We start from the raw sequence: 72,089 nt of genomic DNA on the forward strand, positions 1-72,089 counted from the left end.
CCCTGTGATTCGAGGTACCAAACTAGTCTAGAATTAATCATACGTTCCAGAGTTTTACATAAACAACTTGTAAGAGCTATCGGTCTAATACTTGGGTTCGTGCTATCTTTTCCGGGTTTTTGTATGGGAATAACAATAGCTTCTCTCCAGGAGTCTGGAAAAATACCAGTTTTCCATGTAATATTGTAGATTTCAAGGAAAAGGTCTAATGATTCTTGTGGTAAGTGTTTTAAAAGTTTATAATGTATTTGGTCTGGACCAGCTGCAGTATCATGACATTTGTCTAAAGAGTCAATTAACTCTGTGATCGAAAACGGTTTATTATAATCTTCCTCATTATTTGAATCAAAATTCAGAGTTTGCTTTCTTTAGTTAATTTAATGTTTTGAAATATTTGGTCATAATCATGTGAAGAAGAGTTTTTTGAAAAAGCTTCACCAAGAGTATTAGCAATGTCTTCTTTGGTAGATGCAGTAATCTGGTCAGATTGTTTAAGATAAGAAACATTTGAAGTTTTTCCTTTACCACTTATTTTACGAATCATTTCCCACACTTTTTTAACCGATGACCTAGAATTAAGTTTAGAAACGTATGAATGCCAGGAGTTTTTCTTTGCTTGTTTTATAGTTCTGCGAGCTTTTTCTCTGAGAATCTTAACTGATTGCAGATTGTCTTTTGTCGGTCGAATATTAAATTTTTTAACGGCCGCTCTACGTTTTCGAATGGCGGTCTTACAATCATCGTTATACCATGGTTTATTTTTTGATTTACTATTTCTTGAAGTTTTTGGAATGGACTTGTCTGCAATATCTGATAAAATAACAGAAAACCGATCAATAGGATCGAAAAAATTGGCGAAATTCTCCAAAGACAAATCATTTTTGCATAAATACTGATATTGCTGCCAGTCAACTTTATTAAATTTAAAATAAGAGGAATCAGCTGATGTTTGCTGAAGAAACTTTGTAAAACATTTAACATACAAACTCTGACAAAGTAAACGGACTTTCGGATGAAAATAAAATATGACAGAAATTCTGCATATTACAGCTGATTTTAACATAGTGTTCATGTTTTTTTACGTACTACAGCTGCTTTCAACATAGAGTTCTAAATTGAACGGTACGGTTGTTTTCAACAAAGGGTTCAAAATTTCCATTGTACAGCTGATTTTAACATAATGTTCTAAAATTGATTGATACAGCTGATGTCAACAAAATGTACGGCATTAAGTATTACAGCAGAGTTCAATAGACTGTTAAGGTTATTACAACTTTATAGGAATAAAGTTATTTTAGGGGGAGAGGTAGTGTTCTGCGGTACATTTTTGGTATATTTCATGAAATTCTTTATGAATTTTGATTTTAGTAACTATAAGTAAGGGGATGTAAATTGTTGTTGTATTGTATGAAATTCTTTTAATCTTATTTTATTTCTTATAATTGTAGGTAGTTGGGAGTCTAAGCAATTCGACATGTACAGACATACAACATGTTATGGTAGATCTAAACAATTAAAAGATAGATAGATAATTGAATAACGGTATTTGCAAATTGGAAATCTATTGTCTGAAGATGTCTAACGCTATATCCTTTTAATAATACATTACCTGCGATTACGCATAAGGACCTTTGAACAGAAATATCTAAATGAGATGTCAAACACATTTTTCAATTAGCATACTAGCTACATGACTTTAATCAAACACAGTTTTACAATTAGCACACTAGTTACATGACTTTTAATCAGTAAATCGGGATTAGATTGTGTCATCAAACATTTACTTAGACACCATTTTTTGTATTACGGACAGTTTTATGGCAGTTAATTTGCTTACTTGCCAAATCCTGTTTAATGGTCCGAGACGAACCAGTTTTTATGTACGTATTTTTCATTGGTCAGCTGAATTTGTAATAACATTTTTAATTGGATAATTTCGAAGAAATCAACCGTTTCCAAATCCTTTATAAGCTCATCAGCTACCCCGAGAAAGCAAAAACTCTGGCTTCGTAGAAAATAAATCTTATTGGGAGCTGACAAGATTTTTATTCTTTTTATAGGGAAACTTCAAAGTATTTTTGTTTATGAGTAAGATTTAGTACATTCTTTTTACTGTTGATTTATTACAGAAATTATGTTTTATAATGAAATCTGAACTGGTTATTATTCTCATAAAGAAAAGAAACGTATTGAGTACTTTAATTATCGATCAGTTAAAGCGTACTTTCATTGAGAACTTATTTAATTTGCGTTTTTCGTCCAATTGAATAATATTCTAGGCATTGAGTACTCTTCGTAGGAAAACAAATTTAGATGTATATTTAAAAAAAACTAAAGCAAACTGAAAATAAAACGTTTAGGCATTCCAAAGCTTATAAGGAAAAACTAGAATACATGATATGTATGTTGCATCGTATTGATTTAATGTAAGAAACCAGAATGGTAGGATTTTTGTTTGTTTATATTACAACTATTGGTTGAGAAACCTAGAGTATGATTTTTAGTTCATTTTAGTTCATTGAAGAGTTAGTCTCTAGGCTTGGTGAATTATTTATCATTTTCTAAAGTTTATTGAGCATTGATTGAATGTATGTTTGATGTTATGTATGTGATTTATATGAATGTTTGTAAAAAAAAAAAAAAAAAAAAAAAAAAAAAAAAAAACTCTGGCTTCGTAGAAAAATAAATGATATTGGGAGCTGACAAGATTTTTATTCTTTTTATAGATCTTTAAAGTATTCCCGCAGCCTTAGCCATGAGGCGGAGAAAGAAAAGAAAGAAACTCTTGTAGGCAAGGAGCCTATATCCAACGGCCATGATTACTATACAGTACAGGCCGAAAGAATAACCATCCATTCAGATATGCCAACAAAATAATTTGGTGCGTAACGCATAGAGGAACAATTCACTAATTTGATGCGTAATACAGATACCAGTATAAGCTCAATAATCTGCAGTCGTAACTCTGAACTCAGTATTTGTAACATAAAATTATGCCAAGTAAATAACTTTAAAAGTACTGACAAGTTTTCAGTATAACTTGCAGAAGATATACATTTCATCTAGGGCATATGTTGTGCTCATGAATCATAATGCTGTTTGCGTGGATTATCCAATTATCTCCATTTTACACCATTATTATTTATTGTCAAAAAATAAATACAACAAATTTCTATGAATTATCTGATATCGGTCACATCGTTTTTGTTCCGGCCGTGAACGTCCTGCAATATATATCACATTCCGTACTAATCACCAGTTGTCCTTATTCTAAGTAAAGTCAGGACGAGAACACAACAAAGAGTGTGTTTTCCAGTCAACAATATGTGCAGAAGAAGTCACCGCTTGATACATCACGTTAACTCGAGCTACAATAAGTGTAAAAGTTGGTAACAATGTTTATCGAGTCTGCAGATTCGTTCGTACCTGAAAGCGGACTATCCGTGCTAACGTGTGATTTCTTAAGATATAGGGAATCTTGCAGTTGTCGTTCTTAAAGGAAACGTCATTGGTCCCTTATTATTCTTATGCTATGTTAATCATATGTAAATAAGCATTATGTGAATTGCTACCGCAGATGAGAGTGCCAACAGAATCCTAAATTAATGTCAGTACGTAGGCACCGGACTTTACGAATGTAATGAGTGCATCTTCTTTAGTGGTAAATAAAAAAAATAAAGTTGAAAATTTATCTGTGTGTTCAGTTAGATGACTGTCTATTGTTACAGTAAATTTCTCATTTATGAAAATTTATCGAATATTGGTTTAAGTATTGTTGTTATAAGTAATTATATAATTGTAATACTTTCACTTATAAAACCATCAATCTCTTTGTTTTCACTCCATGGATCTTGCATTGCGCGCACCTTTGTCCTATGGGCACGCATCTTGGTGTTACATTTGTCTTTACAATACTTTCTTTCCATGCAGGACACGTAACAATTTAGTGTAAAATTATATCATTTCCTCAACTTGACCGACTTACACTAAAACAGACCTTATTTATATGTCTGTTTGAACAGTAGCCATGTCAGTCGACTTAATCATTCGTGCCTACAATATTTATCACTGTGTAAGCCTTCTAGGACCAACATCAATTTTGGCAAATAATGCCCAATTGATAGAAGGACTGACCCGGAAATAATGAAGTAGTAAGTAGTTCTGAAATAATACATAAATTTTGGACACAAATCTAGGTCCATAAACTACTTTCTTATAACGTCAAGTACAGAGCAACATAAAAAGAAACTTAATTTATCAGAAATACATAAAATTCTGTTTCAGTTCTCTCTATGCTTTTCAGCATAAACCATTTCTAAACGAATGGGCTGCTCTTTTACCTAATATAGTTGTTAAAAAGGTAACTGTGTGAATTGTACATAATAAACATTAATAGTAGATTTTATTGGAAATAGTGCTTACTTTGGAAACTGTAGGCCACGGACTAAATGTCTGTTCTGTATTTTTTTTTTGTTCATATACATTTTGATCAGAAAAAGACAAAAATCCTATAGGGCCGTGTTGTGGCTGCGAAATGTCTTCCAGCACATTGACTTGCTGTAGTTATATGTGGTTATATTTTCTGTTCCTTCAGGATCCAGCAGTACATTAAATTTTAAAGTAATATAATAGAAAATAACACGTTACACTATACATCAAATGATAAAACTTAACTGTAACTTTGCTGTCGTGCACCTTTGTAACACACCAGCTTGTGTAGTCGAAGGTTTCCAGCAAATATAATTACGGTAAATTACATTATTATCTCGATACCTTTTGTGTAAGTATCGCCATTTATTAGCTAGATAGCTATCTCGATGTATTCAAAATATTTCTTGATATTTAGAACTTTTCTGAACAAGTTTATGTCAGTAAACAATAAAACATATTTAGAAAAATTAAGTCATTGCGACAATGTTTTCAGAAAAATGCACAATTTTGCTTGAAAATTTTGAATATTATCGTGATAGCTGCTCAGCATCACGTGGCAGTTCCTAGCATTCACGCAAAATTTTGCGTATAACATTTGTAGGAAATAGATTAAAATATCTAGAAAATATAACATATTGCTTAAATGTTTTCAGAAAATGCATATATGTTCTGGTAGGTTTATAGTATCCTAGCTATCTCGTGGCATATTTGCCACCGTAACCTAGCTATCTCGTGGCATATTTTCCACCGTAACCTAGCTATCTCGTGACATATTTGCACCGTAACGTTTTTTCATATAGATTTCCCATTGAAGTTAGAATGCAATTTTGTACATTTCGTCTTCACATGTTTCTTCTTAAATGAGAAATATAAGCATAGAATAAAACGACTACTTATTTAACATTGCCCTGTACATTACATGCTATTTGACTCGTCCAGTATATATTGTACAAAACATTATTAGATAACTTAATAATATAATTTGTAGTGTCCCAATTCATCACATTTATTGCCAGTTGTATGATATGTAATGTAACTGAAGATGCTATTTGACAGAGTGGAAACCATTAACACTCCACTCTTAAGACCATTTTGTGTTGATTTGCCGTAAAACCAAATTCACTCACTCACTCACTCACTCACTATTCGGAGCACATATTCGTATATACACCTCCGCACTTTAAAAATGCACCACTCAGAAAATGGGTCATAAAATTTTTATTTTATATGACAATTCCATTATTTTTAAATTCATTATCTGGTACACAAACAAGGAAAATTTAACAAAAATCGGTTAACAAAAACTGTTCATTTCGTCCTATTAAACAACACCACCCTCCAAGTCAAAATTCACAGACGACCAGTATGTCAGTATCTAGTATGTCATCCGAGAGCTGCCACGCACGCAACGCATCTTCTCCTCAGTGAATGGTTTGTCTTGCCCTTGTGGCAGTAGTCAGGAACCTATCAGCACGGTGGCTTGCCTGAATATTCGCATCCTGTTGAGGGGTAGTAACCTTCGGCTTTCCCGAACGTGGCCTATCTTGTACAACGCCAGTAGCAACATTCGATCGTGCAGTCTTGTAATGGTTGTATGATGACAATGTAAAAGAATAGCAATCCTTCGCGTACTCATACCAGCCTGCATCATTCCAATGGCGCGTTCCCGAATATCATCCGGAAGTCGGGGCATATTGTGAACTTGTTATTTATACAAAATGAAACAATTGTTGATCTTATAATTACGTTTTTATTAGAGATCACGAATTTATCAATTTTATATTATTTGACAACTCACATGTACAGTGCACATGAAAAACGTGCTTAACGTCTTACCTGTGCATAATAAGTCACGGATGAGTAGTTTTGAATAAATGTAATTTTAATTAAGCGACAAGTGACTAGTGTATTGGAAAAGGACATTTGTTATCATTTAAATTAATATTGGAAGATTTTATGCGTGAAATAAGTAAAAAAAAATCTCAAAATTCTATTTTGTGAATTTTAAAACTGAGGGGTACCAGATATAAACATCTTAAATAAGTAGTTTTTATTTATAGATCTTTTTCATTTTTGCTAATCTTATGGAAGAGATATTGAGATTACTATATAATACAAGAATGAATAAATTGGTCCACTCAGAAAGTGTAATTTGTGTATTTATTAAGTGGTGCGTTTTTAAAGTGTGGAGGTGTATGCTCCTTCGTATGCAGCTCTGTTCCGCTTACAGCCCTTCGATCACTTTATGAAAATACAGATAAGTCCGGATCTGCACTCTACGTTCAGTAATATGTGTGTAGTTGGCTCTGAGACTGGCTATCGTATTCACATTTATACAGTGAAAAACAAATGCGGAGATGCATTGCCAAGCTGGGTCCGGTATCCAAAGTAGCTAAACAAAAGGAATACAGAGCTAGAATAAATGAATGCTGTGCTACAACGCATCAAAATTTTGATTTCTTAATCTCGTGGTCATGCTCAGTGTGTAACGACATTGTCTTGTAGACATTCCGTTTCGCATTTAAAGCTGCATACATACAAAACAAAAAATACAAAATAGAACTCTGTCGATAGCATACGTATGTCCCCACTATGTCGTTTTTCACAAAACAAAAGCATTATAATAGTTATTTTCCTTTGAGACTACATGAAATCTGTTTTAAATCTGGTGTCTGTATAGATTTAAACGACCAGTTTGTATGGGTCGCCATTTTACTATTTTCTACTATTTTTTGATATCAAGAAATCATCAAGAATTATTTTTTTGATATCAAGAAATGATTTTTGATATCTAGGAATCGAATTTCTTGATATCAAAAAATCGAACTTTTGATTTCAGGAAATGAATTTTTGATATCAAAAAATAGATTTCTTGATATCAGGAATTCGATTTCTTGATATCAGAAAATCATTTCTTGATATAAAAAAATTAGTTATATTTTTTGATATCAGGAAATCGAATTCTTGGTATCAAGAAATCATTTCTTGATATCTAGAAATACGGACTATTTTTTGATATCAAGAATTCGATTTCTGGATATCAAGAAATCATTTTTTGATATCAAGAATTCGATTTCTTGATATCAAAAAATGGCCAGTATTTCTTGATATCAAAAATTCCCGCTATTCTAAAAATAGACATGCAATTAGGGATAACCCCTAATTAATTCATTCAGTGCGGGGTATGGAACGCCTAGACTGTCTTGACATAATGATTATCAGTTTGTCATGTGCTTTTTCCAATATATTCGGTACAAATCATAATCTTTCTTGTAAATAAAGCAGTTTGTTATGTAGACTTACTAGTTTGTCCGGTACATTTCTTAGTTTATGTTGTACATTCACTAGTTTGTGCTGTATAATTAATAGTTCGTCGTGTGCATTTTCCAATATATTTGGCAGAAATTATAATTTGTCTTGTAGACAAAACTGTTATGTACAGTTACTAGTTTGTCCGGTACATTTATTAGTTTGTGATGTCCACACATTAGTTTGTGCTGTCCAATTAATAGTTCGTTATGTGCTTTTCCCAATATGTTTGGTACAAATCATAATTTGTTATGTAGATAAAACAATTTGTTATGTACATTTACTAGTTTGTCCGGTACATTTCTTAATTTGTGTTGTGCATTCGCCAGTTTGTGCTGTACAATTGATTGCTTAAAAATATCTGATTTCATATTAAATTACACAACGTCTACCCTTACAATTTTTGTCTTTACAAGTGGATTCTCATACATACAACAAATATACTACTTATGTTAAATAAGTTCTTTTCGGCAATTATCTATTTTCGGAAACTTTTGAAAAGATAATAAATACATATCTGTTTATTAAAACATAACAAACTGCTTTATCTACAAGACAAGTTATGATTTATACCGAAAATATTGGGAAAAGCAAATAACGAACTATTAATTGGACAGTACAAACTAAGAAATGTACCGGACAAACTAGTTAATGTACATAATAAACTGTTTTATCTACACAACAAATTATTATTAGTACCGAACATATTAAGAAAAGCACATGACGAACTATCTGTTGGACAGCACAAACTAGTGGATGCACAACACAAACTAAGAAACTTACCGGACAAACTAGTAAATGTACACAACAAATTGTTTAATCTACAAGACAAATTATAATTTGTACCGAATATATTGGAAAATGCACATGACGAACTATCAATTGTACAGCACAAACTGGTGAATGCACAACACAAACTAAGAAATGTACCGGACAAACTAGTAAATATACATAACAAACTGTTTTATCTACAAGAAAGATTATAATCTGTACCGAATATATTGGGAAATGCACATGATGAAGTAATAATCATCATGTCAAGACAGTCTAGGCGTTCCATAGCGGGGATTATACAATTCTATATGATCCTGTTCAATTCATCTATATTTAGATCGGGAAGTGCCGAATTTTTGATATCAAAAAATAGGCTTGATTTCTTGATATCAAGAAGTCGATTTTTTGACACCAGAAAATCATTTATTGATATCAAGAATTTGATTTCTTGATATCAAGAAATAACACGATTTTTTTTGTATCAAAAGACCATTCTTTAGACATGAGATGCTGTCGTACTAAATTGTACAATATGAAATAATAAGTTGAATTTTCTACTTTATTTCACACATGCGTTTTTATGCTTGGTTGACATTTTCAACCGTCATTTGGTTCTGTCGTTTGTCCCAAAATCGTTTTTCAGACATTTCATTTAGTTGCCAAGGGATTTGGCCCAAACGTACATACATGCATCACCATGTTTTGAACTTGCGTGAAACATCCCTGGTTCAGAAGTCGTGAACTTCCGAATATATATTTGCCAATACCACTATAACCACTATCCAGACTTCTCCTTGGACCAGCAGTTTCAACGGATCTTGCTCAAGCACACAGAAATACATTGAAATGAAGTGAGCTTGTGTATTTTGAGTGAAAGTCATTTAAACATAAAGAGATAGTGATACAAAAAAAAAATAAGGAAGAATATCCAACAGGGAAAGCCACGTTCCAAAAACGCAGCCTCCCCAAAGGCACACATGAACAACACTCGCAAGCAACACACACACACTAAACACACAAGGATAAAACAAATACAGGAACACAGTGGGGCATCGCCTTGGAACGGTCAGTGACAAAACCACCACTGGGGAGTTTAAACCGGTTTATGGTGCACCTAACCTCACTTTTACCCCCAACATGTTCCAAAGTCACAAAAAAACAAAGACAAATATCAAACAGGGAATGCCACGTACCAAAAACGCAGCCTCCCCAAAACGAAACCTACAGCACGCAGACGTGCACACAACAAACACACACACACGCGCGCACACACACAAAGCCAACACATGAGGACAAAACGAACAAACAAAGGAACACAGTGGGGTACCGCCTTGGCAAAAACACCACTGGGGAGCTTAAACTGATTTATGGTGCGCACCAAACCTCACTCTTACACCCACCAAGTTCTAAAGACACGGGACAGTGTAAATAAAAGTAGTCCCCTCCAGGTGAATCTCTAACACACGTAATGGAAACAAAAAAGGCATGGCATGTAAAACACAAAAATGCTCGTGTACAAATATATAAAAAGCAAACCTTTAGAACCAAAAACGTATGTACTCAATGCCTTTTCAGAACACAAGACAGTGTAAATAAAGGTATTTTCCCGCCAGATGAAACCCTAACATACGTAAGGAAATACTGCGCCTGAACAGACTCAATCAAACCGAGTCTGCAATTTTCACTGTTTGCCTTGTTCTCGGTGCTTCCGATGGATCTACTTTCCAGATTTTATACCCAAAGGGTTTTCTTTGCTTTGCGGATAATTCTTGTAGCATCTTTCAAATTAACTGTCCAAATAAAAGTAATGCATCAGTATCAAGTGGATTTGCTCATATTTTCAGGGCATTCACTAGCACTGTAAACGTCTCCTTAAAGACGCACCATTGATATTTTCCTTTCAAAGAATAGGTTCGAATTTGGACATGGAATGTAATCTGATAAAATATAAATGTATAGATACATTAAAGACTCAAACGTTGCAGCAGCGTTTGCCAAATTACACCCACGTCCATTAGTTTAAGCTATATTTTCATGCACTGTAAGTAAATATGATATGATATAGGATGTATTTTGAAATCATTGATACCGGTAATGATGGATCTTGCTTACGATTATTTTTAACGGGTAGATTTTGCTATTTTGAGATACAACGTTATAATTATCAGAGAAGACAAGAGCTTCAACTGACTTCCAAAAAAAAAATAAAAATAAAAAAATATAAAAAAAAATAAATAAATAAAAGATGGAACAACGACAACAACAACACTATGTATCAGTAAAGAAATAATCCAGTCGAATTACAACCCAGAATTTCCTTTGTCATGAGCATCCTTACAACAATGTACGAAGACAAAAGCATCACGAGCTAGTCATTCAGGTAAACATGGTACTTGGGCAGTTCTCTTTAAAATGTTCTATCATTTAATACAGCTGAAACAGTTACCATTTTATTTGTAGGCTGACGCAGTTGGCGGATGAATATTCCTGAACAATAACAGAAAGGTATCACCGTTTGCCTTTTAAACATGTTTCTACACAGTTTAGCAGTATCAGTTTTCTTGCGTTGCTATTGGTCATTTGCTTAGGATTATAACACTTTTTACAAGAAAAACAGTTTGATGTTAATTCAATCCCATTCGCTTGTCCGTATTTTGGTCGGTTTCAGTCTATATCGTAAAACAGTTAGTCATATTTATCAAAAAAAAAAAAAAAAAACGTGAGTTAGTGAGTTAGACTTTACGGCGAACCGACACAAACAGGCCATATATCGCCGAAAACAAGCGCTTTGAAAACGTAAATTGTAATTTGAAGTTATTTCAGTTATGCTGTTTATTTTATTTTGTAGACTTGACGTAGAACCAAGCCAGATAGTAGGATAACGACGCCTTTTCCCATTTGGTATTGTCAATACACACATTTGAACTTGTGTGTACATGCTTATATTTTCGACATCTTGTTAAACGAGAAACTTAAAACAATATGTCTGAGCTGATAATAGACTTTAAAAAAGTTAAAAGTTTGTTTTATATTAGCACACCTGTCACACGTAGTGACAGGGCGAGCGTCCACAAATTCTTGTGAATATGATAGAGACCACATTTTGCAATCAATTGTAATCAAAGTTGCACACATTTAGTATTGGCATAATAATTTCTCGGTTCTTTTCGAAACTGGACAGATCTCATCATGGATAATCAGAGTTAATCATGACCGAAAGCGCTCGTGTTTATGGCAAAATTTGCTCTATTTGGCTTGTGAATATGATAGGGGCCACATTTTGCAATCAATTTTAATCAAACTAGCACATAACTTGTATCTCAGTTCATTTTGAAAGCTGGCTAGATCCCATCATGGGTTTCAGAGATATGGTCCCTTAAACGGCCAAAATTTGCTCTATTTGGCTCGTGAACACGATAGGGGCCACATTTTGCAATCAACTTTAATCAAACTAGCACATAACTTGTATCTTGGTTCATTTTGAAAACTGGCTAGATCCCATCATGGGTTTCAGAGATATGGTCCCTTAAACGGCCAAAATTTGCTCTATTTGGCTCGTGAACACGATAGGGGCCACATTTTGCAATCAACTTTAATCAAACTAGCACATAACTTGTATCTTGGTTCATTTTGAAAACTGGCTAGATCCCATCATGGGTTTCAGAGTTATGGTCCCTTAAACGACCAAACTTGCTATTTTGGGCTCTAGAACACGATAGAAGGTCACATTTTGCAATCAATTTTAATCCAGCTAGCACACAACTTGTATTGGCAATATATCTCGGTTCCTTTCGAAACGTACCAGATTACATCATGTGTTCCAGAGTTATGGCCCCTTAAAGGGCTAAAGTTTGCTATTTTGGCTTTTGCAGCCATTTAGAGAATTTATTTATAATTTGATTTATACCAAGCTTGCTAAATATCTTCAGCAACAATACATCTTGGATTCCATGATGAATTTGTCAGATTTATCTTGAAACGAAATGATAATTATCAAATAAGCTCATTTCTAAATAAGTGACAAGTGATTTATTCTAAGAACCTAATAACACACGTATTTCAGATTTTCTTTATATCGCGTGGTATCAACTCAATTTACATTCTGAAAAAAAGGCAGAATGGTCTATTCAGAGCCTTTTCTGAATCTTGCAGTAAATTAAATTCAGTTTCGTTCAAAGTAAGGAATCGCCTGCTGATACGTCGTTTGATTGAACGATTGATTGCAACTGTAAATAAAGTGGCTGTTTCTATCATATATGTATCAAAAGGCAAAATCGTAAGGTCAAACTACAGCTAAAACAGCATGTAAAACATGTATATTACTTTACGAAAAAGTGTCAGTATACTGATATAAACATTGAATTCCGGAAAAGGACTGCCTAGAGGAGCTCCACTTCCGGACAGTTAAACGCCTTTAAAAACTCACCTTTTTCAAAGAACAGTTACACATATTCGTTTTGATGCATTTGCAATAGCGTGCGAGTGGTGATATTTCGCATAACAAAGTGGAACACAAATTTCAGCAATTGTTTATCTTTATTTCTTTACAAATGGTATTCATTTTCAAAGAACTTTTTCCGATTATTTTAAGTACAAATGGCATTCACTGTCCAAGGGAGACATTTTTTTCCGATTATTTTAAGTAATCGCCGAGAAAAAGTTGTCTCTCTTTGAAAATGAATGCCATTTTTTATATGTCTGCCCTGATGATTATGATATGAAACAGGTAGGTAGACAGAAATACAGATAGAAGAAACCCATTGGATGTTTTTCTTATATATATATATATATTCAATTTTCAAATCTAAATGAGTTGAAATCAATGATCCTGAAGGACCAGAATCTATAACAACACCGATCATACTTTGTAGTTGTCCCGATGCCACTCTTGTCTATTTTTACAGCTCTATCTTTTCCGTAGAGCGGGAAACGTTTTATTTGGATTTACCGTGATATGTTATATGGAGTGAAGCTTTTTGCTACCTCAAATAGTCGCTCATGCCGGTAATGTACTACTTGTATAAGGCAAACTCACCAAAGCAACATCCAAAACATTTTTTCTCAGGTTTATGAGTAGTTTTAAAATCATAAGAGTTGTTAAAGTTAACCATTGATGAAAGTAACAGTAAAAGGAACTAGATTGTGTTTTTGTCACAGAAATAATTCATAACCTCCGACTGACACGAGCAGTTTGTTACAACTGAAATAGCATACATTTAACTCGTAAATGGAGTATTTTTAGAAGCCGGAACAAACTTACTCCGAGAAAAATAAATAATCCAGAGCTGAACATGCTGAGAATATGCAAAGTAAGGCTTGATATCAATCGTTGCTGTGCAGTTTTATCGAAATCCGGTAAGATGTTATTGAACAATTTCGAACTAGAATATCTATGTACAATAATTATATAAAAATAGAAGGGTCATCACTCATAACTGAAAAATCATCCTACAGAAACGAGCATTCAGTTGTATTCTGCACTATATTTTGAGTATCTATTCATAAATGTAAGATAACATTTTTTTTTTCAGAATTAGATCCTGATTTAATTATTCTGTTCAACTATATTCAATTATACTGTTTCTCGGTTTACAATCTGCTGTTAAAAGATTTATCCATGTACCGGTTCAGTACTGGGATGATATTGCACATGCATCAAAACAAACTGTTAAGGGCCTTTGATATAATGATGCAGGAAAACCGATTAATGCACCAGTGTAGGGACAATACACGTTTGTGTGTGTGTGTGTGTGTGTGTGTGTGTGTGTGTGTGTGTATTAACGTCTGCAGAAGCCCGCGGTATTGTTTGTCTCGGTCACAAACATATCCCAAGGGCTTCTGCAGACGTTAGTACACAAAACAAACGTGTATTGTCGCTATTCTTGCATAAAAATATCACCGACGACTAAATGTATTGTTTTCATATGTGATGACTTTACGATTCCGGTACATTTTTTAATTACCATTCTGTTCTTGGAAACGGTAAACATGTTTTAAATATCCATATAATAAACCAGGGCCCAAATACCAACAACATTACACAAAAGCACATACTGATGATTTTTACACGATTTTTTCATCTCTCGTTATTACAAACATGAAATTACCAAAATTATTCATATAACTTCAACATTTTGTAAACAGGTGTCCAATTTCAAGAATAATAACTTTACATTCGAGTTATTTTGAGTACGGACGTAATGTCAAACTTTCAAGCTGTTTATATAAATGCTTCCAGAAATTAGATAAAAACGTACCGACTGATACTTACCAAAATCATAAATATGATTCCTAAAAACAAACAATCGTACAAGTTACATGCGGTTCTTAAATATCCACGGTTATCTACAAAAACTGAAACGACGCCGAGTTTTAAAAGGTGAGTAAACAAGGGAAGAAGCGAGTACGAACATTGTTGGGGGCAGCGCATTTGGCGATGGTAACTGATACAGCAAAACGTTCTATGGTTTAGATTGCATCTTTTATACTACGAGAAGAGGTTTTTATGAAAGAAACAAGACGCAGATACCAGATGTCAATCTGCGCAGAAATACATATGCGTACCTGGGAAAGCATTTCAAAAATAAAAATCGCACGTGAATTGCCTTGTTTGCACACTATTTACATAGGCGGATCCAGTGAAAAAAGTAGTTTTTATGCAAGCATGTTAGATTAATTGTCAGTGATAATATAAAAATAGCATATTTTAAATGTTAATACCATCCTGATTTTATTTGAAATATTTGTGTTTCATACATATGGACATTTATAAACTAATATATTTGTTTCTTTGAGACCGCTCACATTATGAGCTATTGGCGTGTCCTAAAATTTGAAATAATTGGGATTTTAAATACGTGCACCAGCGCTGTGAAATAGTACAAAATAAGATAAACCGCCACGATGACACCCGTTTCGATAGCGGGAGCTCATGGGTTTGCTCCTTGTCAGTGTCATACCAAACAAATACAAGAAAGTTACTTGCAGCTTCCTTGCCCGGCTCTATCCGGTGTTCGTGTCAGTATAATTTGACTGGATGGTGTATATCATGTCACGTTTATGTGAGGAAATTCTATGAAGTCGGTTATATGACTATAATGGTTTTGAAAAAAAAAACGCTGACGCCAAACACACAGTGTATTACAAAACATAAGTGCATAGGCCTCAGTCTTCCTTTTGATGGACTTTATGTGCTTTTAAATCAATATGCCACAGCGACTTATAACGTTATATTGTATTTGGTGCGTCCTACCAAAGCGATGATATGAACGTTCTTTTTAGTTATAAATTCATAGAAAAGGCTTATCAGAGTGATGGGCATAAATTTTGAATTGGGATCTATAATTGTTTTCAGTTTGGGGAGCACGATTTTTTTTTCTGTATGCTGAAGCAAGAATAGTTTTGGTTTTTGTTTTCGAAAAACCAAGCAAATTTGTTTTTCATAATTATCCCTATCCACAACTACATAATCGGCCGCATTCGGGTAAAATATTTCTGAAACATAGTTTAGATCTGTAGCTCATTAAAGAAATTTGATGCGCGGCATCTATCAAAACAAATAAAAAAGACAATGTTGTCTAATGAGACAGCTGTCAATTTAATATGTTTTATACTGTATCAGCAACCAAATTAGGAATAGCTGATGAACTATTGTAGCTAACCATACCAAAATAGATCATTATTTGATACATCATAACAGGAAAATGAAAACATGAAAATTTGAATGCATCATTTATGCATTTATAGAAGCTTACCGTGAAAAGGCCTATTGATATACCCCATTTCGCTCGGAATTGTATTTTACTGATTTTAATGTTTTCCTTCTAATTAAAGAGCGAATCACCCCTAGTGTAAATCCTCTTACACGCATTATTTCTGGTACAGGCGGGCACTTAATGAAATCGTACACAGTCGGCAAGTAACATGGATTGTTCCTGAATAAGCGTTTCAAGAAGGTAACGTTCCCAAATTAAAACCCTACAACAGTGTACATGTATGTGTCCGCATGTGTGTTCGTGCGTGCGTTAGTGTATATGTAAACGATATACAAACAAAACGTAGGTACAATATAAACTTAAAGGAACTAAACCCACATGGATGTAAGCCGGTGATCTTAGAAGGTTTTTAATGCCTTATATATGTTTGTGATCAGGTTTGGTTAAGACCTAAGGAATGTGTTTGTGTTCAGTTCCTTAACAACTAGGCGTAGCGGTTCTGATCTATTATAATTACTTTTTTTTGCAATATTGTTATGTTAACACTAAACAAAACATTTTGCGAAATGATTTTAAGCAATGCTTTTTTTGAGTTTACATTTTCGATCCAGCTTCTTTCCAGAGATATGCTAGGACCTTTTCTTGTGGTTTCCCCGTCCATCTCACTTTCTCACTCTTTGATCGTGTCTAACCATCGAAAGAAATGTACAAAACCTTCAGTACTTCACAACTGCGAAAAAGTAGTCACGCCCCAATACCTGATCTCGTATATCAACGGCTTTGTCAAAGAAATAACGAGTGAAGCAGGAGTATAAAAGTATGGACATGCATAGCTTAGTTATATATTGTGTTCTGAGCTGTGGCTATAAATTAAGCGTTTTGCAATTCCTAGCAGCATGATTCAAGTTTAACAGTGCTGTTTATCTGTTGTGCTCAGTGTAGTTAGTATATCTCAAGCAAAAGATCAATTTGCAGCTGGTTCGGTTTATTATAAGATGTTTATGACAAAAAGAAAAAAAACAACATTTTTTTTATCCGTTTAGTATTTTGTACCGACTAGAAGAGAACTGAAAGTTAATGAACAACTTTTCATTCTATTTACGAGGTTTTGAAACCGGTAAAATTAATGGAAGATCGTTTATTTACAATTTTAAATTTAGAAACGATATACTCATCATTGTTTTACAGAAGAGTAAAATAAGACTGTTTTAGAACGCCATGTTTATGTTTTGATCTCCATATACATGTTGCATCTGCCCTTTGTAACGCTTGAAAGTTCTACTCTACATGATTGTATCCAGATAATCAGAATTATTGTTTGGTATCCCTAGCCACTGAGACCGTGTTAATAAATGTCTTAATTTAGGCTTTGTAGTTAATGAAACAGTCAAAGGAGCCACTAAGTGTATAACAAACACATATACTTTGTCTAATATTTCGATCAAATTAAATATTGAAATACGACTATTTGAAACTTAGGCAACCTGCTTTCCAAGATATACCAATTTACAAATGCATCACGAGTGCAAATTTCAGGACAAACAAGTTAGTCATATGAGAAAAGCAGTTTTATAATTTGTATTTGTACCTTTAGATTTAAAACTACTCGTCCACAGTTTGGAATAAATTTTTCAACATGTTAATTTCCCCCAAATTTGGCATTGAATGTATATATGACACTAAAGAATGATAAAGTTGGTGAAAATAAAAATAAGATATTGGTAAAATTTCTGCATTATTTTTCGGTTTTATCTTTTTATGAAAATATCTTGCAAAAATCTTGTCTATTAGTCAAGTTCAGCATACGTACTTTTTATGGATTTTTAGAGGAATTATTTTTCACCTTAAATTTGGGTTACTCCCTTTAACAGCTAAATCCATATTTTGAAAACAAATCAAACAGCACCAAATCATAGATAGAAACGGCTGTTTTTATATGAAAACTGAACAACATATAAAACATGTACATAACGCTATTAACTTACTAAATTACTTAAATATGCATTGAATTTCAGAAAAAGGACTGCATTAAGGGGTCATACTTTTGGGAAGTTCGACGCCTTTAGAAACTCATTTCCAGACATTTTACATGTTTTCGTTTTGTTGCATTCGAAAAAATATCCCAGTACTTAAATTATCCCAAACTAGGGTTAACTTAGTTTTCACCTACTCTTTATCTTCATGTCGTTACAAATGTCATTCAAAAAGGAGGCAAGTCTGAGAATATCTTTTATATCCAGTCATGTGGGAGTAAGGTAAAACATGTATTTGACAGACAGTAAATATGTTGTTTGTTTAAAGATTATTTGATGATACACTCCTAAAACTTTAGAAACCGTAGCACTTTTGAATATAAGCATATGTTCTGTCTGTCTATAAATACTAGAAATTGTATTATCTTTCCTGGGGTTTGGTACAGGGATTACTGTATTGTAGAAAACATCCAATTTCCCATGTGCTGTTGTAAACTCCCAGGAGAAGCCCTGGTGATTCCTGTGGTAAGTGGTTTTAACTATAATTGATAATGGATTCTAGTCTGTACCAGCTGAAGTATCATTTAAATGTTTCTCAGGAGTTAAGTATGTGTCTAACAAAGGCTCTTATCTTTGAATAAAAGTTCAAAAGCTTTTTTTCTATAATTACCGTCTGATATTTTTGGAAATTTCTAGTCAATGATAGAATAACCGAAAATAAAACAATGGGATCATACAATATTGTAAACATTCTCAGCAGCGAAAGCAGTTTTACATAAGGACTGAATTGCATACATTAAGGTCTAATAAATTTCAGTATGAATAGACAGGGTGGCCAACCCACGTGATACTTCGGTATCATACATAGATTAAGGTATCAGTTTTGCTTATAATTCTCTTTATCACTTCTCTGGTTTGATAATATAGAAAGCGTCAAGGCCAGGAAAACGATATTTCCTTGTCTTCGCCGCAGTGATATTGTTTCGCGTGCCAAAATTCTAGGTAACGTGCATACTTGGATTTGGGAGACGTTTTTGAAGAATGTATCTACTTTTCCTATCTTCGGCTTTTTTATGTAACACCACGCTGGTTGCATAGATAGAGAAAGTCAGCAGTTTTTCACACTCTGTTTTATTTACAAGGTTATACAGAAGAAAAAAACAACTATACTAATAGTCGATCCAGGTATAAATACATTAGCTTTTTAAATAGTATTTTCCCGCGACAAACTTTTAATTAAATTGTATTCTTAAGTCAAAAAGTTCTATATCATAATAATCAGTTCTAAAACTTCCGCATTTATTTTTAACCCGCTGTAAAACCCAAGTCCAAAACTGAACTTAACCGAGCTGATCTGAACCGATTCAAACTCCAATTACCCGATCCCATTTTTGTAAAACATTTCTAACTTCCTGATTCTGTCTCTCTCTTCTTAACTCAGTCCCCTCCTTTCTTGACTCAGTCCTCCTCTCCCCACTCTCCTCAATCTTGTCCTAATTCTCTGAGTATTTATACCTTTTTCACGAACTACAACGCAATAACATGTTTACAAGTATTTCAAGATATTCGAAGCAATTTAAAAAACATGTCAATCAAAACGTCCATTATGTACTCATATAATAGTAAGCAACAGATGTAGAATCAATCACCATTGTGTATTTTCGTAAATAAATGACTGTTACCGAAACAAACAAAATATTTAGGGTCAAATCTAATAGATAAAACATTCAACGGTGATTCATTTGGTATAAATTGTAAACAACAACAATATGCCGAACAGGTAAACAAAGTAATTAACATTTCTGGCCAATTAATGAAAATTCCTTCGAAAACAAAAATAAAGTAATTAAGGCTGACCAAATCAATTTCCGTTGAGAATTTCGCAATATCTGATCGGTAATGATAGTAAACAAAGTCATTTAGGCCAAAACTTAATGGATAAAACAGTCCGATGTTACGAAATTTGCTAGAGTAGTGAATACCAACAATGACCTACGCATGTAAGAAGAATGCGTATCATTTGTAAGAATTATCAGGATTATCTACCGAAATCAATTACAGATAAAGTAAACACAATGATTAATTAACTGAAAACTGACCTGCGAGCTATCATTGTGTTACATTTATCTTGCTAAAAAAATGATATATGCAAAAGGTTACCTTAATTGAGTGTACGATACCGAAATGCCACGTGGGTTGGTTGGCCACCTTGAAGGGTGATCAGAAGGTAAATGAAAAGTATTAAAGAAAATTGGAAATCTGGTTGCCGTCAAACTTTCTTGTACTTCCATCATCGTTACGCTTGTAGATTGGCAAACAAGAATTTGCAGAATGGAGATACGGTTTTGCCTCGTCATTAAATAAAGGAGGAAACTTCTTTCAATAAATACTAAGATCCAAACCTAATGTAATTTGTGTATAATGAAAAAAAACCTACCCAAATACCTTAATCCATTTCATAATTCCTAGTTATCGAGTTATTTACATGCACAGAAAGCATGGTAACGATGACGTTGACTGACGTTATTGACGTCAAAATATGATACGTTTGTCGGCCTTTAGCGATCTATAACTGTATTGGTTTCATGAAGATTCAGCGATGGGTTTCTTTGGTTTGTGGGCATTTATGAATTTCAAAACAATTTAAGGGCATTAAATCTGCAGTTACTGAAGGAATTCTGATGGAAGATATGCACGCAACAAACTGAAACTGAAACTGGTTTATTTGCTTAAACGCCTATTTCTACATTTAAAACATATTCAATGGCGTTGTACAATACAAGTTGAAATAAAATATTAAATATAAAATATTTCAAATAAGATTAATTACAACGAATTAAAATAGCAATTATTAATTTAAAGTTAATGATAATACTATATTTTAAAATATTACTAACATATAATTATCACAGACAAACATTAAATTTCTATCACTGTCACTAGCATCACTGTTTTAAAACTCAGTCAAAACTTAGAATAATGCAAAGTAGTCTCTGAAGAAACAGCGCCCTATAGTGGTCTTTATTTGTATTAAATTTCATGAAGATCTATCAATGGATTACTTTGTTATGTAGAAATTATTTATAAACTGTGAAACAGTTGAAGGGCATAAACTCTGGTTGCTGAAATGATCTTGACAAAACTGCGCATGCATCACTGTCTGATAGAGATTCACATTCGTGTAAAGTTTCATGAAGTTCAATCAAAAGGTGACTTACGATACAGTCAATAATAGTAATTTTTACAAAGTCAAGTGGGATGATATGATCAAAGTTCATGTGCTTATCTGTTACAGTGTTAGATTTTGTGATTCCATCTAAAATATGTTTTGAAATATAAGCATTTCAAGAAAGGAACAAGGTTTCTGCGAGAAGGTATTTCTAAACCCGTTTTTTATGGGGATGTGGTTTACAAACTTCGTAAGATCTTGGGTCACGGTAATTTTCCAAATGTATTTGGTAAAATTATAAAACGTTTTATTAAAAGAGGTTACGACCCAACTGTTTTGAGACTTACCGCATGTTTAGTTTTCAACCCGTTTACAGTTGGACACTACGCTTCCCTCTTTGATTGTGTCTGACGGAAGAGGGGGAGGACTCTGTGATAAGCAGTTTTTAAACCCTACCAGGACTGAACTGTTTTTATATCTGTCTTCTGGCCTGTTTCGTCGGGCCCTTAAGGGTGTTTCTCTTGTTGCTCTGCCTTCTGAAAAGGCATTGAATACATACGTTTTTGGTTCTTAAGGTTTGCTTTTTATATATTTATACACGAGCATTTTTGTGTTTTACATGCCATGCCTTTTTGTTTCGATTACGTGTGTTATCACCTGGAGGAGATTACTTTTATTTACACCGTCCCGTGTCTTCGGAACATGGTCGGGGAATGAGTGAGGTTGAGTGCGCACCATAAACCGGTTTAAGCTCCCCAGTGGTGTTTTTTGCCACTGGCCGTTCCAAGGCGGTGCCCCACTGTGTTCCTTTGTTTGTTCGTTTTGTCCTCTTGTGTAGGCTTTGTGTGTGTGCGCGTGTATGTGTGTGTGTGTTTGTGGTGTGCACGTCTGCGTGCTGTTCGTTTTGGGGAGGTTGCTTTTTTGGTACGTGGCATTCCCTGTTTGATATTTGTCTTTGTTTTTTTCTTGGTCAAGGGGGTAAAACTAAGTAAGGAAAATGTCACTTGCTAATTCATAATTATGTAAGGTATGCTAATTCAAGCTAAAATACCTTTTGAATTGAAAAATGCATGATCAACCGTTTATCTACCAAATGAAACAATGGTAAAACTCTGCTTTTACTGGGTCACGCTTTGTGCGGTGTAAGGACGCATAGAGTTTACCTGAGCTCTATGCGTCAAGCCGTGACGCATAGAGCTAACATACGCTCTATGTGTCAAAAGATGGCTTACGTAAGCTCTATTAGTCAGAGATGTGCTTTCTCGCGCATATAATGTTGAAAATTCATAAACCAACACAGTTTTGTCAAAACATGTTTCGCTTTAATAAGCTTCTTCAGTTGACAATAACATACACAATGATACGTGAAATACGGAAATGACGCTGACGCGCCAAATGGACGTCGACGTTTAGACGCCATAAATGACTGATAAAAGTACATCATGAAATAATACGTCTATGAATGTTAGATAATATTCATTATTATTCTATTTTTCAATGTAATAGTTGTAGACGTTATATTTTAGATACTACACATAAACTCATCATTAATTAACTGGATCAAATGATACATGAATTTCCACAGAGACTCGGCCAGTAAAATATTCAAAAAAGTGGAAATAACAGTTAATTATTGAAGATTCAAATACAAAAGTTTTAAAGGTAGAATCTAACAGAGATTCATTTCAAAATTCATAAAGCCACGATAAAGGCACACTTTGTTATATATATGTGAAGGAAAGACATTAAATTATTAACAAGATAATTGAACATTTAAAAAATTAATTTAATTGTTTATAATATTATGCGCAAATTTATTTAGCAAATACAATATATATGCCAGAATTAATCAAATTACGTTCCAAACAAAACTTGCAGACGGTACGTACTGTCTTTATCAAAATTTTATATATAATAAAGGGAGGTAATAATTAAGATGCATTTTGTTGTTTTCGTAAAACGTTGTCAAAAAAATATTTATATTTACAATAAATTGAGAATACAAACATGTATAGAACTTACACATAAATTGTCTGTTAACGTAAGCTCTATGAGTCAGAGATGTGCTTTCTCGCGCATAGAACTTACACATAAATTGTCTGTTAAATCTAACTTAAGTCTAATTTACTTTATGGACAACGAGGGGTGGGATTGTGGTGTTGTATCACATTTATATGTGGCGATGTATAAGAGTAATTTGTAGATTTTGAATAGTTTACATGTAGATAGTTACTTTAAATACATCTGGGATTGGTGTCAGTGGATGTTGCCAGTGTACCCTTGAAGAATGAGTAAGATTAAAATTTTATTTAGGGAGAGGGGAGGGGTTGTCGAAGTATCAAAGAATAAATGAAGTTCAGTTTAAATATATGGAGCAATATTCAGATGAAGTTTCTTGCCTCAATGTGATATACCTTTTGCTCAATGTGTCACACAAGCTCCGATAGAGCTATTCTCATTACATTAAGGTGCATAACTCTGCTTTCCCTGGGCATTCGGGCATGTCAAGGTCCAGTTGCGCAGATTTGTATGCTGATATACATTTTTGTAATGTTTCATGAGTTTTTGCAAAGCCAATGCTATAGCTATTTTCAATAAATCAAGGGACATAACTCCGCTGTCATTGAGTGGTCTGGGACGTAATACCCCATGTGCGCAACTTCGCATGCTGATAAATAATTCTGTAGTGTTTCATGACCGAAGAGGGAATAGTTTTTTCTGAGCATAAATAATTTAATATGGCTTTTTTAAATAAATCAAGGGATACAAATCCGCTTTCATTGAGTGGTCTTGGAAGTAAAACCCCAGATGCGCAACTTCACATGCTGATAAATATTTCTGTTTTGTTTCATACCTAAGGTGAAATAGTCAAGGGCCATAACTCTGATTTCCATGGGCAGAGCCGGACGAAAAACTACAGGTGCACAAATTTACATGCTGAAGTATATTCCTGTAATGTTGCATGACCGTAGGTGGAATACTCATTGCTGAGCGCGTATCACAAACTTCTGGACATACGGACGTCCATACGGATGGACGGGCGGGGGGATGGACCGACAAGAGGAAGATCTAAGACTTTCTCAGGTGAGATACTAGTACTCATTCAAAACCCCACCTAAGCTGAAAATGGACGACCATGCCAAGTTAACTTCTCCCGAACGTGGATGCATAAAGGCACCGATTTAGCGTAATGTGAATTGTCTTCTAGCTTTACGCCTTATATTACCGCCATTGTTATCATACTATTCTTTAGTCATGATCTTGGAGGTATGTGTTACCGTTTGGGTTGGCACAGCATGTATGGCTACTGAATCGCAAGGGTTTGAACCCATATCCGGCAGTCCTTTTTAAATAAAAATAGAACAGAAAACTCACTAAGACCCTGTATTTATGAAGACATCACTATGACACTATGATCATACACTGGCACAGCTATATGTCTATATCTTTGTACTGATCGAACTGACAGTTCGCGGGGGATCGAAGTCGTGTCCCCTTGAATGAAAGTCCAGTATGTTAACGACTGGACCAAAGATCCGCTCTTTATCAGTCCGATGTAACGATAATTTCCTTAGTAATCTTGTATGTAGCAAACGTTGGGTTGGCAGTGGGGAAGGGCAATCGCGTACCTAGTCCCTCGTTCCTGCGGGCCTGTATTATTCGCATATACTTGTGATATCGAAGTTTCCTGTGAGTTCAACAGGAAACACGCGTGAAAAGAGCTCCGGACATACAGACGGGCGGATGTAACGAAGCTTACGGATTCCTTTCAATAACACCATTCATGCAATATTACCTATGCATTATTTCACATAGTGCATCATCATCCATAAGTAAGCTCTATACGTGACGATCATGCCTTTTCGACGCATAGAGCTTATCTTGCATGTAAGCTCTATGCGTCACGGCTTGACGCATAGAGCTCACATGTAAGCTCTATGCGCCGTAAGCTCTATGCGTCCTTACAGTGCGGGCAAAGTCCACGTTCTAATTACTAATTAATAGAAGTTTGGCGACTCTTACTAAAATTATTTTTTAATTATAAGCATTTTCAATTTAGATGGATGCATACACGCAAAGTGAGTGTTGTTACACATTTCATTGCCTCTCACGAGGAAACTCAATCAAACTATGTCTGATATAATGTTAATTTGTTGCGTTCTGTGCTTCCAAAGGATCTTTTCATGGATTTTATTTTATATAATTCGGTCAATGTCGTTTGGTAAGTTAATTTGAATTATGGCTATTGATTTTAGAGTAGAAAGTTTGAAAGAGCAACTTCATCATGCTAGAAATAATTATTTATGTGAAATCATATAAATTATTGTAAAACAGTTTAAAAGGTCATATATTTGATAAAACGTTTGGCATAGTCGCACTTCGCTATGGTGGAATGATATTTACTGGCAATAATTGACGCATTTATTTTTGTAAAAACGCAACCTCGTTCCAGATTTATTCTCGTAAACGTGAAGCAGCTAGATAATTTAGTTCTGTCACGGAATAATAAATCAAAATTACGCTAAAATCCTTTTAACCACGAGTTTTGCAATACACAAATATATGATATAAGAATAAATTGATAAATACAACGAAAACTAAGATGACTATCCAATAGGGAAAGCCACGTTCCAAAGACGTAACTTCCTCAAATCATAACTCAGTTCAATCTAACAATACCACGTTAATCCTGACTTTGAAATTAGTCCTCTTTCGAAATTTTAGGTATTATTCTGAACGATAGAAATTTATTCCCCGGTATGCATACACATATCTCACACACAGTTAGAATGCCACCAGTGTGCATCCTTTGCCTTTTACTGCAGTTCCACAACTCGAAGTACATACACACAAACGTTTCAATCATTATATTATGAGCATCACTCAAAATACAACTTACTTATGAATTATCAATACATGTTGTGATAAATTCAATTCATTTTACAAAATTTAACTTCTTGCGATGCTTAAATGCGCACTGCTATTTCCGGAAATATCTTTTAGTATTAGATCTATCAAGAATTTCCTCGAGCTGTTCACAAATGTTAAAGCAATATGTTAACAGATGACACAATTAAAATTTAAACATAAAGAACAATTAATCTGAAGTCTGCCTTTTTCGTTTGCGTTTTATACTGTTAAGCTTGCAGAAAAACTAAGGCACTACATTAACAATTTTCAGAAAAAAAGAAAGTACTTCAGCTCTCCACAGTCTGTCCATGACATTCCTGTCTGTTATTTTTGTCTCCCAAAAGTAAAGTTGAAACTTTGATAATTCCTCTCATAATTCCTCTCATATTACTGAGCTAAATTTAAAAAACGGCTGCAATTTTATTTAATATTACCTCCTACGATGTTTAGGCCTAAAAATCTTTGTTTCCGGTAACATATAAAATAGGGTAGATTTTTTTAATTAAGAGTAGTATAGGCATTGGTAAACAAACGGGCGCCATCTTGGATGACCTAGTTACTATAATTAGTAACTCATTTGCATATAAGAAATCATAATAAGTGCGCGTGTGCGGCGGCCATTTTGAATTCTAATGACGTATTTATGAAAATGCTTAGGAATGTCTTGTATACTTATCTAGGGCGTGTTCGCGCATGTCGAGGGTCAGCCCTACAGGTCACAATAGCCTAAATAGTTTTCCCTATATATTCTATATAAAACTGACTTTTTTCAAAGAGCTAGCAAACAGAGCTAGACCCATTTCAGAGAACAAATACTTTCCCCATTTTAAAGAGTTATGATAAAACTGATATAAAATGAAGAGAAAAGTAGGGGTCATGTATCTTCTAAGAGAGATTTCTCTGGTCACATTACTGTAAACTGACATAAAAATCACACTTCTGTGACCCGGAAGTACTACTCATACTAAAATTGAGCTTGACTTCACCGAATACAACCTGCTCTCCCATGTTTCCTACCAAAATGTCAACAATTCATCCACGGTGAAATTTAAACAAAAACTAGCCTCAATTTAGACCTCTGTTAAGTGAAAAATTAGTATTCAAATACTTGACAGCCATTACGCGACTAGACCAGATGGCTCACACGCTGGTTCCTTTTAGTTTAGTTAGTCCCGGAGATAACACGAAAACAAAGCTATACGCATGCGTTATAAAGAACCTCTAGTATAAAAATCATTCGAAAGAAAATGTATAATATAATTACGTACTGCTGACCAGTCATTAAAACTATACGAGAATACCTATTTATAAAATGAAATTAAAACTATTACGCACTCAACGGATGTAAACCCGTCGATATCCCACGCTAAAATGAACCAACACTCTTTATCCGTTTAGAATACAGGTTAATACTGTCGTTTCTAAACATAAAATAGCCAATCAGAAGGCAGGGAAACGAACCAATAAAACATCTCCAATAAAGTCGTTTTGACCAATGAAAACGTCGAAATTTTAACCAATCGACGCTCAATATTATTAACGAATGACATCGCGAGTTCAGAAAGCGAATCGTATATAATAGAGTGCACAGCCGTCATCCATTGGAATTCATACGGGCGACATGGAAAACTTTACCGTTAACACTTTCACCGGCGCAGACGAATTTTGCGGGGATACAGGATTTCAGTCACGCGTTCTCTTCTGCAAATGACAACGGTAAGTCTGAATACTGATCAGAGAATAAACTATTTTGACAGGCTTAAACCCGTTCTATAACGTACAAATACGATGATTTTACATAGCGCGATTTATGAGCGCATTAATATAATGATTACAATTTCTTTAATAAACCCGATACGAAATACAATAGAAATAATTAACTAAATTATTCATACAACCTACCAGTCCGGATAAATTCGCCTAATGAATCAATGGTTGAATAGAAATCTCGTTTCACTACTAACAGCCAATCGGAATGCATTATTTTGACAAGCGGTAACGTTTTTCCAATACAGGTTGAGACACATATCGCTTTACGTCTACTCCACGCTACATATATATTGATTTTAAACAGCGCCGTTAACGCTTTATACATAATTATAGAAATGATTATAGCAAAAATGTCATGAATTTACCCGATACAAAAATGAAACAGAAATACCTAATTTAATCGTTCATACAACTTACCTGTCCGGATAAATTCGCCTAATGGATCAAATCTTTAGATGGTTGAATAGAAATATCGTTTCACTACCAACAGCCAATCGGAATGCAGTATTTTGACAAGCGGTAACGTTTTTTCAATACACCTGACAGGTTAAGACCCGTATCGCTTTACGTCTACTCCACGCTATAGTGTACATATATATTGATTTTAAAGAGCGCCGTTAACGCTTCATACATAAGTATAGAAATGATTAAAGCAAAATGTCTTTAATAAACCCGATACGAAAATGAAATACAAACACCTAATTTAATCGTTCATACAGCATAAACCGTGATGTGCGCTTTACCTGAGATCCTTTAACCGAATGATATTTACCTGTAGAACTGGAGTATATAACAATTCGCTACCTACAACCAATCAGGAAGCAGAATTTTGACAAGCGATAGCGCGTAGTTTAACATTTGGCCGCATTATTGAGCGCGTTTTATAATTTCAGTGTATAGCTTTATAAATACTAACGGAATTAAAAAGCTAGGTTATTGAGTTTATTTATTTCCTCTAACGGTTTTTAATGTGATAATAGAAAGGAATGTTTACTGTTCTTTAATACATAGATGAATAACTATTGACACGGCAGTCAATTAAGCACGATGGCTGTCTTACCTTACCTATCTTTTAAAAAACGTAAAGTACAACATTTCTCTATTATGCTTGGAACGGCTTTAGCAGTGTTTGGTATCAAATGAAAGGTTTTGACGAGTGCTATTGACAAAATGATTTGTTTTATCACATATCCAAAATGGCAGCGAATGAATTTACGGGGCGAAGTATAATAAATAGAGCCAAAGCAACGTTCTGATTAGTTAATATAACTTATAGCATTGCTTTGATTTGCTAGCGATACGGCGCATTTTGATTGGTCGCACAGGGATCACACGCATATAAGTCAAAAGTAAATTTAACCATGACTGAAGGGGTTACGAGTTACTGTATATACCTACACCACCTCCTTTCCCTCCTCCTCCTCCTCCACATCTCCTTCTCTCCTCCTCCTCCTCCTCCACTCCTCCTCCTCCTCCACTCCTCCTTTTCCACTCCTCCTCCTCCTCCTCCCCTCCTCCTCCTCCTCCTCCACTTCCTCCTCCTCCACTCCTCCTCCTCCTCCTCCTCCTCCTCTTCTTTCTCCTCTGCCCCAAGAAAGCGTAAGAACGGCAAACAGAATAAAGCAGTGTCTTTTTGATAAAAGATACTTACATCGATTTCACAAATGCATCAGTGTCCTGTTTGCCATCAGTCTTTCTCTAGGATCGACAACATGCGGAGACATCAACGTTATGTCCACGGAAATGACGAAGCCACTGACAGTTTTTCACTGCCATTACAAGCATGGGACATCTCAAGAGAGATCACGTTTCAACATCCATTTTCTATGGTCGTTTCAGGACCAAGTGGTAGTGGAAAAACTGAATGGACAAGAAAACTGTTATCATCAAATCTTGTAAGACCTCAGCCTCAGCGTATCATATGGTGTTTTGGACAATGGCAACCATTGTATGATGAACTTCGGCGTGAAATTCCCGGGGTCGAATTTGTACACGGTATTCCAGACTACCTAAACGATTCCCAATATATAAATGTTAATCGAAGGAACCTGCTGGTCTTTGACGACTTGATGACTGAAGCTAAATGCGATCAAGGAATTGCTGATCTCTTTACCAAGGGCAGTCACCACAGGAACATATCTGTCGTATATCTCACCCAAAATTTGTTCCCTCAAGGTAAAGCTTGTAGAGATATCGCTTTGAATACGCAGTATCTGGTGCTATTTAATAATCCTATTGACAGACAACAAGTTGCTACATTGGCCAGAAGAATTTACCCTTCGTCTAGTAACATCTTTATGAAACGGTTTGAACGAGCGACATCAAGACCGCACGGTTATTTGGTAATAGATTTAAAATCGAGCACCCCAGAACAACACCGTTTACGCAAAAACATTTTCGAGGCGATCAATCCAGAAAAGAGAAAACGAACGAATGATGAATATAAACAAGAAGACTATTTCAATGGAGAAGGATACTTATCTGACAAAAATGATGACAAGGATAAAGATGAGGAGGAGGATTATGATGACCATGATGATGATGATAGTGATGATGAAACAGAAAATAGAAATAATGTCACAAGCTTTGTAAAGAAACGATCTTTGATCAAGGGACCTCCAGGTAAACGTAGAAAAGTTGAGATTATAGAAGAGCGATCACGCCGTGAGATATGGGATAAGCGTTTTCAGTATCCTCTCAGACAATCTATTAAAGAACAATTAAGCGCTAAAGTTAACAACTATACGGAACAAGGGCTCTCTTTTGAAGACGCGTACCGTCACACCGCTAATGACGTGCTGCCTGAACTAAGAAAGAGACTGAGACAAAATTATGCCCGATTTCTAATCGACTTTAATGAGCTACAAAACGACCCTACTCAGCAGCAGATTATACAGTCGGCTAAGAAACTTAAAAATCAGCACGGGATGACTGTCAAAGAATCTATTCGGCAAGCCATTGCCCTTAGAAAAGACCTTTTTGTTGAGTTGTGGCCCGATCATAAAACCAAAGGAGACTATTCAATGGAGGATAATAAAGAAAGTGATGACGATCAAGAATCGGATGATGATGAATGAACGTTGTAAGAAGGATTGGCGTGCTTTAACTTTCACCGTGTCAAAATGGGTTCCATAGAAGTGTACGATTATAAACAAGAACAATGGGTCCCGGATAAACCGGACCCTGAAAAATGGATACAACATTTCAAAGACCTGAGGGACGGATACGTACGGCCTGATCATATGGGCCGTTACTTTGTAGGAAGCGGTGCATATCGAAGAAAAATGGCCGAATTAAAAGAGGAACGAGAAAGGGAAGCAATGAAACAAGAACAAAAAGGGGAAGATCTCCCCGTAGTAAAACTCGTGACACCCGTAGCCCAAGCGGTTGATATTGCTAGGTCGGAAATAAGACAGTCACGAAAGCATAGTGATCTGAAGCGACATAGGTATAAAATGGACACACCTTTGAGTCGTGATTTAGATAGCCCAAGACGTAAGAAATATCGCGAAAGCATAACCCAAGATACTATAGACTGGAACACCTATACATTTTAAAATGAATAACTACGAACTCGAGGAAATGTTAAAAGAGTACCATGTGACAATATGCGCCGCGGACCAACTTCAAATACGTAGAGGACAATACGTCATTTCGAATACAGACACGAGTCAGGGATCAGGAAAACATTGGGTGGTCTTTTACTTTCCAAAAAGAGGGCCCGACGAATTTTTCGATTCACTAGGTAATAGACCAGAGCACTACAAAGTTCATTTTGAGCAAGCGTTAAAGAAGCGTTATTGGATGAACTTCAGTCAAATACAGGATACGGATTCAAACATATGCGGGCTGTATTGCATATATTACATTATGAACCGATGTTCCGGACGAAAAATGAAGGACATTTTAAAACCGTTTGATGCGTATCGCAAGAAGTCGAATGACGAATTTATTGTGTCTTATTTTAGTTGATACATGTAGTCTGTATAAGCTTTGGCAATAAAAGATTGAAAGTACAATATGTCTTTGTTATTTATAACCTATACATTCGAATTTGATTTAACGGAAAAGATGAAGCGTCGGTAGGTGTACACAAATAAAACAACATATTCCTTTTTTGTATTTTATTTCTTCAACATCGTTTCACTAATTGATAAAATAACATACCAGTTTCGAACAGCTTTGAACAAAAATATCGCAAAAATGACAAGTTTTAACACGTAAGCTAGCCTTCCTTTGAGAATTAAACCAATCAAAATGCGCCGTATCGCTAGCAAATCAAAGCAATGCTATAAGTTATATTAACTAATCAGAACGTTGCTTTGGCTCTATTTATTATACTTCGCCCCGTAAATTCATTCGCTGCCATTTTGGATATGTGATAAAACAAATCATTTTGTCAATAGTACTCGTCAAAACCTTTCATTTGATACCAAACACTGCTAAAGCCGTTCCAAGCATAATAGAGAAATGTTGTACTTTACGTTTTTTAACAGATAGGTAAGGTAAGACAGCCATCGTGCTTAATTGACTGCCGTGTCAATAGTTATTCATCTATGTATTAAAGAACAGTAAACATTCCTTTCTATTATCACATTAAAAACCGTTAGAGGAAATAAATAAACTCAATAACCTAGCTTTTTAATTCCGTTAGTATTTATAAAGCTATACACTGAAATTATAAAACGCGCTCAATAATGCGGCCAAATGTTAAACTACGCGCTATCGCTTGTCAAAATTCTGCTTCCTGATTGGTTGTAGGTAGCGAAGTGTTACATACTCCAGTTCTACAGGTAAATATCATTCGGTTAAAGGATCTCAGGTAAAGCGCACATCACGGTTTATGCTGTATTAACGATTAAATTAGGTGCTTGTATTTCATAATCGTATCGGGTTTATTAAAGACATTTTGCTTTAATCATTTCTATACTTATGTATGAAGCGTTAACGGCGCTCTTTAAAATCAATATATATGTACACTATAGCGTGGAGTAGACGTAAAGCGATACGGGTCTTAACCTGTCAGGTGTATTGGAAAAACGTTACCGCTTGTCAAAATACTGCATTCCGATTGGCTGTTGGTAGTGAATCGATATTTCTATTCAACCATCTAAAGATTTGATTCATTGGGCAAATTTATCCGGACAGGTAAGTTGTATGAACGATTAAATTAGGTATTTCTGTTTCATTTTCGTATCGGGTAAATTCATGACATTTTGCTATAATCATTTCTATAATTATGTATAAAGCGTTAACGGCGCTGTTTAAAATCAATATATATGTAGCGTGGAGTAGACGTAAAGCGATACGTGTCTCAACCTGTATTGGAAAAACGTTACCGCTTGTCAAAATAATGCATTCCGATTGGCTGTTGGTAGTGAAACGAGATTTCTATTCAACCATTGATTCATTAGGCGAATTTATCCGGACTGGTAGGTTGTATGAATAATTTAGTTAATTATTTCTATTGTATTTCGTATCGGGTTTATTAAAGAAATTGTAATCATTATATTAATGCGCTCATAAATCGCGCTATGTAAAATCATCGTATTTGTACGTTATAGAACGGGTTTAAGCCTGTCAAAATAGTTTATTCTCTGATCAGTATTCAGACTTACCGTTGTCATTTGCAGAAGAGAACGCGTGACTGAAATCCTGTATCCACGCAAAATTCGTCTACGCCGGTGAAAGTGTTAACGGTAAAGTTTTCCATGTCACCCGTATGAATTCCAATGGATGACGGCTGTGCACTCTATTATATACGATTCGCTTTCTGAACTCGCGATGTCATTCGTTAATAATATTGAGCGTCGATGGGTTAAAATTTCGACGTTTTCATTGGTCAAAACGACTTTATTGGAGATGTTTTATTGGTTCGTTTCCCTGCCTTCTGATTGGCTATTTTATGTTTAGAAACGACGGTATTAACCTGTATTCTAAACGGATATAGAGTGTTGGTTCATTTTAGCGTGGGATATCGACGGGTTTACATCCGTTGAGTGCGTAATAGTTTTAATTTCATTTTATAAATAGGTATTCTCGTATAGTTTTAATGACTGGTCAGCAGTACGTAATGATATTATACATTTTCTTTCGAATGATTTTCATACTAGAGGTTCTTTATAACGCATGCGTATAGCTTTGTTTTCGTGTTATCTCCGGGCCTAACTAAACTAAAAGGAACCAGCGTATGAGCCATCTGGTCTAGTCGCGTAATGGCTGTCAAGTATTTGAATACTAATTTTTCACTTAACAGAGGTCTAAATTGAGGCTAGTTTTTGTTTAAATTTCACTGTGGATGTATTGTTGACATTTTGGTAGGAAACATGGGAGAGCAGGTTGTATTCGGTGAAGTCAAGCTCAATTTTAGTATGAGTAGTACTTCCGGGTCACAGAAGTGTGATTTTGATGTCAGTTTACAGTAATGTGACCAGAGAAATCTCTCTTAGAAGATACATGACCCCTACTTTTCTCTTCATTTTATATCAGTTTTATCATAACTCCTTAAAATGGGGAAAGGATTTGTTCTCTGAAATGGGTCTAGCTCTGTTTGCTAGCTCTTTGAAAAAAGTCAGTTTTATATATAATATATAGGGAAAACTATTTAGGCTATTGTGACCTGTAGGGCTGACCCTCGACATGCGCGAACACGCCCTAGATAAGTATACAAGACATTCCTAAGCATTTTCATAAATACGTCATTAGAATTCAAAATGGCCGCCGCACACGCGCACTTATTATGATTTCTTATATGCAAATGAGTTACTAATTATAGTAGGTCATCCAAGATGGCGCCCGTTTGTTTACAAGCAAACCAATGCCTATACTACTGTTAAGTGAGACTTTTCGGAAATACTTTTTGTGTCAAAAATGTATATACAAATAATGGGGTTATGAATTCGGAGCATCAGTAAGTTGATTTCTAACATCACTAACCATGTTTAAAGCATAAAAAGTTGAAAAAATATTCTCCTAGGCCATAAAAACATTTAGGGTCGGGCCTAAACATTTAGGGTAGGTCGGGATACCGGAAACAAATAAATTTTTTACGCCTTATCTATTCAGCTCTCTTCTAGTAACGCAATTATCTTTGTATGTAAAAGAGTAATTAATACCGCAATGCCGAAGTATTTTGACACGTTTCTTTAGTATTTGTCAAATTTAGAGACCGCATAAAACATAACATTAGTACATTAACTGATTGATATTATTTACTACATATCAAAAAAGAATACAAGAAGCTGACTCCAGTACGTTGTAAATACTATTTAAAAAACACGAGAAAATCCTAAAGCCTAGAATATAGCTAACTCGAGCAATTATCTTAACACGGTATTTTCATGCTATTTTTGTGCGGTTCAGCGATGACCTTGTATAGAAATTCATGTTACAAAAATGTTTCAACAAAGCATATGATATGGTCTATATATATTAATTGTGTTGTACATGTCAGAAATATTGTATTGCACGACGGTTCTAGTAAGATGATAATGTTGAAGCTGCAGAGAAGGCATCAGCATTTGCCAAAATATGAAAAACGTGACATCAGCTAATAAGGATTATGACATTTTTAATATGTGATAATCCCATTTAAATGAATCGGCCTATCGGTAGAGTCGCGTCTAGCATCCGGTATATCCCGTTCCGGATATGGGTTTTTAGCGGTAGCTCTCGGGCACCTGCACTTTCGTTTCCTTTCCAAATTAAGAATCTCGCCAAGCTGGATGGTTTCGAATAAATATCATCAAGTCTTCGGTTGCTATTTGTGTTTATTAAGTAGCATGCCATTCACCGGTCAGCAAGTAAGCTCTGGGAGCGTCAAGTTTTCCAGCTAACCTATACCCGCTAGCTGAAGTGCCAGGTCCGAACATCTGGTACAATCCTAGGTTGTTGGGTGTCCGCTTGACACAGGTTTTTTATACAGGTCGTTGGGTGTCCGTTTGATACAAGTGTTCATTTAAACTCATAGAAAAAAAACACAACAAAATATTTAGGCTTACATTCTCAAGCAAAAAATAAAAATAAATAAAATTGGATGTTCGTGTTACGGACAGATTATTTCTATAGAAAAATTGTCACCAGAATCTGCAACCTGAAGCATATTATCTTAATACTTTAAAATCCTGCAGAACCGTCACGAATTTGCCATATGTTAATACGTGTCTTATCTTTGTAAACTATCGCTTCTAGAATTATACAAGTATTAAGTTGTTTAGCATGGAGAAATGAGGACAAACACGAAATAGTAAGTTTCTGTTTGTGGAGGTCATTTATATATTATATAAGATAATTGATGGTCTCGTATATGTGTAAAATATGAAATCTCAAAGTCCCAAGGCGTTACTGACATGTCACGGGTTACAACAAACATATGCTCATCAACCAAAAGGAGAATTCCGCTATTTACTTTTTTCCTGCCACTGACATTCCTATCATGAATATGGCAGACAGTTATCTGTTTTCCTCTACTTCAGGTCAGCAGAAGTGAATTTGATCGAAACTATGTTTTAACAAATTTTGTTTGATGGATGTGGGGATGTCCTCATTCACCTGCTAATCAGTTCCGTTTATTCAATGTATATCACGCGGTATGTGTATTGTGGTAGCACTTAATGTGTGTTTTTGTGTGTGTGGGGTGGGGGGGGGGGGCAGAAAAGCGGAAATGTTTGGTGATTGAACTGACAGTGACGATGAAATCAAAACAATACAATAACAATATATAGATGAGTTTCCAGAGTGTCAGAAAATGAAACATGTAATGCATTGAATGAATGCCGATATCTTCATAACTTACTACATATTTATTATCGTCAATGGGAACCTGAAAACAGAGACATTTTACAGCCGGGGCAATAAAATAAATTGTTTTAAAGGAGTCTTTTTGAATAGAAAACTTTTCAAAAACATAACGACAGTATTCATTGTTACATATATGATTATTTCATACTTCATTCATGTATCTGGCACAAATTAAGACCTGTCTATGGAGGCTGATTTATATCATTTTGCTATTTCGTTCTGTCGTAGCGACACAACGACAAACGTCGTAATGGCGCCCCGCCGAATGTCGCCACGCCGCCTCCGACAAACGTCGCCCCGCCGAATGTCGCCTATGGCGCTCCGACAAACGTCGCCCAGCCGTATGTCGCCCCGCCGGAAGTCGCCCTGTCGAATTTTGTCTTTTTGCCTTCCGCAATGGCATTGGCGTTACGGTATTTATTAAATTGGAGATAAAATAAATTTAGTAAGATTTATAACGTAATTGTATACTGTATTTGTTAGCTCCCATTGAAATTTTACTAGAGGAAATTGCTCACTCTTTTCCCCTTTAATCCATCAGTGAGTCTATCAGTGACACTTTTAAATTACAAGATATTTACATTCTTTTTGTTGATGATCTATGTTCGTTCTCAGAATCCAGCAAAAGAAGTTCCCAGATAACGGATATATCTAACGGTACGGAATGAATAGAATTATAAGGTTCCCAAATACCAGATAGTATAGTAGAATAATGATGTTCTTGGAACTACGACCAAAGTAAGAAATGCTCAAAATATAACATAATTACATTTTTGAAATACAAAGTATACCAGAAGACAATTTGTGAATATCTTGAAATATGTATGATATTTCTGGACCAAGAGCAAATTATTCCTTTAAACAATCAAATTAAATCATTGACAAATAATCTACAAAAAAGTCAGTACTTTGAATACTTTGCTACATACAACTTTAAATATATATAATTATAAACGTGAAAAGTGAAATAACGTAAACAGGAAACTACGATAATGAAAAGTCTAAACCACATTGAAACACAGAAATTACGATGATGAAAAATGAAATTACGTTATGGAAAGTCGAAACTATGACGACGATTTTTTTCGGCTTTTCATCATTATAAATCCTACCTTTTCATCAAAGTTGTTCCGAGTTCCGCCTTTTTCACAACCGTTTTAAAAATAACAGTTAAGAATGGTTTAAAATTCTATCTCCCCTTCCATTAGGTAATAGGTAATCGAGCAGCACTTCCGGGCTAGTCAGATAATGACGAAAAGAAAAAATCCTCAAATGTTTCCCTGTTAAAGTGGCATTTTCATGTTTTATGTAAGCCAGTTCCTGTTTCTGTTTCATTGTGGACCTATACTTGATATTTTGGTTGCATTTTAAAGTTGACTTTTTGCAGTTGTAGTAATATAAACAAAACTTACTTCTCATGTGTTCATACCAACATTTTAGCGATCAGTTTAGAAGCAGCTATTCCACTTGACCTGTCAGACAAAACATCTCTCTTAGAAGATACATGACCCCTACATTTTTGGTGTTTTATAGATCATTTAAGAACAAAAGGTTAGTAATTCCTTTTTGAAACGGGCCGTGCTATGTGTTACTGTAAATTTTATATAGAACGTATAGCAAACCTATTTACAACTGCATAGCCTTATATGATTTAAAATGTAAATAATAAGTTAAAACATGTGCAAAGTTTTACTCTATGTAATAAGAGTACTACTAGGATTTAATAGATGTACACAATTTAGCAAGGAATATATTTACTAGCTAATGTTACAACATCAAGTCATTCATTTCGAGTTCCGTGTCTATAAGTGTAAGTGAGAGAAACCTAACATTTTAAACCGTTTCATTTCACGTCCAATTTATAGTCCACTCCGTTGTCGATTATTAAATATGTTCGCGAATCATTTTTGCAATTACAAATACAACTGACATTTGCTATTATCCTGTACCTCATTGATTAGACGAAACTACTGAATCCTTTCTGTAGTATTTTTTTTCGTCGAAAATATGATTAAGGTCAGTGCATTGAAAGGCTTGTTTGTCGTTTTTGATAAACATTGTCATATTTTCTCAAACTCTTGATACTCTCTTGGAATTACCGCTACCAACTTTTAGACTTAAGTTACAATCGCATATTATACGTCGTATTTTATGCGAATATGTTCTTGTTCAACGTCCAGTGTGATAAATTGATTATTGAATAAGGCTCTTCTCGTTCTTAGCACGAACCAGTTAGTAATCAATCATTATCTTTTCTGATCAGATAATGTTCGCAGATGTAGGTGTCTGTTACAAAATCCCTTGGGAACTACAAAGCAGTTCAAAACTAAGTTCAGTGAAAAATGGTATGACAGCTGTTGTGCACGTTCTTAGCAGTAATTCCCAGAGTATATCAGAATTAGAGAAAATATGACAATGTTTATTAAAAACGACAAATACGCCTTTCAATGCACTGACCTTAATCACATTTTCGACGAAAAAATAATACTGCAGAAAGGACTCGGTAGTTTCGTCTAAACAATAAGGCACCGGATAATAGCATATGCTTCCTCCTTTTTATATTTACATTTCTTAGCATGGCTCTCTAAATGAGTTTTTTTTTTTGTCAAAACGTTCTTTTAGTGAGAACAGGTTAGTCCTGGTATAGATATGAATGTTTTGACTTTTGGCATATTTTGCCCCTTTCCCCTGTAATTCTCTGTATGCATGCTATAGAATCGCTTTCGTGTAGATATGCCTTTTTACCAAAACTGATTGTTCTTCAACTGCTCACAATTTTTGGCCATTTTCTTTTACGGGAAGTCCTTTCGTAGTGTGAAAACATATTAAGCACATTTAATTTGACTGTAAACGTATGTTTGTTAAAGCGGCTTTGTTTTTTTAGCTCAAGGTGAGCTTTTGTGATCGCCCTGTGTCCGTCCGTCGTCCGCCGTCAACAATTTGACTGTTAACACTCTAGAGGTTACAATTTTGGCCTAATCTTAATGAAACTTGGTCAGAATGTTACAATCCATAAAATCTTGGACGAGTTCGATATTGGGTCATCTGGGGTCAAAAACTAGGTCACCAGGTCAGGTCAAAGGAAAAGATTGTTAACACTTTAGAGGTCACAATTTAGGCCCAATCTTAATGAAACTTGGTCAGAATGTTACCCTCAATAAAATCTTGGACGAGTTTGATATTAGGTCATCCGGGGTTAAAAACTAGGTCACCAGTTTAAATCAAATGAAAAGCTTGTTACCACTCTAGAGGTCACAATTTTGACCCAATCTTAATGAAACTTGGTCAGAATGTTACCCTTAAAAAATTTTGGACGAGTTTGATATTTGGTCATCTGGAATTGAAAACTAGGTCACCAGGTCAAATCAAAGGAAAAGCTTGTTAACACTTTAGAGGTCACAATTTTGGCCCAATCTTAATGAAACTTGGTCAGAATGTTACCCTTAATAAAATCTTGGAAGATTTTGATATTGGTTTATCTGGGGTCAAAAACTAGGTCACCAGGTCAAATCAAAGGAAAAGCTTGTTAACTCTCTAGAGGTCACAATTTTTGCCTAATTTTAATGAAACTTGGTCAGAATGTTACCCTTAATAAAATCTTGAATAAAATCGATAATGGGTCATCTGGGTTCAAAAACTAGGTCACCAGGTCAAATCAAAGGAAAAGCTTGTTAACAGTGTAGAGGCCACATTTATGACTGTATCTTAATGAAACTTGGTCGAGAATGTTAATCATGATGATCTTACATTCCAATTTGAATCTGGGTCATGTATGGTAAAAAACTAGGTCACCAGGTCAAATCAAAGGAAAAGCTAGTTTACACTTTAGAGGCCACATTTATGATCATATCTTAATGAAACTTGGTCAGAATGTTAATCTTGATAATCTATAGGTCATGTTTAAATCTGAGTCAGCTTGGGTCAAAAACTAGGTCACCGGGTCAAATCAAAGGAAAAGCTTGTTAACACTTTAGAGGCCACATTTATGACTGTATCTTAATGAAACTTAGTCAGAATGATAATCTTGATCATTATAACAGTAGGTAGATCCGGTTCTCGTGGATTTTGCAAGGTCACGATCTCACGAAATGCTCAAAATCTACAGCATCCTAGATCGCTCTTCCATTATAATAACCCTTTTTCATTATCCCCCGCCGAAGATGGAGGAATATTGTTTTGCCGTTGTCCGTAGAAAAATGGAAAAGGCTATAATTCAAAGAGCACCTATTACAATTACAAAATTTCGAATAATAACTGATTAGCACGTGATGTTTGCTCACGTGTATTCCTTTGCTCTCATATAGAATTGCTCCCCTTAGCCCAATAAAGGCAGAGTGTTCCATTAATTTGGTAAAACAAATAACTGAAGAAGCTTTCGTGTGTACGGGCCCTCCGTAAGGATTTTAATTTACCCAACATACAAAATTTATTCACCTATATAAAAATACAGTTCAGCAACAAATGGAGGTTTTAAATGAGGTCGTAGAAATCTAGCGGTGTGCCGTAACCATAGAAACGGCTACTAAAGCTGGTAATCGCGGAAACTAAAAATCTTTCTTCTGTCATATTTCAAAAAGTAATGGAATAAGAAACTTGATCTTTTCATATCTTTATTAAGTCATAAAAACCTGTTGTTTGCAGTGATTATATTCTAAATATCTTACTGAATTTCTTAATTGTCTTCAGCACGTGCAATTTTAGTAATTAGCACGTGCATTCAGTTATGAACCAACAAGCTGCCTTTTTTTAATCAAAAAATATTTTTTTGGACTTAATTACAACTATGGCTGATTTTTGGCTTGAAAATTTTATTTAATACGCATGCAATTAAAATTCTAAAATGTTGATACGTCAGTTTAACACCATTTCATATATTAATGCAGCGGATTACATGCCATATAGGCTATTCATTCGCTTCCTTTTTCAATACGTATGGACAATGAAGTTAAGGAATAACTCGTTGAATCTCGGACTGGAATATCTAACTTAATATATAATCAGAAAAAAATGTTTATTAAATTGAATGTTGGAAAATATGTGAATAAATTGTTTTTGTGACATTGTTTCCTGTTTGTATTGTATAGATATGCTTAAAATAATTATAATGCATGCATAAAATTGTTCTCATTTACGTTGATATTTTTACTATTACTGTTACGAATTCAAGTATTTTAGACTTCATACTTCTATTACTTTAATAATTAGTCATATTACCGAACTTCTCTCCATAAATCAGTGGTACAATAATGGGAGTAAACTAGGCCTAGAGTAAATACTTCTAGCGTGTGAAGAGCAGTTCTACCAAAGTGATGCCAATGTTCATGTTCATATGGAAACCTGGTGCGCCATGTTATTTGTCAGTTGCTAAATATCAGATATTAATGCTAAATGCCAAACACCTTATTCAAAATGTTTTGAAAACGAAATGACATTTATTAAGTACTACAGAAGGCTATGGAAAGCCGATGTGCCATGCTAATTGCCAAATGCTACATGACAAACAGTTATTGCAAAATGCTAGTTGCTATACGCTTAATGTCAAATATTGCCTGTGAAATGGTAATTATCAAACTATAAATGATAATTGTTAATTGCAAATACGAAACAATAAATGCCAAATACGTATTGCTAAGTACTTATTCAGATAAAGAGCTGAATATATCAGTGTATAAATGCATCCTATAAAAAGTCATTGGCCTTTGTAACATAACTTTGTCTCTATTAAAAATATTTCATAACCTTTAGAACATGTTACTGCTGCAAATCAGGCTGATAGAACTTCATATGTTTTCAGGTATTTAAAAGTAACAGTCATTAGTGTAAAGGATACAGATCATTAACTCAAAGTTACAGAATCTGACGAGTAGCATTTGACATTTGGCAATAATTATAGGCATTTAGCACATAGAATATGGCATATGGCATTTGATATGTATTGAAGACCGGTGCGTCATGAATATAGCTAAATGTTAAATGACAAATATTTAATTCTAAATGCCAATAACTTAATGCTAAACGCCTAATACTTAATGTAAAATGCCAATTACTTAATGCAAAATGCCAAATACTTTACATAAAATGCCACATACCAAATGATATAATATGCCTATGGAATGCGCAATGGTAACTACAAAAATGTTAATGCAAAATGAAAAATGCTATTTACGAACTGCTTAATGTTAAATATGGCTTTTGAACGGTAATTGTCAATGATAAATGCTTTTTTGTTAAAACAATAAATGACAAAATGTTCATTGCTAAGTTTTCATTGAAATAAAGAGCTGAATATAACAATTAAATTTTGAGACCTCATTTTCAGTGCTTTACAGCATTTCAATGATATAAAAGCACACATATAGCCATTAGATATAGCATGTCTTCTCATCAAAAATTAAAATAAAATATATAATTGAGATGTTAGGTTACATATATCAAAGAAACATTATCTCTCTGAAAAACATCACTCTCTGAAAATACTCCCATGAAATTTGTCATTTAGCGATAACCCCTATACATGTAGACATGGAAATTCACAGTGAAAGTGATCTAGATCTTTTTTTCAATACAATAAGCAATAAAGCTAAGCCAAAGCTATAACTGTCACATCCTTATCTGACTCATATACAAGATCTCATCAACAACATGGAACTACATTTTGAATTACAAAAAAAACAACAGATCATCTAACATCATCTTAAATGCTTGGCGAACTTCTCTTTTCGTAACACTGGGGCTCATTGTCCCTGCGCAGTTAGTGGGGACCGATGCTCTATGCTAACTGCCAAATGCTAAATAAGAAGTTGTTAATGCTAAATGTCAATAGCTTAATGTAAATGTCACATACTTAATGCTAAATACTATATGCCGTATACAAAATGCAAAATATTATAAAACTCTACATGCAGCCACAGGAAAACACTGCAGCAATTACAAGGCAGAGACTGAAGCACTCATGAAGGCCGTCTCAGTGGTTGAAGACTCGGCAGAAGAAAGCTCCTCAGTCGACTTTCTCACAGATGCACTGTCTGTTATGGAAGGTCTGATCAACAATAAAGCTCTGCAGCTAGCCAGGAGAATGCAGAGCCTGAGTATAACCTGCAAAGTAGCACTTCAGTGGATTCCATCCCATTGTGGACTTACAGGCAATGAAGAGGCAGACAAACTAGCTAAGCTAGAAGCTCAGTCAGAACAACCAACAAAACATGTGAGTTACAAAGAGAAAGCCACCATCATCAAGGCACTAACGATACCAAGGATAGAGGAAGATGTTTTTCATCTCCTTAATCGGTCTGAACAAGTGACGCTGGTCAAGCTTCGCTCAGGGCACAACAAGCTCATTGCTTACATGTACAAGAGTTACAGTTTGGCACCATCGCCAACTTGTTTATGTGGTGAGGAAGATCAGACTGCGGAGTATATACTTCAGAGATGTAAAAGGCATGACCATGAGCGAGCTGAGACTTGGCCGATAGATACCTCAATGCACCAGAAACTGTATGGAGGCATTGAGGATCTGCGGCAAACCACAAGTTTCATCGAGGCTACTGGTCTGACAATGTAGTTGCGAACGAGAAGAAGAAGATAAAAACAAATTCTTTTTATCAAATGATAAATGGTAATTCTCAAATTATCAATCTTTATGATTAATGTAACTTTTATTCATTTGAAAAAAAGGTTCTGCCTGTCTAATTTACAGCAATAACTGATGCAGGTGTTACGGGGACATGGAACCGAAACATTTTGCTGTAAAATGATTATTATATAATAGTCTAAGATATGTAACAGAGACAAAGTTACGTAACGAAGGGCAATAATTGTATAACATTGTTTATATGAAACAAAGGAAGAATGTAACCTCGTACCATTTCGGTATTTTCACTCGAAGCAAATTGATTCCAATATAGTGTGCATATTGTACCGAAACAGCCGTACAAAGTTGAAATAAGGAATGGATCCTAACACTGAGACGTCTAGGACTTATTCAAGTTGCTCAAATTGAGTAAAGGGTAGTGCGTCGGGGTGGGGGGATCCGGGTTTTGGCCATCCGGAGTTATTCATTAACACTTGAATACATAGTCCTATACTAACGTTCTGTTTGCTTCTTAAAACTAGATTATGAAATATGTATGTTTTTCAATGTTTAAAATGTAAGTTTACAGAGTAAAACGATCATTTGGATTTCATTTTGTTTTTTTGTTTTTTGTATATAAAATAACTAGAAATATGCGACTTATTGAAGTAACGGAGCCGGAATGAAAACGTATAAGGAAAATATTGACTGACCATCCTTTTGCAAACTGTCACTTTAACATATGTGTTTTCTTCGTAACTGCATGCAGAGGATGCATATTGCTACTACAAACGTGCATGAAAGAAATACAGACATACACTTTCTTCAAAAACATCGTATTTTCCTTTGATTTTTCCATCCGGGCTATATACAAAATATGAAGTGTACTTTATAACATACCAATGGTGATGATATCTCCGTAATGTTTATTGCATAATACGAGATTACAACAGAGTAACAATAAGTGACCCACCCCCAAAATAAGAAATACGCAAAGCAATCTTATCATTTCGCAAATTTTATCGTACATTCTTTACACATGAATATTAGTATCACTTTGGTAGAATCGCTCTACACACACTGGAAGCCTTTACTCTAGGCCCAGTTTACTCCCATTACGGTTCCGCTGAATTATTGAGAGAAGTCCGGTAATATGATTAATTATTAAAGTGATAAAAGAATCAAATCTAAAATATTGGTAACAGTAATAGTAAAAACACCAACGAAAAACGGAACAGTTTTATGCATGCTGTATAATATGTTAAAGGTCCAATACTAAGGAAAGTGAACATTTTAATTTCTTTTAAAAAGCACAGAAACTATTTCATTTTATTGGAAAATGAAAGTTGGTATGTAGAAATTCGAAATAAATCGCAGTATATGTACAATTATTTTTCTATGAAGTATGAAGAAAGTTAAAAAGACCTGGGGGGTCATTCTGTCGATTCATTGAAATTTCAACATAATACACATACATTTCTTTGAGTTCCAAAGACCTTCTGTACATTTTGACCTGCCAATCTTCATTATTGCAGAAGTCTATGCACTGGCTATGAAACATTGCCAACTCACTTTCCCTTAGTAATGGACCTTTAAGCGTATCTATCCAACACTGACAGCTTACAAAAGGCAATGTGACAAAAACAATTTATCCACATGTTTTCCGACAATTAATTAAATAAACTTTGTTGTTTTTCAAATAATATACATTAAATATTCTAAGCCGATATGTAACGCGTTATTAATTAACTTTATTGTCCATATGTATTGAAAAAGGAAGCGAATTAATAGCCTATATGGCATGTAATCCGCTGCATTAATATAAAATGATATAAAACTGAGGTATCAACATTTTTAGAATTTCAATTGCATGCGTTTTATACAAAATTTTCAAGCCAAAATCAGTCATAGCTGTAATTAAGTTCTTATTAGAAAAGGCACCTTGTTGGTTCACAACTGAATGCACGTGCTAAATACTAAAATTGCACGTGTTGAAGACAATTAAGAAATTCAATAAGATATTTAGAATATAATCACTGCAAACAATAGGTATTTATGACTTAATGAAAATATGAAAAAATCAAGTTTCTAATACTACTACTTTTTGAAATTTGACAAAAGAAAGTTTTTGAGTTTCCGTGATTACCAGCTTCAGTAGCCGTTTCCATAGTTACGGCACACCGCTAGATTTCTACGACCGATCTTAAAAGTCAGTTCTTATTTTTCTTAATTCTTTTATCATAGTAAGAAATTTTGTATGATGGGTAAATTAAGTGTGGCACATATTTTGAAAGATTCCTCGTATAAAAGAGCTTTAGAACAGTAAATTAAGTAATCGATCAATGTACCTTCATGAAACTTTACACTAATGGAGATCAGTATTGGGCGGTGGTGAACACAGTTTCGTCAGGATTACTGCATTTACCAGAGTTATTGCCCTATAATTATTTTACAATCCATAATTCCCATAATCCCACATACCAAAGTAATGAATTAATGAGTCTTTATGACGTTTTACACAAATATAGATTACAACAGGGTTGTGGTGAATGCGTATTTTTCATCAGAATCTTACCCTGTTATTGTTTTATAAATCGAAAATTTCCATAGAACGAAGTAACCCATTGATGGACCTTCATCAACTCTTAATAAAAACATAGGTCACTATAGGGCAGAGTTTTTCCCTTTGATTTTGTAAAAAAATAGGAACTTACTAACCGTTGCACGGTTCTTTTGTATATAACTTGTATATAGCTGAAAATTTAATGTCTTTTAAAATGTAGTACCCTCATGTGTTAATCAAATGTGCACGACTCATTGTGTCTTTGTCTTTAATGTTATCATTACATGAAATAACACTTTTACTTTTATCATTCATTGCACGTGTTTATAATATTCATTACTAGCAGCATATGAGAAATATGTTTTGAATGTACGGCGGCAGACACTACTTTAATCTTTAAATGGGAGGTCGGCATGTATTTGATTGAAATACCGAGGAATTCGGAAAGGCTTTGGACAGGATGTTTTAAATAAACATTAGCACTAATATGTTAGTTCTTTAAATATTGTGAAATTAATTAAATCCTAATAAAATCCTATCGTCATTATTTTTTTCTATAAACATTAGCACTAATATGTTAGTTCTTTAAATATTGTGAAATTAATAAAATCCTCATTACTTTTTTTCTAAGACAAGAATAGATATCCATAATTTTGTAGCATTTTTTGTACAACTTTTACTTTTTTGCTATCATTTTAAGTACATTTTAAAACTTTAGTTTTCCTCTTATATTTACTTTGCCTCAAAAATTATTGCTTAAATTATGCTGCTTTCTCCTAGATTGGAGACTCTTACATCTTTTTAAACCACAGTCACACATACGGCGCGGATAGCTACGTCTAGCCACGGATAGATAGGTACGGATCGATACGGATTACTACGTTTCTATCCGTGGCTAGACGTAGCTATCCGCGCCGTATGTGTGACTGGGGTATAAGGCTGTATATATTTTGTAAACCTGTTGAATTAAATAAAATATTTGCATTTAACAATGGACATTAAGAATTACAATGTTTTCATCTATTATAATTATGTACTTTTGTGCATGAGACTGAAGGAGGTGAAACTCGCATCATTTTAAAACTTTCTCATCGATTCGTGCCCTTTGTTTGGAAGGTCAATAAGTTTTTATCTTTGCACAGTCTACTTCCATAAAGCAAATTTCTGTCAAGATTTAATTTTTGTTCACTCGTTACAACACAGTCGAAATATGCTTAGGGTTCTTTAAATTTGAAATTTGGGCTCACAATATTACCTACTGTGTAATTTCTTTTTGAAATAATCATTTTTTATGCTAAATATTTGAACAGGTCTTTACTCAGTTTTTCAGTGGTTTCATGACTAATATTTTCCAAGGCATTTCAAAATGTAAATGACACAAGTTTCTGATGCAGCATGCATTTACTAAAACACAAGGGCTGAAATTGATGAGAAAGCTCGAATCGACGAGAAACAGGCGTAAACATTTTAAGTTTTTTCCGACTCTTTGTCGGAAAATAGCTCTTGAATTAAAGTTGTTTGTACGAAATGTCCCACAAAAAAAATATACACATATACATATATATATATACATTCTACTGTTGTTATGGATATTTATAAGAGGGTCGGCAGGTGGTTGTTTTGAAATACAGTCGGCGCTCCGATAATAAAAGAAATACCGGCGTCTTTCTTTCTGGTACTAACGGAAGTTAAAAGTATGTTTGTACCGAGAGAAAAATAGTAAAACACTCAACAGTACCATAAAATGTACAATAGATAATAATTTTGTTTACAAGGACTTGCAGGGTCTGACGCTGCCTCTGGTTTAGAGAAGACGCTAACTGCAATTGAGTGCCACTTTCTAATAGAACTTTGAATCTTAGATGAAGTATCAAGCAGCAGTTATAACACAGATATGTGGGCGTTTTCCACGACGCTATAGTACACTATGCATGAACGGTATTCTGGCCAGGCAGCTGAATCACTAAAATGACAATTTGCATTAGTGTTATTTAATTTTATTCAAGCAGGGAAAAAAGACTAATCTCCATGTATAATCTTATTATGGTTAAGAGTGGTTCTCGTAAGTTCTAATCGTTGTCAAATAAACTGATTTCAGTTAATCAGAATTGCTTGTAAATATACAAAATGTACAAGTAATCTATATAAAAGATGTAAAAATTAAATAAGGAAACGATTAATAATTATCACTGGATATGACAGGAATGTTCGAAAAATGAAATTCCCCTGTGACAAACATGTTTACAGTCAAACTAAATGTGGCAACATGCAAAAGAAAATGACCAAAAATTGTTGGCAGTTGAAGTAGAACCATCAGACATGGTAAACATATAATTTAACGAAGGAGAACTTACAACATGCAGAGAAGTATAACATTTTCAAGAGAAGAGGGCAGAAATCTGTCAAAATTCAAGACATTTATTTGAAAATCTTGTACCCGTATTGAAGGTTTTGGTCTTAACAGTTTTTAGACTATAAATGCAATGTTGCTAAAGTAAGGATTTGCATTACAGAACTGACACATTTATTTTGTGAAATGTAAAGCATATTTCCGCTTACCAGTAAAAAATTCCTTAAGCACAAAGTCATGCACTTTCGGTTGTAATTACGTCCATTTTGTTACAGCACAATATTTCGCCCACTTAATTCTTATCGCTGTCTCCCCTGCGTTTACTCAGGTCACTTCTTTAATCTCCCTAAGCTCTCTTGCTGTTTTAACAGTTCCTTCAAGATTTCCAAATATGATTACTTGATCAAATAGTGGAAAGAACCTATTAGGTTACCAAGGAGATGTTTTACATCTCTTAGAATATCACTGCACTAACCAAATTTGCGCAAGAAAGATGCCTACGATTTCAGTATATTTGGATGGGGGAGGTGAAACGTTAGTCTGTATCTCCTAATTTATAACAGATGACAAAGCATGTAGTATTGTTCAGAGGTTCAATCAATTTAATAATTATTTTACATATACCGTTTTATAAATGGCCCTTAAACAGAGCTGTCATTATGGTAAATTACCATGAATTATTTTGAATTCGTGATTCTAATTAAGTTTTGTACTTTGAGGCATCAGACTATTTTTACGTTTAATTACAAAACATTCAACATGTACTATTGTTAATTTCATCATCAGGTGAGTATGTATATTTGATTGGTATTTTCCCCACAATTTGCGAGCTGCAGATGTGCACATGCCATATTCATATAACAGGCGTTGCAAGAAAGATACAATGTCGTTTTATTATTGAATTCTGTTAACAATTAACAATAGCAACTTCAGAAACGAGTGCAATATCATATAATGTTTCCCATTGTAAAGAACAGCGTTATGAAACATGAAACATGATATGGTTATATTTATGAAAACGTACTTATGTAATTAGTTGTAGAGGCATATGAAATTAGGCGTAAACGAAACTGAAAACTTGATCAGATTCAGATTTTTTACATATTGATTTGTTTTTATTTTGTTGAACGTCGCACCGACACAATTATAGGTCATACGGCGATTTTCCAGTTTTGAAGACCACAGTGCCTCTCCGTGCATTATTTCATCACGACGTTCCGTATAAGCCTGCTGGATGACTTCCTCACATGAAGAATTTAACGTCCTAAGCTCGAACCCACATCTGTGAGAGGCAAGTGGTTTGAAGTCAGCAACATTACTTACTCGGCCACGGAGGTATCTTAATTTAAGTTTGCGGATAGGTCACAAAACAAGATATTGACCTTTTTACATTTATAAACTTGGGTCCTTATGTTATCATATTGATGGAAAATGTAATTCTTAGAAACGTTACTCAAATACGCCGGAAGCATTATTTTGGGACAGACTGGTATGTTTTAGACAAAACCAGTTTAATCGTCTACAATTAAAGATAGACCCTAAAATTTTCAACGACAGAAATATATTTAATAATGTCTAGAAATTGATTTCCAAGTCCTTGAAATAATCAAAAACGATTTTACAAATGTGAAATGTATGATAGTTATGTTAATATCAATAACAGAAGTTTTAAAACTTGATTTAAAGCTGTGATCCGCAAAGAATGACAACCCTTGCCATAGGCCGGTACTTTTAAGCAGATATATCTATTACTTTACTTCCGTTGCAATTGTACAATCCAAGCCTGGGTAGAACCACCTACTTTTCATAAGCCAGCTGGATGGCTTCTCCACATGAAGATTTCAATGCCCCGATTGAGGCTCGAACCAACATTGGTGAGGGGCAAGTGATTAGTAGTCAACAACCTTAAACACTCTGAGATAAATTCACAAGTTTGAATGTGTTGCACGATAAATAATAAGCCCGCCTGCTTAGCCCAATAGAGGTTTCATGTTTCCGTGACGATTTAATTAAACACTCATTTGCTCAATTTTTCTGTAATACAGATTTAGATTTTCTTTTATGCCGAAATAGATAGGGACGATGGTTTAGCACATTTCATTTCCTCCATCAAACCAAGCCTGCTATTATTTTGCTTGGCTGCAGTCTATGCAAAGGATTTTATGAATTTTATTTGTAAAAGAAAATCCATGTTTAGTTTCTCTATATACCGTTTCGGCAAAAAATATTTCAAGTCTTCCATCGTTCCATTATACAAGACTGTCTTGATTTGCCTTCTAAAATTCTTGTTTATATCCACGTTCGTTTAAGTTTAATATTTTTATGGAAGTACTAGTATTAACAGATACTTTGCAATATGTATATGGTATATAGTACAATTCTGGTCTTAGATGAAATGACAAATAGAAGATAGAACCTTTATTGATGCACAGAATGCGCTAGCATTAAACGGAAAAATGGGCAGAACTAATGAAACTAAGATTTTAAGGGTGGATCCAGGGTTATCTAGGATTCTTATCACAGAAACTTCCAAGACAAAATTAGAAAACAAAACAAAAAAAAAACAACAACAAAAAACACCACACTGTTACCATATCTAAAAGGTGATACACAGAAATCAAAACAATGGAAGCCAGAGAGCTCGAACTACCTAACCTGAAAAACTAAACAGTACCGCTACCACAACACAGTTGTGCTAACGATTGGAAAATACCCCAAGACATCACAATTGTGGCAGAATGTACAGGGTGACTTTTTACGACCGCAACATGGCACAAACAACGCTGCTGTAAAAAAGAGTTTGAGCGTCCGCAGGTTTGACACATGATCTGGTATAAGAATAATTTCGATGTTTTGAACATCTAAATGTCACCCATGTCATGCTGATTCTGCCTTTGCGACCAGTGTAGATCATGATCAGCACTGTTTGCCATTTAGTCAGTATCTATTTGGCAAGCACCCCTTTTAACAGTTATGGTACTGTTCAAAATGAAAAATAGACAAGTCCATTATAGAAATTTACCAGGATAAGAAGTTATACTATAAGAATGTTGATTTTCTGTGTTGGCATTTTGTCTGATATTTTGCTTTGCAATGTTTTTCCACTTATTTCATTTTCTATAAATTTCTTGCATTTCTGTTGTAAACAGATATCAAGTGCAGACCGGATATATTCCATATCGGGTTAGTAAATTTTTCCATATGAATTTTGATAAAAAAAGTCTGCTGCATCGCTGTCGTAGTCGAATCAAGTCAGATTATCAAAGCTCAAGCTATTGATATCTTTTCCGAGACTAAATTTAGTGTTTCATTGTCTTTTTGTTCTCTTAATTTGTTTACGTACGTGAGGAAACAAAGAATCGGAAATAGAAGAACAATAACAATATATTGAAGTGTATGCGAAAATTATGTTGAACTTGTGCTTAGAAGAGCAAAGGATTTAACATGTTCGTAACTCAGTTTGTTGTAGAACTATTTATCTGAGTGCAAGGTAAAGAACTGAACAGGAAACGGGATGGAAGTAGAAGTTTCAAGACGTTTCTAACCTTGTGAAAGCAAAATACTTGTAGCTATGAAAGCGAACAAAGTCTATATTGTTATACTGATACTAGAGCGTACATTAAAGTACACTGTGCTTTAGAAATACCTAGCAGGTAGGCAGATACTCAGTGAACTGCATACTTTGGAAATCGAACCCTAGACCTCTCACACCTAAGGCGGACACTCTATCATGTAGCTATAAAAGCTAGCACAATGGCTAGGAAATATAAGTGCACCCTTATACTCTACCAAACTACATACACACCCTCCATTATAGAAGCCAGGAGTTTGAACCTCTGTGGGACATTCCAAGGTGTCCATTCATCTCTATTCGTGAGCTATTTACGTCGGGCGCCAAATGTAACAGGCTGGAAATACTTCAGGCCTGACCCGGAATCGAACCCGTGACCTCTCACATCTAAGGCGGACACTTCCATGTCGCTATAAAAGCTAGTTCAATAGCAAGGAAGTGTAAGTGCATCTTAATACTCTACCATACAATATACGTACATTATAAATAAATGGTCAGGCAGTTCTTAAAGACAGTGATCGTCCTGAAAGACCGAAAACAGCATGTAATGTAATGTCTAGGTTTATAGTTTTCTATTTTGGTATTTCTTTTGGATAATTAAGATAAAAACATTTCATAGTCAGACAAAACTTGTCAAATCTGCAGTAGCTTGACTTGTGCCTTGAGGGTCACATCTTTGAATTATCTAAGTTTAATTACTAAGTTAACGGAAGTTGAAAAATGTGTCTGCAATGTTTTCCTGTATAATCCTATATAAACTCAATATACTCTGTGATCAGGGGAGCAGCCGAGGTGACGGACAAGGGACATGGTCGTTCCGCTTCCGCTAAAACTCAATTATATCGTTATAAGCTATGCTGAAGTACATTTATAATTAAGAACTTGTGTTTATAGAGTTGTTAACAGAACTGTTTTAAAAGGTTAATGGAACATTGTTTATATCTGTGAAATTCGACTGAACATTTAAATAACTTAATTATAAAACCTTTTTCAGTTCAGTACTATGAATCCAGGCGTTATTCTACGCTTTCCGGATAAATGACGTTGCACCATAACTTCCGGTTTATCAGACTTGCAGAATTACCTTAATAGATATACACGTTACCATTGTCTTCAATGTAAGAATTTGAAGTGAAATTAGAAATTTTACTATATTTTCAGACCATTTCTATCAATTTGGAGGCAGTTTTTCTAGTCATATCTCTTGTAGTCATATAACGTGTCACTAAACAGTACATATACAGTATAACATGAAAGGACTTAACTTTATATCTTCACAGGCCATGCGCGCAGTGAATAATACCATTATTAATCTATATCTTGATGTTCCGTAATTATGTCACGAGTATCTGAAAAACAATGTCTTTAAAACAAACCGGACAGCTCTTTGTGCAGCGTGTTTTTGTCCATTTACTTACATTTAGAAAACCGTAAACAAAAGTCCATTTGTTTCTGTCTTTTGCAGATATATTCTTTATGTGCCTCGAGCAAGTCGCAGATAGACAACAATTTAGTCATTTCGTTTTATCAGTAACATAATACACATTTATATCCTCCTCATGTTTCAAGAAAATAACCAGAGACTGGCTTCTTGCAGTATCATGCTAATGTGAATACATTGACTCTATTTCACTCTTTTGCGATGCTGTATAAGGAGTATGAAAGAAGCATCTTAGTAAATATTTTAGTATCAAACACAGGCAACAATTACCTAAATAGACCATAAAACTCAAAATATGTGTTTCATGTTTCCTTTTCTAGAAAGAAAAAAAAACTCTACCATTTTATACTCCGATAAATGTCGAAAGAACTAAACATGTATTGAATCCATCTTTGTATGTTTAAACATATTTTGTAGCCGGAATTGATGATGGAATTCATGAAATAAGATATTTGCTCAGATGGAATTGCGCATTTTTCTCTATTAATGTTTTTGTTAGACTAGCATCAGTCCCTAGAGACATTTACTAATAACCTCATCAGTTATTAAAGTTCTCTAGTTAGACCGGCATCGAATCCTTTAGTTAGACCAGCAGCAGTGGTTAGTGTCATTTAATTTAATTATCACTTATTGTCATCGGTCACTACAGTCCGACTTTGGTCGCTAGACCCTTTTGATTTAACCGCGTTCAGCGCTAAATTCCTAAACATGACTGTCATAAGTCGCTAAAGGCCTTTATTAAGATCGACATCAGTGCTAAAACCCTTGATTACATCAGTCACTTGGGTCCTTTTATTACACTGGCATTAGTCGCCAGAGCCCTTTAATCAGAATGGCCTTAGTCGCTACATTTCTTAAATTTGACCAGCATTAGTCACTTCTCATATTTTACGACCCACATTATTCATTGTTGTCTCTTGGTTGGACGGGCATTAGTCACATGACCGTTTTTCAGACTGGCGACAGTCATCAGAGTCCTTTACTTATACTTGTATTAGACTTGCGTCAGTCTTTAGACTCTTTTTATTACTAGATCAATGTCAGTATTGAAAATTCCTTGATTAGACCGACATATATCACTACAATACTTTATAGTGTAGGAAATGAACCAACATAGCATGCTTATTTGGGGGTCAACTGATCTACATCTGTAAACAGTTACTTTTATATACAAAAATGTTTGTCAGGGTCTGCAAAGTACGAAACAAAATTTCATTTTAATCACAATGGTCGGATAATTCAAAAATTCAAAATGGCGTGCAAGATGATCGCCAAAATATGAGGAAAGCAAACAAATACATGTATTGTAACTGGTTAGTTATTTGTATAAATATTTAAAGCAATTTGTTATTAATTTGTGTATATCCAACATAAATTGATAAACACATCCATGCATATCAAAAATATTCATGGTCAAGGTCAAAGATCACCTTTATGTCAAAATATTGTTAAAAGCGTGTAATATCTGCAATTTAATCTTCTTTATTTGATTTTTCCCTCTATAAAACTTTTGAATGAAAAGAAAAATATTTTATATCAATATTACACATCAATAAATAGAGGATAATTGTTGGTTTCGGTGTAATATCACGTTATATTTTCACCGAGTGGGCACCAAAAGTGATATTTTCACGAGAGGCGCAGCCACGAGTGAAAATAACAACTTTTGGTGTTCACGAGTGAAATTACCGTGATATTACATCGATACCAACAATTTTTCTGTTTATTTTATGTCTAAAACTCTACTTTTGTTGTGTTTATTTCAGTAAAATGTCGAAATTTGCGGGAAACTTTATCAGGAAGCATCGCAAAGATGACGTCATTTTAACGACGTCATCGTCATATTGTTTCCGGCTTTCAGTACGCTCGGTAAACTTTTTGACGTTAATCCGGGTATCAGATTTGATAATTTTCACTGAGTGGCCAGTGAGTTTATCAGGATATAATTCACCGTTATATTTCGATAAACCACCGAAAAACATAAAATAAAGATATCCACTGCTGGTAGGAGGATGCAGATACGGTAAATTCGAAGTTGCATCCACCAACCTGCGAGGTCATGTAAATCAGCATGTACGTTAATTAGATACGTTTACTTTATGTCACTGCCACAAACAACAGTTACAACAGTACACCTACAAAACTGAAAAATGCCGAGGTTATATACTTTATAGGAATATTATAAAATACTAGTAATATTGGCATAAAACTTACTTTTAAGATTTCAATCAATTAGCTAGAAGGTTACACACCGCTAAATTTGTATTACGGGTACATGATGATAAATGGTGCATTGCACGTGACTATTTTAGTTAGCAAATTGACATAAAGAAACTAAGAACTCCACTTATTACCATTATCCCTTTCATTTGTTAGTTACTCAGAAATATTGTACAAATCAATCATTTGTCACATATATACACATACATGCCCACATACATTCAGGTATATATATTATAATATTAAAAAAATGCACCCACCATACTGTACATATTTTCAAGTGATATTAGATCATTGATTCTTCACAAAACATGCCGATTAGTGAATTTAGTGTGTATTTTCTAATACAACTTAACCAAGTATGTTGAACCGTCGTACAGTAAGTAAAATCAGATTAAAATATGTGTTTGACATATTTTAGCAAATTATATCTTCATAATGAGCTTCATAGTGATGATTTTGCCTTGTCCCCAACTAGGATTCATAAATTTGTGTTGAAATAACGTCACTTTACCCTTATGTATGACAAGCAATATACTTAATTTTCTTACCGGTTAGTTAAAAAAATTAAGTGGAAATACATTTTACCTGGATAAAAAGGCTTTTGCATAAAATGTGACTGTTAATTTGTTGTCCCTTGAAAATCAGACAGATATATTATAAAACTAAGAGAAAGCCAGAGAACCACATACATGAACCTAATATGCTTTAATATTATGTTTTAAAATCCTTAAGTTGTTAAATTTCATCATGAATTAATCAATCATTTTACCATGCAATTGCAAAATCAAAGATAGTGTCTCATAGGCGACATTATAAGAATAAACTTTGAATCAAAATAGATAGTTACTGCTCTTTCAAACCGGGTATCAATTACCATTACAAGTGTATTCGAAAAATTTACTCACATTAAACATTCACACGTTTTCTACATGACTGATTTTTTATAAATGTGACAATGAAAATGGATCTTCAGATTTATGTTTTTCTTTTGCACAACAGATACGCTATATAGATAGATATTTTACCGATTTTTATTGATCGAGTGTTTGGTTGACTTTTTCACGTGCATTAATGAAGATGTGTTCTGTCACAGTATGAATGGCATGCTTTATGTTGTTTTGAAAGCCCTTTATGATTATTTTACTCAAACTTGTCAGATTAAACTGATTTAAACGAATTTGGATAACATGGTAAAGAGAGCGTACCAGAGTTCTTCGCATACTTTGAATTTTCAAAATATAGTGGTTTTTACAAGTGCACCGGTTACAATTAAAAATGTAAACAACGGACTCTGTGTATGAATCATTGGAATGAATGAATGAATGACAGTCGATCTTAGTCAAAATACTGATTGACAGTGAACGCTAGTGACTTAATGTGTTGCAGAAATGTATTTAGTTTGTAACTGTTTCCTATCAATTAAAATCCTTTAAAAACTGGTAAAATGATTGCCTATATTTGGACTGTCTTTGCCGTCCGCCAGCTGCTAAAAGGGCAAATATAAAAGATTCAGTGCAAGTTATATTTCACTGATACTACCAGTTATTAAGTTCATACTTTAAAAAAAACGTCATAGAAATTTGGGCACTTTTGACCGATTGAAACGTTGGCAACATTAGATTATATTATTTCTTTACACGAAAATTGCCGTTAGGTAACAAAGCAAATACGCCGATAATCCGGAGTGCACAGATGATGATGTTATTGTCACAAAATTGTTCCAATTCACGTAATGTATTAAGTGCACTAAACTGCGTAGCTATAGCTATTGCTCTTATAGGGAAGTGGTAAAGTGTCTGCCTTAGGTGTGAGAGGTCCTGGGTTCGAGTCCCGGTTGGAGCTTAAATGTTCCAGATGTTCTATATTTTTACCACACAGTATCATGGATGATTATTTAGCAATCTAGATCACAGCTGTATGTTAAATCAATTGCACCCAATTAGAAAATATTCACTATATTATGTCCTTTTGATGTTTCTGCTCTCCATGTTCAAGAAGAGTTACATTTTCTTGATCACAAATTTTTCTTTTACATGAAAATATTAAATGCTCACAACTTTACGCTTCTGGTTAAAATATTGTCAGTATATCTAATTTTGAGAAATATATGGACATTTGCCTTCATTTCAAAGCTTTTTAACTTCATACCTATGATTTACATGGTAAGTGTATTTTTTCTACGGTTTCTTATACAATAATGATACAAGAGCTGTCACTGTTAGTGACAAATGCTCCCGAAGCGTGGACGAGAATGCTACAGTTGTCTGCGCAAAATATGCCAGAACAGTTAAGGTATGAATCATTTTGTGACCTTGACCTTGACCTAAAAGACCTGGTTCGTAAATACACACCTACTTAATATTGTTAACATGTATGTCAAATTATTTTCAAATCCCTTGATAAATGACAGAGTTATGGACCAGACAAGAACAAGACCATGTTAACATTTGATTTCTACGTGTTTCCTTGACACTGGAGTTAGGGGTCTGGATCTTGCGCATGACAGGTCAACTCATTATAGGGAACATTTTTGCCAAGAAATTTGAAAATCCTTTCATCGATGGCATAGTTACGGATCGGACAAGAAACAAAGCATGTTAAACTTTAACCTCTAAGTGTCACCTTGACCTTAGAGCTAGGGGTCTGAACCTTGCGCATGTCACATCGTCTCATTAAGGGGGAACATTTATACCAAGTAATTTCAAAACCCCTTTATGAATGGCAGAGTTATAAACCGGTCACCTGTTAACCTTTGACTTATAAGTGTGACCTTGACCTTGAAGCTAGGGGTCTAGGTCTTGCGCATGACACACTGTCTTATTACGGTAAACATTTTTGCCAAGTTATTTTAAATCCCTTTAAGGATGGCAGAATTACAGCCCGGACAAGAGTTTGGACGCACGCACGGACGGACAGTGCGATTTTTATATGCCCATTTTAATATAATCATGTTATCTTTATTTGTCAATATTCGAACTTGCTTAACATGATTTGCAGTTAAATTAAAGAATTGTGCCAGTGTCACTATTGGTAACGTATCTATTTTTATTGTATCTATTTCATATTAAATAATTTGTTTTACTACAGGATACGGCATGATATTCTTTTATATGTTTGTCTAGATAATAAAACTGTAGCTGTAGATAAAATTCTAATATCAGTTATATCTTTGAATCAGAAGCAGGGTCATGTTAGGGGCTATAATTGAAATATACATAACCATTCTTTGCGTCATGTATTGTTATTTATATACAAATAAAAGAATAAACTAAGTCTATTTTTTAAATTCTCATAAAACACGAACTCGAGGACAAAATGCATTGGCCGTGCCATGAGAAAAAACAAAACAAATAAACGTAACAAATTTTCAACAACAAAGAACAAATGGTTGAAGGTTGTTAGGATAAGTCATGAATAGATGTTAAAGTTTGTGAAATGTTCATCGTATCCTTCGCTGACGTGGTCACCAAGCATGGTGTCATGTAAAAGTTGCAAAACCTTGCTGATGATTTGTGGGTTACATTAAATAATGTCAACTGTAATATAGCACCTCCACATTTATTGGTAGACACCAAAGGACCATGCACTTACATTAATTGAAGCTAAGGTAACGTTTATGCAAAAAAGACAATAGATACAGCCTCTTGAAACATTAAAAATGATAGCATGTGATAGCATGTGTCCGTTTTCTTTTAATCTAAATCCACTTTTCAAGACTTATATTGAATATTTTTATAGTGTTAATGAGTTAATTTATTTTCATTTTTCTTGATTTTAATATTTCATATCTTTCTAAATTATATTGTATTAATATATACGTTACCATGTTATGACCTTTGATTATAAAAACAAAAACAAAAACAAAACATAGAAAAAATGTACGGGAAACGTCGTAAAAAGACGTTGCGGCAAACTTCAAGAAAATAATTTATAATGCATCTCAAGAATACCTTGATATCAAAGAAATTTGCCGAAGATTAAGATTGAGTGAATTGATTTACAAAGACGAGGAAGCACTGGCAATAGATGATATTCCTTTAGTCAGAAACAAAACTGGATGGAATCCTCCTAAAAGCAAAGACAATGTATTGGAAGAAGTGATTCAATCGTTGAAAGAATACTCCGCAGATATAAAAAAACAACAACACAAAAACAACAAAACTGCATTAAAAACACTGCTAGATAATAAATCAATATTTATCAAGGAAGCAGCGGGGGTGACCGGGTGAGGGTACAAAACATCACATGTTGATTATAAATATTGATGGAAAATTAAAAAATGAAAAAAAAATGGATGTGTGTCGGGGTGGGGGAGGGGTTGATGCATGATCGGGATGGTGGGCATGACTGGGTGGAGTGAGGTGGGAGAACGGTACAACTTTACATATTGATAAATATTTATGGAAGGTTTGAAAAAAAAAGGAATGAAACATTATTATTTTTTTTTTTTGGGGGGGGGGGGGGGGGTTGGGAGGGATGTAACCAAGGCAAGGTGGTGACCAAGTGTGGGTACACAACTTCACATGTTTATAATAAATGTTCATGGAAAGGAATGAAAGAAGTTTAATGAAATTCTACCAGTTGGTTGGTTCGTTATGTACAAATCTGTAGACTTTCAAACAGTTAAAGGTCAATAACTCTAAGGAAAATTGACCAATTTAAAGAAGATAGGCATCATCGAAGTATGTTGGTTCATACTTATTTCAAGTTTCATGAAATTCTACCAACCTGTTACTGAGAAATGGCTGCAGACGTTGATTTTTCATTCAGTTACGGGCAATAGCTCTAAGGGAAATTGACCAATCAAAAAACATAATAAAATAAAATGAATAAATAAATAAATTAAAAAAAAACTTGATCGCAGTATGTTGGTTCGTGTTTATTTCAAGTCTCCATGAAATTCTACCTGCTAGTTACTGAGAAATGGCTGCGGACGGACATTTTTGGGGCATTTTTCATTAAATCAAGGGCAATAACTCTAAGGGAAATTGACCAGTCCAAACAAAAAAAAAACTTCCAGAAAAAGGGCAAAGCAATGGGTACGAAGATTGCTCCAACTTGCGCAACATTAATACTTGGTTACTTTCATAAACATACGTACAGTTCTGAATTTTCCAGTTATTTACGCCGTAACTGGAAGCGATTTCTCGATGATTGATACCTAATTCTGAACAAGGAAATTAACGCATTAGAATTCCTACAAGAACTAAATAAGTGACATCCAAGTATACAGTTCTCATGCAGTGATGATGATGCTGTTATGCCGTTTTTAGATATCCTTGTTAAAACATCTGGAAGTAATATAACGACGGACTTGTACTGTAAATCTATTGACACACGTAAGTACTTGAAACTTTAATTCCTCCACCCAAAACACACTAAGGTTAAAATACCGTTTAACTTAGCTTCAAGGATAGTCGCTATAATAGTGAAAGATAAACAGTTACAAGAAAGACGACTTTCAGAATTAAAGTTACAATTACTGAAACAAAACTACCCGGAAGAAATTATTAAGCACGAAATTTCAAAGCCGAAATCTAAAGAACCTATCGCAACGAAAGATCGCAAAAATCAAATATCGAATTAAAATGGGATTCCATTTGTTACAACTTTTAACCCACGTAATAAGAATATGTCACCAGCAATACACACATGCAAAGCAATGCTACAGAAGAGCGACAAAATGAAACGTCTTTTGCAACAGAAAGAAATATAAATTGTAAAATGAAACCTAAAAGCTTTAATCACATTCTATCTAAATCGAAATTTGATATTGTGGAAATTATCGCGACTGTAAAGCAGATGTAAGACGTGTCCAAAGTGGTACGTAGGATTTGGGCCGATTTTTGCCCCCACCAAAATGATGATAATGTATATGTATATGCCTTTTATACTTAAATGCATGCATTTTCCAAAAATAAACATTAAAATCTGCATCGGCAATTGTTTATGGAAAATTTAATGTTTGCATTATGTGCTGTTGTAAAAGAAAGCATTAGCGTATCTTGGGGTATACTTAAATAAATTGGAAAACAGAATAATAAATGATTACTGTTTACAAATGTTCAATTAACATATCAATATAAACACATCAGACTATTCAAACATGCATAGCCCGATAACAGAATTGTCATAGAAACGGTCCTTATTATGGGAAATAACTCTTTAGAATCCTGAAACTAAAAACTTCTTAAAAAACAATATTTTATTGTTTTATTTTTGTAAACGTTTCAAAATATGATTTAAGGTAGTTCTGCACGTTTGATAAACCGGAAGTAATGGCGTAACGTCATTTAGCCGGAAAACATGGAATAAAGCCTGAATTCGGCGTACGGAAATGAAAATCATTTTATGAATTAATAGCAACCTATGAGTAAATTTATTACAATGGCACTGTTACTGTCTTTCTAAAGTTAAAATATGATATTAAAACATCTAACACGTTAAAAATTCAAAATAATGTCTTAAAATTAGCGTGAAAAGTGCGGTTCACTTTAATCATGGTCAAATATCTCAAAATTAAGCACATGGACATATACATTTTATTTCACCACATTATAGGTCATATGTTTATTAACAACTGTGGGAAGATTCATTAAATTCTACATTGTAGAAAAATTTCTATTCGCGAAAATGTTATGAAAGTTTTGATTTTCCCATTGACTTCCATTATGAAAAATTGCGTAAGGTCTAATTTTTTCAAATCAGTCAAGCAAAAAATCAAGCACAAGACCCTATGTGTTTTATTTGCTGAATTTTCTAGGTATATTATGAAGTTTTGAAAAATTAGAGTTTAATCAAATTCTACATTGTAGAAAAAAATTCGATCCAAACGTGCAGAACTACCTTAAAATCCTATTCAGAGGAGGAATTCTTGGCCTGGTATATTTGTGACTATAGAAGGTGTACTTTTACTGTTGGTTGCCATGGCAACATATTATTATTATTATTATTATTATTATACCACATTTATATAGCACTCTTTTCATGCACATGTACACGTTCAAAAGTGCTTCACAGAAAAATTGCAAAAATACTAACAAATACGCATACAAAAATAATGCATTCCACATTAACAAAACTCATAAATGTAAAACGTATAGATTAAACAAGATAAACATACATACATATTTAAAAGTATTTAAGTTACCCTAGGATAAAATACTGATCTACGCAGTTTTATGAAGAAGAAAAAAAAAACATCAATGTATCGGTCACTTAACAAAATATTGTACAAAGAAGTGGGTTTTAGCAGGCTTTTGAAAGCAGCTAGCGTCTCAGCTTCTCTGAAATTGACGGGAAGGCAGTTCCAAAGCTTTGAAGCAGTGTACGAAAAGCTGCGATTGCCATACATCATGGTTTTAGTTTTTGGCATAACCAGTGACAGCGTGTCTTGTGATCTTAGGTTTCTGACCGGTTTATACACTTTTGTCAGCCAGGGGACTGACTGTGTAAAGTCTTAAAGGTGTGAGTCAGAACCTTGTACTGCACCCTGTATTTTACTGGCAACCAATGGAGCTCCTTCAGAACCGGTGTTATATGATTGCAACGGGCGTCTTGGTGATAACGCGAGCTGCCGTGCTCTGGACATGTTGCAACTTGTTAAGTGTGCTGTTTGGAATACCACTTAACAAGGCATTACAGTAGTCTAACCGTGAAGTAACCAGGCTGTTGGTAAGGGTCTTTGTGGCATCACTGGTAAGATACCGTCTAATGTGACCTATTCTGCGAAGTTGTGCGTATCCAGCCCGGTACATAGAGTTGACTTGTTCCATATCCATATTGTTATCAAGTACTGCACCAAGATTCCTAACACATTTTGTGGATTTTATCACAGAGTCACCGACCTTCACAGAGACGTCATCAATGTTCTTGGAGTTACGCTTTGATGTGAATAGCATTACCTCCATTTTATCAGCACTGAGTTTCAGCATGTTGCAATGCATCCACGAGACAATTTCACACAGACAGCTCTCAATGCGGCACAAAGCCTCACTTCTAGCCACAGCCTCTATTGGCTTAAAGGATAGGTATAACTGAGAGTCATCGGCGTAGAAATGGTGAAGAAGTCCATGACGTCTGCATATTGCACCCACGGGTTTAGTGTACATGATATAGTTCTTTGGACCAAGCACTGATCCCTTGGGCACACTGTACTTCATCAACATAGGCGTCGACAACTCACTGTCAATGCACACAGTTTGATAGCGGTCACTGAGTTATGATGACATCCATGCAAGTGTTTTGTCTGTGACTCCAAAATGATGTTTGAGTCGGTGTAACAGTGTTTGATGTCGAAAGCTGCAGACAGATCGAGTAGCACGAGGACTGTTATAGAATTTTGATCGAGAGATGTGAGGATGTCATTCTGAACCTTTATCAAAGCCGACTCAGTTGAATGAAACTTTCTGTAAGCAAACTGCAGTCCCTCATGTAGCTTATTTTCACTCAAGTGCTGCTCAAGACACGCATCTACTACCTTTTCTAAGATTTTTGAAATGAAAGGGAGGTTAGACATAGGCCTGTAGTTTTTTAGAATGTTTGGTTCAAGACCTGGTTTCTTAAGCAGGGGTCTTATTCTAGCACTTTTGAACTCTTTTGGTACATAACCTAATTCCATTGATGTATTTATGATGTCTGTTATCAACGACAAGAGCTCATCGAGACATTTCTTCAAAAGCCATGTTGGTAAAGGGTCAAGTTCACAGGATTTGTTCGGAGATTTTTGTATAATTTGTTTTACCTCTTCTATCGTTGTAGGAGCCAAATCAATAAGACAGTTTGCTACTTCATGGTGTTTTGAACAATGCAAGTCAACTGAATCACAATCAGTTTGGCTGTGCGAAATAATGTCTTTCCTAATGTTTTAAATTTTCTCGATGAAAAAGTCACTAAACTTCTGCGCAAGTTCCCTTGATGATGAGTTAGAGGGACGGGAAGCATCATGGCTGTCTCCTAGTAGATTTTTTGGTTATCTCGGCCAAACTTTTGTGGTCAGTGCCACATGACTTCACCTTCTCACAGAAGTAATCGGTTCGGGCCTGAATTAGGAGTTTATTCATGGTAGCACATTGGTCCCTATCAATTTGATGTTCGATTGTTAGTTTAGATTTACGCCATTTCCGCTCAAGCTTGCGTTTCAAGTGTTTTTTACGGAACAAAATTCATTCCGTATAGGCTTATTTAGGAGATGTACACTTATCTTACATTAGACATATCATCCGATTAATATTCTAAAGGTACTCAAATTATCCGGGGCATATTTCTTTTTATACAAAATATAAACGTTCCGTATACAGTATTACTGACGGAATTAACACACACTTCAAACTACACATTTCAACAGGGTAAGATTCCTTCTACGCTAAAGTTCATGTTGCCAATTTACGATATTTTCGAATGATTAAAGTTGGTTATATTCATTTTCCCTTCTAGAACCCCTTACTAATAAATAACCACTCCTTTTACCCGCTTTATGTAAAATTGCATGCTTTATCCAACCTCGTGGCCAGTCTTCATAAATAAAGCAAACGCTTCGCAAGATGGACGTGGACGACCAGTCTTCTCCAACTCCTAATGCTGGAAAATACTGTAACAGAATTGTAAATGCAGACGAAATAAGCATCAGTGATCTGTATAATCCTTGGACATTTTTTCACGCTGATGAATCAGGATGATGCTAGTCTCAATAAATGGCTCATAAGGAATGATCTGCTGCTTGGATGCATCCCTTATACAAATAATCGTTTCTCAAATGAAGCTTCTAGTGGGTCTTCTACATGTACAGGGACTATGTGAGTAAGCCAGCTGGCCGGTAGAATGTCAGGTGCTACATTACGGTGCAACAAAAACCGCAACCATGAGATTGCCATCAGGACATACCCCTTCTCCGAAGCATCAAAACTTTGTATTCAGAACATTATTATGTTCATAAAATGCTACACTGACAGTTTGTCGTTTAGCCAAACGACTTCATTTGCTGGTGTTAACTACAAATTTACAGAAGTAGATTGGGCTTTGTTCATAAGAGAGCTTTTTAAAGAGCACTTTAACAGGAATATAAAACACCGGAAGTTGACAGGTAAAGTTGAAATTGATGAATTTCTTTTCGGGGACCGGGTGAAATTTCACAGAGGAAATCCAAACGAAAGATTAAAGGTACGTGTGCATTTCTTTAAAATATGATGTAGCTTCATTTAATTAATGTTTAATGCTCGAAATTCAACATTTTTCTGTAGTTACATACATAATTTTGTGATGTGCTTACTGCACCCCCCCCCCCCCCCCCCCCCCCTCACACACACACACTAACGCTAGGTCATTGTAAATTAATAAAAAGTAAAAAGAATAATTTAACATGAAGTTGCCGTGTGTTTACGTAGCCTAAGGCATATATTTTTGTTTTGTTTGTGTAACATGCTACAATAAGCCTAAGTAAGTTTTTCTTATTATAAAAGGTACGGGTGTTTGGGTTGGTGGAAAGGACGTCCAATACCATTATATTGTAACCAGTGGAGAACCGCAGTGTTGATCCCAATTATTGAACGGCATGTACAATGAGGATCTACAATCTACAGTGACGGTTGGACGGCTTATAGCGCGTTAAACGATTTGGGATAGTTACAAGAAGTAGAGATAGACCCTAACATTTTCATTGATAGAAATACATTAAATAAAGTCTAGAAATTGATTTCCAAGTCCTTGAAATTAACAAAAATGATTTCACAAATGTGCAATGTATGATAGTTTTGCTATCAATAACAGAAATTTTAATATTTAATTCAAAGTTGTGATCCACAAAGAATGTCAACTCTTGCCTTGGGCTAGTACTTTAAAGCAAAGATATTTATTAGTTTACTTCCCTTGCAATTACACAATAGAGTAGAAAACGAAAACGGTTTAAGACACAATATTATACATTTTTGCACAACAAAATCGTTTAGGATTTATTTATATGTGTTTGATTTACCCCTGAACCGCTGGTTCCTATGATTTTGTCAACTTACTTATGGTAAAAATTATTTTTAGCAAGCCGATAATAAAATGAAATACCAGTAAGTATTTTATAGTGCAGATAATACAGTTTTGCTTGTATCAAAATGTCACAATAGAAGCACTTTTATAATACAGAACACCTGGTAGGATTAGTAAAGGTACAATTATATTGATCTCTTTTTCCAATGCCTACAAGAAGTTTTCTGTACTGCACAAATATGCGTTAAAGAAGGAATAGAAGAATTTGGAAACTGGTGAAATCATTACTGTACACACGAATAGAATCGAAGGTGCGTTAACACATGCGAAGGACTATTTCCGGGAAATGTCAGGAACACAAGCTACGCAGTGGGAAGATCACTTGGCAGAGGTAATGTGGAGAGCAGAGGTCAAGGAAAGGAAGTACGAGACTTTCTTTGATCTGCTATGGTCTGTGTACACGTTACAAGGGCCACCAGATTACAGATTCACAACACCCCTCTTTGACCCTTAGCCGGGACCAGTATCCGGTAACCTGGACAATTGGACTTTACAGCCCGAGGTAACTGACGCTGGTACGACGTTACAAGTTCCGCTGTTGACGATGAGGCTGAATCGACACCTCTCGAAAAAACTGGTCTGCACGTTCGGGCTATGTTGAAAACCCACATCTGCACGTTCGGGCTATGTTGAAAACCCATTGATGTTATCTTCAACATCTGACGAAGACCTAACAGCTGCTCAAAGACAGACGTCGGGGAGAACACTAAAACCTGAAACTGTTGCATTTATTAGCGACTTATTTTCAGATAGTTCACAGGATGATACCATAGTTGAACCACCTGTTGATCCATCACCTGAAGGTCAAATCCAGAAAAATATAGAACGGATTTGCACAAACAACATGAAAGTAAAAAGGTAGGACCAAAGGTAGATCGAGAGCGCAAAAAAGCAAAACAAAAACCCGTACACTGAAACCAACTATTTGGTAGACAGGTCCAATTGTTATTTATATAACATTTAATAAGTAAGCAGTTGTTAGTACATCTACATGCAGTAGAAACAATAGCGAGGAAGCTATTTTACATACAAGGACGTCTTGATACAGTAAAAGCACTGACAATTTACAACGGCTAGAAAGCCTTTTGCAGTGCTGTAAATAACAGACTGACAGTTGCAATGGGAAACCGAGCATGATGGGTAAGTATAGGTTATACTACTATGCAAGCGTCATTCCAGCGCCTCAATGATCCAGATCGATCATTTCAGTAATCTTCTCCCAGGGTGCTTTAACCGGATATTGCCAGTAATTCTATTTTTGTACAGTATCCAAAATTGATATTTAAATTTTTGCAACATTTTCGATTTTGTTGTTTTGAGCGACCTGTGGAGTTTCTACTTTTTCTATTTATTATCACAGCAGCGTTGTTTGTGCCGTGTGGCGGCCGTAAAAAGTCACCCCGTACATTCAATCAGGGCTGTTATATTTCGATCTTTTCAGATCGTTCAGCACGACTTTTATGTCGTGTTATTGGTTTTGTTTAGTTTCTGAACATGAGCATTTCGGCCTGGGTGGTTCCAATACTCCCGCTTTTATAGCTTTGGGTATTGTATAATCACCCCTTGGATATGGCGCCTGCTTTTTAATTTTGTCTTTTGGCAGTTGCTGTGATATGCAGGCTCCATAACCTCAGATCCCCTTTCTAAATTCCAGTTTGTTTAGTTCTGCTCATTGTTTTCCCTCGTTTAGGCAAACCCATTATTTTAACTTGGGACCATACGCCGCTTTTCAGGGAATTACACACTAGTATACATGAAGGTTCACATGTGCACCGCCGTATGAAACACATCTGCGGATGTCTCGAAATTGTTTTTTGTACTTTTAACATGGTAAATGTTGAGTTCTGCTCAACCGGGGCTAGAGGGCGTGGACGGTAGCATATTTCCACTACCGTCCACGAACAGGCTCAATCAAACCGAGCCTGCAACATTTTCGTTTTTGTTGTGTTGAGCGACCTGTGGAGTTTCCCCTTTTTCTATTTATTACATGTAATTCAATTATCCTAATGTTATTCCTTAACATATATATCGAGCATAAATGTGTTTTAACAACACCTTTTATCTCATCTTTTTGAATGGTACAGTATCTGTCTCTCTTGCTTAAAAGTTTTATTCGTGTACACAGGGTATTCTTAAGATGCATTATACATTATTAGAAGTTTGCCGTGCACGTGTTTTTACGACGTTTCCCGTATTGTTTTTATATAACATTGCGTCATTGTATTATTTCAAAATGTAACTACCTGAAGATATGTACAATTGAAAGCGCTTTCAGTGAAAAATTAAAGTTATTAAAAAAAACCCCGCAGAAGTCTGCTGCTGTTTTTCCTTAGAAAGTGAACTTTTATGTATTTTATACTTGCACAAGGATTTTACTGATTTTTTTTCATAAAATATATATAAGCCTATTGTAAGTGTATGTCGCACACACTGTCCAGTTTTAAGCCTAGAACGATAATTTGAACAAGTGTTACAGAGACTCAAAGGAATACCCTTATATCACATGTCAATTATCTAAGCTCTAGCTATCATGGCTTCAGAGAAGACGATTTTCAAAATTTCATATATATAAGCATTTTGTATATAAATGTCACACCAAGGGCCGTGACCATTTTTGAACCTAGAGATATAATTTGAATAATGATGGTAGATAGTCAAACCCTGATGTCACTTGCCAAATATCAAGGCTCTAGGTATTATGGATTCAGCAAAACAATGTTTGAAGTTCTTACATATAAGTATATAGTACTAGTATTTACTTCTCTCACTCTCTTCATGTGAGGAAGCCATCCAGCTGGCTTACGAAAGGTTGACGGTTCTATCCAGATGACCGCTCGGAATGAATAATGCACGACTGAGGCACCTGGGGTCTTCTTCCATTATCAAGGCTTGAAAGTCGCCATATGATCTATAATTAAGTCGGTGTAACGTTAAATCCAACAAAATAACAAAATAAATACATCTCACACTCAGGGCCATTGCCAGTCTGACCCTAGGGCAACAATTTGTATAATTACGGTGGACAGTCAAACCAAATGTCAAAACTCGACCTATAATTGCTTCAGCAAAGAAATAGCTGAAAACCGATTTTTAATTATAGTGATATGATCAATGAACTGGAAAAATCTAAGCAATTTAAAAGGGCACCCAGAAATCATTTGTGTTAATTATCAGCATATTTTAATACATTGGAGGAGACGTCGTTTGAAACGATTGTTGGAAGACGGACGGGAGAACGCACGCACGTACGATGGACAGTGCGTGATCACAATAGTTCACCATGAGTACTCCGTACTCTGGTGAGCTTAAAATCGGGCCAGCAATTTCATACACAAAATTTTTCAGTTTCCACGATAAACAAACGCTTTTAAGCGGACATGTTTTATGTTTTAACTATATAAAAGGATTATTGACCACACCCTCTGGCGGCCATGTTTTTAGTGAATCGAAATAGTTTGAATAATCTTCATAGAAGGCTACATAAAAACCAGTTGTGTGAAATTATTTTAAACTCTGAGCAGCAGTTATTGAGATGTCGTTTTAAGATTTATTTTTATTTTAGCTCCCGCAGCCCCTATATGCAACCAACCGAAACGTTGAAATACCCTGGATAGTAGGCCACCTAATGAACATTCAGGCCAAGTTTCATCAAATCGTTCAGTGATATACGAGGATATATCGTTTAAAGAGATTGTTGACGACAAAAGCACGCACGGCGGCCAAAGCGTGATTGCAATAGCTCACCATGAGTACTTCGTGCTCAGGTAAGCCGAAAAAAGTCAAAATCAAAGTAAAGTATTGTTTACGAGCCAAAGAAGTCAAAATCAAATTAAAGTATTGTTTATAAGCCCAAATCAAATTTAAGTACTTTAAAGGCACTTTAACACATTTGAATAAAATAACAAACAGAGACCTATCTGAAACTTTTCAAATAATCAGTTTTGAGTATTATCAATATAAAGATAATAATAATAAAATGAATAAATAAAATGCAATAAATGTTAATTCAATGTAAGGTTAGTTGCGTCAAACTTGTTTTTAGTTTAATACAGACACATAAATCAGTGAATTGGTTTTGCCTTCAGGAGTGTAATAACTACTGTATTGGGTTGACATTTTCTTGAGAACCATGTTTTGATTTAGAAAACATCATAAAAAACAGTCTTGGCGCGTTGCACCTGCATTCGTTCATTCTCATAGAGACAGTTTCCAGTTTCATTTTCTACATACAGTGTGACATACCGATATAGAATATCGACATACAATTTTATAACTTGGCCAACCCTACAAAAACTAGGTAAAGACATTCGTTTTATCTTGGGAAATCACAACACGTTTTGCAGTTATCCATGCAAAGTCAATATTTTATCATAGAAATAAGTTAAACTTCCTTAAGTAGAATTAATTAATACATAACATTTAAGATTTTATTGCTTCTAGAAAAGAGATGCGGTTTTAAATTCATTTACAATTTTAAAAGATTACA

Source organism: Mercenaria mercenaria, chromosome 4 (assembly GCF_021730395.1).
Source record: "Mercenaria mercenaria strain notata chromosome 4, MADL_Memer_1, whole genome shotgun sequence".
NCBI lineage: Eukaryota > Metazoa > Mollusca > Bivalvia > Venerida > Veneridae > Mercenaria > Mercenaria mercenaria.